General features: G+C 44.3%; 4 protein-coding genes and 2 non-coding genes across 8 annotated transcripts; 2 read left to right on the top strand and 4 right to left on the bottom strand.

The window, feature by feature from the left end:
* Positions 1–11246: 11246 nt before the first annotated feature.
* LOC134389745 (U6 spliceosomal RNA) lies at positions 11247–11353 on the bottom strand. The gene has a single exon (XR_010024723.1). It is a non-coding gene; the product is annotated as a U6 spliceosomal RNA (small nuclear RNA).
* A 7542-nt stretch (positions 11354–18895) lies between these two features.
* On the bottom strand, positions 18896–23816 carry LOC134388311 (tubulin gamma-1 chain-like). Of its 2 annotated transcripts, none has more exons than XM_063111249.1 (11): positions 23768–23816; positions 23350–23462; positions 22978–23145; positions 21881–21976; positions 21362–21441; positions 20783–20909; positions 20461–20547; positions 20190–20339; positions 19585–19737; positions 19341–19502; positions 18896–19153 (listed from the first exon to the last, which is right to left on the bottom strand). In XM_063111249.1, exons 1-11 carry the CDS (start codon positions 23814–23816, stop codon positions 18956–18958), a joined length of 1383 nt encoding a protein of 460 aa, XP_062967319.1. In that variant the 3' UTR covers positions 18896–18955. The 2 variants fall into 2 exon arrangements, with proteins under 2 accessions (XP_062967319.1, XP_062967320.1); XM_063111250.1 differs by having other exon boundaries at positions 21908–21976.
* Positions 23817–24138: 322 nt separating this feature from the next.
* Positions 24139–27230, top strand: LOC134387026 (reticulophagy regulator 3-like). Its single transcript, XM_063109225.1, has 2 exons — positions 24139–24446; positions 27168–27230. The coding sequence occupies exons 1-2, from the start codon at positions 24208–24210 to the stop codon at positions 27172–27174; spliced, it is 246 nt and encodes an 81-aa protein (XP_062965295.1). The 5' UTR covers positions 24139–24207; the 3' UTR covers positions 27175–27230.
* Positions 27231–55432: 28202 nt separating this feature from the next.
* Positions 55433–55539, bottom strand: LOC134389744 (U6 spliceosomal RNA). Its single transcript, XR_010024722.1, has one exon. It is a non-coding gene; the product is annotated as a U6 spliceosomal RNA (small nuclear RNA).
* A 3236-nt stretch (positions 55540–58775) lies between these two features.
* Positions 58776–63837, bottom strand: LOC134388515 (tubulin gamma-1 chain-like). Of its 2 annotated transcripts, none has more exons than XM_063111612.1 (11): positions 63789–63837; positions 63371–63483; positions 62999–63166; positions 61902–61997; positions 61383–61462; positions 60804–60930; positions 60482–60568; positions 60211–60360; positions 59606–59758; positions 59362–59523; positions 58776–59174 (listed from the first exon to the last, which is right to left on the bottom strand). In XM_063111612.1, exons 1-11 carry the CDS (start codon positions 63835–63837, stop codon positions 58977–58979), a joined length of 1383 nt encoding a protein of 460 aa, XP_062967682.1. In that variant the 3' UTR covers positions 58776–58976. The 2 variants fall into 2 exon arrangements, with proteins under 2 accessions (XP_062967682.1, XP_062967683.1); XM_063111613.1 differs by having other exon boundaries at positions 61929–61997.
* Positions 63838–64159: 322 nt separating this feature from the next.
* LOC134386991 (reticulophagy regulator 3-like) lies at positions 64160–67253 on the top strand. Its single transcript, XM_063109160.1, has 2 exons — positions 64160–64467; positions 67191–67253. The coding sequence occupies exons 1-2, from the start codon at positions 64229–64231 to the stop codon at positions 67195–67197; spliced, it is 246 nt and encodes an 81-aa protein (XP_062965230.1). The 5' UTR covers positions 64160–64228; the 3' UTR covers positions 67198–67253.
* The last annotated feature ends 2169 nt before the right edge of the window (positions 67254–69422 follow it).

Here is a 69422-nt window from a genome sequence, read left to right as displayed (position 1 = left end):
GACCTTGGTGTTATCAGTATATACTATTTTTATGCACTGTTAGTGGTAGTGTAAACGGATACCTTCTTGAGGATAAACTGGCAGTTCTCTTGATATGTAAAATAGACAAAACCTTTGACCCAGCAATTCCACTTTGAGGAATCTATCCTACACAAATGCTAGGAGAGGTGTGCAAAGATATATGTACAGAAGTGTTTGCTGCAGCAGTGTTTATAATGGTGAAAAACAACCTAGATGTCCATGTGTCCATCAATAGAGGTATGGTTAAATAAATGACGTAAATCCCTATGAAGGAATACAAAGGAGCCATTTGTGAGAAAAATAAGGTAGCACTGTCATTGGCATAGAAAGGTGGCCAACACATGACAAGTGGCAAAAACAAGTTACAGAGCATTATGCATGCTTTCATGGCTTATGACAAAACCAAAACTAAAATACTTTTGAGTGCATATGGAAGAGAAAAAGTGTGTGTTTGTGTGTGTGTGTGTGTGTGTGTTGGGAGAGGTAATGGTGTGTAAGAAGCAGCATGTGCACAGGCCAAGATGTTGGAGATAGCATGTTGAGTTTAGAGTGAACACGGAAAGTTTCACGTAGTGAACTGAAGAAGGTGGCAGGGACCAGACCCGGATATGCCCTTTGGAGTAAGAAGCCACAGAAGGATCCTGAGCAGGGCTGGGACAGAATCAGATTTGCATTTTGGAAAGATCTGGCATCAGTGAGACAGGCATGCTGGAATGGAGCAAGAGGACAAGACAAGAGGTAAGGTTACCAACCAGGTCCTTACATGAATCCAGGCATGACATGAGGAGGGCCCTTCCCAAGGACAGAGAAGAGGGTACAGATTCTAGAGATACTGAGTGGAGAGACTCTGCAATGTTCAAGATGATGGAACACATCATGGGGGTGAGGGAGAGGGAAGAGTCTGAGCTGACACATTTCAGTCTTGGGGCATTGAATGAAGGAAGGGCCATTTACCGAGACAGAAGGAATTCAGGAGGAGCACATTGGCACAGGTGGAGTTGGAGAGGCCCAAGGGATATCCAGACGGAGCGAGGGGTCCTAGAGCTACCCCTATCTTGAGGAGAAGTAAGGTCTAGGTGGAGAGCCTGCTGTACCTGGGTGGTGGTAAAAATCACAGGCATTGTTTTGGTGGCTGACTAGTACAGGGAACTGAACCCTTAGACCTTAGTGTTACAAGGCCGTGCTCTAACCAATTGAGCTAACCAGCCAGTCCCCACAGGCATTGCTAAAATACAAAAGTACATTCCCTTACCACCCAGGTGCCAAAAAAAAGAAAAAGAAAGAAAGAAAGAAAAATAACAATAAATTTAGGTTAAAAAATCTGAATTGGCTTTTATTTGCGATTCTAGAATTGGGCAATACCTCATTCTATAAAATAGAATGAGTGTTCTGATAAGCTGAGCAGGGGAGGTTGGTTTTATAGGCAGAAAAGGGCCAAGGAAAGCAGAAGCAGAGAACAAAAAGCAAATTGGTTGTTTCAAAGTTACTTTCCTTACAGGGTTAAAAGGGAGGGGACTTCTGTATCATGCCGGGTCAGGTAAATTGGGCCCCTTTCGATTGGTTGCTGTGAATATCCAGTTTTTTGTTTTGTTTGTTTGTTTGTCTTTTTAAACTGGCCTGTTTTAGAATTCACTTTGCTTATGTGGCACCCAGCATCAGTGACTCCATTCTGGTTTGGTCTGGTCTGCTGGTGCCTAGTGCAGGAGGCTAGTCCAAAAGAGTGGCCTCCTATAAATTTTATTTAACAGCATGAATAGGGTCTCCCAGGGAGAATGCATGGTGTGGGATTGTTCTAGATTGGAAAAAACCTGGAATAAAACCTGATATGATAGAACACTAGAAGAAGTAGGAGAGGGGAAGGGAGGGGGAGAGGGAGGGGGTGAAGCAATAAAGTAGAAGAAAAACTAGTGTGTACCAGTAAGATCTGATCGCCTGCCCTCTTCATTTTGGGCAGAGCCCTGATTTTGTTCTGCGTTCCACCCTCCCTCCAAGTGGTTCAACAGTAAATCCTGATTAATACAAGCCAATAGTGCTTATCAACAATTTCCTTGCCAGGGACTGATTTAGGAAGGGACATATGATGCAATTCAGGCCAATGAGATGTGAGGAAAGACTTCTGGGGGCTTCTGGGGATGGTGTCGCTGGTTAAAAATAAAGAGACTATATGGGAAGAGACACTCTTCTTCATCTACATGTTGTCATGTTTGGATATGGCGCTGGAATTGCTTGTATTGGGGTTCTCCAGAAAAACGGAACCAATAGGATATAGATATATGCAGATACATATACATATATACATATATATATACACATATATACATATATGTATACATGTATATACATATATATGTATATATGAGGAGATTTATAGGGCCGAGCCCGTGGCACACTCGGGAGAGTGCGGCGCTGGGAGTGCAGTGACGCTCCTGCCGCGGGTTCCTATCCTATATAGGAATGGCCGGTGTGCTCACTGGCTGAGTGCCAGTCACGAAAAAACAAAATAACAAAAACAAAAAAACAAAAAAACAAAAAAAGAGGAGATTTATAACCTGGTTATGGAAGCCAAGAAATCCCATGATATGGTGCTGACAACACCAAGTCAAGGGTTAAGATCCCCTTACTGGTCATCTTTTAAAAAGTAAAAAAGGGGAAAAAAAAAAGGTCCCTGGGTGCCTGGTGACACTACTGAGCCTTCAGATTAATCAGGCTTGGAGTTGCTCCATATCTCTTAAGATGTGAGATGTATTTTAACCTTTGGTTTAAGCTATTTGACCTGTTTTGTTTTTTTTTTTACTCCCAGCTGAAGTCATAGCCATAGGGAAGGATACGGCCAGAGCCTAAGAAAGAGAAAATTCCAAGGAGAATATGCTTTGGCATCTGAGGCTGCAGGGAGATGAGTAATATGGAGATGGAAAAAGGTACTACTTCAAATTTGGGGACCATTGGTGTCTTTGGTGAGAATAGTGGCCCTGGGCCATGGAGTAAAAACCAGGTTGCAAAAGGTTACTTACCCATATACACAGTTGACACTAACAAATATTTGAGGAATCATAAAAGTGAGAAATTAGTGGAAGATACGGATGTAGTCAGGAAGTACAGACTCTTAAAAAATAATTTAATTTAATTTAATATATTTTGGCAGCTGGCTGGTACAGGGACCCAAACCCTTGACCTTGGTTTTACAAAGCGGTACTTTAACCAACTGAGCTAACTGGCCAGCCCCTATTTTTATTATTATTATTGTTATTGATTGATTTTTTTTTCTTTTTCTTTTTTAAAGATGACTGGTAAGGGAATCTAAACCCTTGACTTGGTGTTATCAGCACTAGGCTCTCCCAAGTGAGCTGACCAGCTAGTCCTGAGATTGTCCCGCGCTACCGTCTCGCCAGCAAGAACGACGCAGCACACAAAGGATCCTTCTGCAGATCAGCTTTAATGCATCTTGAGAGGGAGAGCATAAGCTTGCCAAAAATGGAGACCCCGAGCGAGGGAACCCGCGCCCTTTATATAGAGACTGCTCCTCGCCTAGGACGTGCTCCTACCTTATTGGTGGCTGCCTAATCGGCCCAGGCGTGTTACCGCCCTCCACCGGAAATCAGCGCCATCTTGTAATGGCGATTTCGGGCCGCTCCTCACATCTCCCCCTTTTTTATCATTTAAAGCGGCTGGTACAAGCTCGGCGGTCGCGGACAAATTAGCCAGTGTTCCTGTCCTAGGTCGTCCCTCCACAGACTTTGACCTTACCCGTCATAGGTTGACCCTATCGCCACCGGGCACCATGTCTTAGGTTGGTTCAAGTCTGGGGGAAGTTGCCCATCTCTGGACACACTGGAGCCTGTTGTTACACATAGACCTGTTTGAGCAAGGGCGAACTCCTCTGAACAAGCTTCAGGGAGGCCAGCCAACAGGAAGGGGGAAAGGGAGTCAGAGCAGGCTAATCCTTAAGCATGGACAGCCAAACGTCAGGGTTGGCCCCCTGTTCCAGGGCTAGAAATGCCTGGGCGATGACTACCCTTTCTCTCTGGGTCTGGGCTTTTAATCTGCAGACCAACCATAGTAGGAGCACAATTCCCCCACATAAGAACATGCCAACCCCAATCACTCCTGCCCACTCCTTGAAGTGGGACACGGCCGTTTTAATCCATGAGGACAGTCCGGCTGCGAAGGAGACATCCACTCTTGTTGAATTCACGGACACAATGGCCATGCGCAGCTGGTTTATCAGGTTGTCAAATTCTCTCGTCCAACCTGTTGAAAGATGCTGGGATAATTGTTTAGACAAATTTGCAGCTTTGGTATAATTTTCATATTGGATACTGGTAACACATAACCCTGAATATTTCCATTGACACCCCAATTGAGCAATTTGCCATAAAACGTCCATTTGTTCTTCCACAAGATCCACCCGCTGGTTAACCACCATTAATCCTCCCTTCAGCTGAGCGTTTAGCGCAGTCTGTGTTTCTAGGGCCTGTGTTACCGCAGAGGACAAATTATTTAACGTGGTGGCAGTCTGCACCGTGGTAGTCAAGGAGACGGCAGCAGCTGTGGCTGCACCCGCCGCCAGGGATACGGCGGCGACTATTGCCGCAGTGAGACCAAAATCCCTCCTCTGCCTGAACAAGACCATAGTATTGGGAGCTTCTACTGGGACAGGAATCCATCTAGGCATTCGAGCAACTATGGCCAAATTGAACAGCGTAGCATTCCAGCACTGTGCATAAAAGCAAGTATAGTTATCACAAGCAATCTGACTCCTCTCATCACTAATATTAGTTAAAATAAACATGAAAGGAGGATAAAGGCAAACTGGGAAGGCAGCTTGAACCTTTTTCCTCACTTTATCAGAGAGGAATGAGAAGGGATTAGAAGACTGCACGTAAGGAGGAGGCGCCAAAGGCGCAGGCCGTGCAGGGGCCACTGGGGGCGGCCGGCATTTCCACTCCCCGAGTGGTCTCCGCCGCCTGTCGGGATGATATCTCTCCTCCTCGTACCTGGCAGCTTCCTCCTCCAAATCGGATTCCTCACTAGGGCTGAGGGGATCGGAGTCGGACTCATCCAGATTTAAATCTTCTAATTCTTGTTTTAAGGCCCCCAACTCTTGCATAGGGTAGAGGCCTCCTTCTTTCCCTTCCAACTTTTGTCTGGGTTTTGAAATCCCTCCTTTACCGGCAGATGTGCCGGGAGTGTCACTTTGTTGTTTTAGAATCTGTCCCTCGTCCGTAGACTTACCGGGAGGGCCCTTTTTCTTATGGGAGACGTCTCTCCTCCTGCGGGTACCCATCCTCTCACTCCGTTCAGTTTCTGACATGCTGTCTTGGACCTCCTCTAATGTATTTTGCCCTACTATCACTACCGGTTTACAGCCCTCATCTTCTAAGCAATTTTTAATAAACTTCCAAATGGTCTTGGTGCCCTGACGGAGGTCTCCCTCCGCGTACTTGCGGTCAAGGTCTCTGCCTAGTTTGTTCCAAGAGCTCAAAGTCAAGGAGCCGGAACAAGCAAACCACGGCGCTACACGATCTACCTCTTTTAGCTCACACAGGTCTCTGGTGCAGCTGCTTATCTACGTCAGTCTGACCACACCAACGGGCGATTTCAAAACCTTTTAAACCAACCGGATTAACCCCAGACCAAGAACAGGCATACCTCTCCGAACTTACCCTCCTGCAGTTCTGAATCCTCCCTGTCTCCAGGGGGTCTCCGAAGGTGCTGACGATGACACAAGTTTCCCGGGTTTCGGCACCAAATGTCCCGCGCTACCGTCTCGCCAGCAAGAACGACGCGGCACACAAAGGATCCTTCTGCAGATCAGCTTTAATGCATCTTGAGAGGGAGAGCATAAGCTTGCCAAAAATGGAGACCCCGAGCGAGGGAACCCGCGCCCTTTATATAGAGACTGCTCCTCGCCTAGGACGTGCTCCTACCTTATTGGTGGCTGCCTAATCGGCCCAGGCGTGTTACCGCCCTCCACCGGAAATCAGCGCCATCTTGTAATGGCGATTTCGGGCCGCTCCTCACATGAGATGTCTTTTTAACACTAAAATTTTTGATGATGACTAAACGTATATACAGATATATATGATGAAGAATTGAAAATGGAATGGCGAAACCTAGTATTCTACCTGGACTTATACTTCAAGATAAAATAGAAATCTAAGCAGTGAGTTATGCATGTGATTGACTTCCCAACCAGTCTGGATGTGGCAGTATCAGATTCCTCACACTACCTTGGGAAGATAAGAAAAAACTAATAAATATTTTAACAGAGGAGGACACAGTTTATTCTTTGTAAAATAATAACCCCTACCAGGTTTTAAACATTACAGCATCAAAATATATTTATTGTAGTAAATATAGAAAATACAGATAAGCAGAAAAATAAAATAACAACTTGCAAAGATTGATATTGACCTTTTAGGAATTCATAACCCTGTTTCTTTCAGTACTTAAAGACTTAGATAGTGTTAGCTGGTGCTTGAGTTAATTGTAAGCCACAATGAGCAGACTGTGGTTTAATAGCATCTTAGGGTGACTATTGAGTTCCTGGCAATACAATCAATAAGGTTTTATTTCTGGTTTTATTTGAAAGAAAATCTTACGATGGATTCATTTTAGGTGTGTCTGGGTTTGGTCTTTTTCCTTCCTAAGTGATGTGTCTGCTACATCAGTTGGTTAACTATGTGTATGGCATAAGAATATGCTGTAATGTGTTTCTGCCCTTCAAATTGGAAGAGCCTTGATATTATCAAATGTTAGAATTGGATAATATAAAGTCTGATAATGAGAATCTGGCTTCTATTCAATTTGAAAGAGTGGTGTTGGTGACAAATGGTGAGCCGCCAATGGTGAACTCCTTCTTAACTGCACCTGTGGAGGACCTGCGTTATGTACATTTCTCTGAAGCAGAATGTCAAATGGCCTCTGTGTCCTTCTGGAATGCGTTACAATCTTAGAGTAACAGACTTGTCTAGAAGTCGAGTCCTTTATTTTTCAGACCCTAATGTCCCAGACACAGGTGCTCTCCTCCCAGTACCTTGTCTGACTTTCATTAGAGCCCTAATCACACAGTGACCTGATGAGTTATTTACATTAACACATAAACAATACAGTGAGAAATTCTTCAACTGGATCATATCTTGCATATCTCTGTTGTCTGCAGCACTTAGCACAGTACCTGGAACTTACTAGCTTCTCAATAAATATTTGTTGAGTGAATGAATGAGGAAACTGAGGCTCAGGGACTGGAAATGACCTGCCCAAGATCACAGATCTAGTTAGTAACAACATTCTGGGAGGTAGGTTATGATAACTTTTAATTACATTGCATTGCTTGAAAACATAATCAGAGGCCAAAATTGCGCTGAATGTTGGAATAAAACATTGGTGACAGGTTACTCACAGAATTAGAAACTCAGATGACAGTCCACAGCATCAAAAATTGGCTCTGAGGTCTTTCTTAAGAGTTTTGGGGCTAGCTAGTTAGCTCAGTTGGTTAGAGTACAGCCTTATAACGTCACAGGTTCAGATCCCCGTACTGGCCAGCTGCCAAAAAAAAAAAAAAAAAAAAGCAGCAGCTCTGGACGAGTTTTAGTTTTTTGGTACCCTAGAATTTTGTTTTTCTTGCTAATGCTCTACCTGTAGGAATGGTTGGTTCATATTTGGGGTGAGAGGAAGCCACCTTGGTTGGCTCTCCCATGGTTGGGAAAGGCTAGAGTGGAAGAAATCCCTCTTCTGTGGAAAGGCAGGGAGATCTTTCCCTATATCCAGAGTCCATATGTCCTTGATTGTGTTCATGGTGAGTCTTTGTGAGAAATACACACTCATTTTTGACATAGGTTGGAGAAGCCTGGTGCATGTGATGAGCACTTAGCCTTGATTTTGGTTTATTTGTTGTTTTATGTTTGTTTGTTTGTTTTCTTAAAGATGACCAGTAAGGGGATCTTAACCCTTGACTTGGTAATGTCAGCACCACACTCTCCCAATTGAGCTAACCAGCCATCCCCATATAGGGATCCGAACCTGTGGCCTTGGGGTTATCAGTACCACACTCTCTCAAGTGAGCCATGGGCCGGCCCTACTTAGCTTTGATTTTGGCACAAGCCTGTTTTTGTTTTGTTGAGGTAGAGAGGGTTAGAGTAGGGTGTCAGCTCATTGGTCACTATGGCCTTTGAGAAGGTCAAAGTGACCCAGGAAATGTAATCTGGTCAGTGGCTGGGTGGCAATTGTCACTGAGCTCAGCAGAGTCTTCCCTAAAGATGTGCTCCAGAAAATCTTCTCCAGAGAAGCCTCAAAATGCTGATGCTGGCTCTTCTGCTGACACCTGGTGCATGCGCGCGCACGTGTGTGTGTGTGTGTGTGTGTGTGTGTGTGTGTGTGTGTGTGTGTGTGTGTGTGTGTGTGTGTGTGTGTGTGAGAGAGAGAGAGAGAGAGAGAGAGACAGACAGACAGACAGACAGACAGTCAAGAAAGGAAAAGCAGGCAACAGAGAAGGTGTGGCCTAGCAGACCTAGTAGAAGTCCTTTTCATCCACTGTTTCAAGTTGACAAAGTCACCTGGCTGGCCTGGATGGCCATAGGGGAAGGTGTATAAGGTCTGGGCTAGACCCCGTAGGTGGGAGTTAGCAAGGGGAGGGACCTGTGTCACTGTCAGGGAGGAGTGGTTGCCTGGCTTGGTCATGATGAGCCTGCTGCCTGAGCTAGGTAGACAGGTGACAATAGAACCTGGCTGGTTGACCAGCTTTTGTTCCTAAATCCTATGCAATCTTTTGTGTGTATGGAGAACAAGTAGGGAAGAATTAAACTTGGGTTTTCAATCTTCTGACTGCCTGTCTGTTAAGAAGTATCTTCATTTCTTACCATCGGGAGTTGTTAGCATTGGGTTGGGATCCCAAGGACGGGCTTTATGAATCAAGAACATCTTGAAACAGTTTGCAAATTGATAGACCGGCAGGTTAGCTCAGTTGGTTAGAGCGTGGTGCCGATAATACCAAGGTCCAGGGTTCGATATCTGTACCGGCAGCCACCGAAAAAAGAAAAAAAGGGAAACTATTTGTTAATTAATATCTGTATTCTTTTTCTGGGGAAAGGTCTATAGCAGATTTTCAGACAGATTCATTAATCGGCAAAGGTTAAGAAATATTGGTGTGGAGCAAAGCAGAAGGAACACATGCATTTACAGGGGCCTGTTGTTCACGTGGCAGGGAAATAAATGAATGCACTATGGCAGTGTGGTAATACTCAATTTGTTAGCCCAGGGCCTACGGATCAACAGCTGCTACATCATCTGATAACAGTCGTTACCTGAGGCATGCACACACATATGGGTTGGAGGTAGTATTCAGGAACTTGCTGAGTGAGCCAGTGACAACCACGGTGCATGCAGACAAATAGCTGCTAGGAATAGAACGGTCACTGTGGGGAGGTCACTGAACATAGCTGCCAGAGTGGACAGAGTATCAGATTATTCTCAGTCCTGATTCAATTTACAGTTTGTGAGGGGGCCAGGTCACAAGGATTTCCAGGGACTACACTAGACTTCAGTTGAAGATTGTCCCCTGGCTCTGGGTAGGGAACCCTCTTGAGCTGTTTTGCTATGGTTGTGTCTTAGAAGCAGAAGTAGTAGTCTGGCCTTCTTGAGCCCCTTGACCCTATTCTGTTAATCTCTACATCACCTTTTTCATGAACCTTGCAGGCCTGGTATTTTCTGATACCATCCCTGTGGCCAGTGCTCTTGTGATTCATTTCCATCCGTGGGGTCCAGGGTGTAGGTTGGTGATCCCTCAAGGATCTTCCTCTACTCCTCACCACCTGTTTCTGGTCATCTCTTGACCGTGGCTGTGCTCCTTTGTTATTGCAAAGTTGTCTTAGAGGAACACATCCAGTTGGCAACTCTGTTTTGTCCTGTGGGTGACCTTCCAGCTGTGCCAGTTCTGACCACCCCTGACTCGGCGGGTTGGGCCTTGGAACTGCCATATCTTCTGCTGATAATCTGTTTTGTGCAACTGTCTACAGATCCAGTTCATGATTCATGACTATTTTTTGATCTTGTAGGAAATAAAATCCTCATAGTCACTAGTTTGTTTCCATTCAGGTGCTAATGGCACCTTGTATAATGTATCCATTAGGAAAACTTCCAAAGGATCAAATATCAGAAATTCAGCTACATCAAGCCATTTGGTTCTTAATACCATAAGCTACTCGGTGTAAGAATGTTGGAATACCTTTACTTATATCATACATTAAAGGAATTTTTAAAAAAATTTATTTCTGGTGGCAGAAATTACATCTCACCCCCCACTTTTCCAAGTCCTCTCTGAAAACCATCTAGTATTAAAGTCTCAATATCCCTGACCTGTAGGCAAATGTGGTGAACACATGAATTTGTCCTGGCATACAGTATTATTTGATTACGTGGCAAGTTTTTTAATGGCGAGTAGAAGCTACAGCTTTGACATCACTCTTTCATCTGTTCAACAAATGTTGAACAGCTACAATGTGCAGGACTTGCAGTAAATATCAGAGAAACAGAGATAAAAGACACTGTCCCAGCTCATAAGAAATGCATAGGCCAGCAGGGAAGGCGGGGAAGTGAATCATCATTATTACAATATGGAGGGGGAATTGCCAGGAAAACAGTGAACAGAGTTTCAGTAGCCCTGAGGAAGGTTGCTGCCTCTTGCAGTGGAAAAGCAGTGGATTCTCATTGTTTTACCCTTTCATTTTTATCAGGAAAAAAAAAAAAAAAAAGATGTCCCATGTAGATAAGAAACTTAAAACATTTTCCAGATAACCAGGCTTATCTGTCTAGGTCCCATAACTCAAAACATTTAAAAATTCTTTTCTTTTCTTCTTTATTGAAGCATAATTGATTGTACATATTTTGGGGGTACAGCATTAACTACCATTACCTGTGTGCAACGTGTGATGATCGAGTCAATATTATTAGCATATTCGTTATTACAAATTGTAATTATTCTTTATGCCCCTTACCTGATGCCTCCTCAACCCTCCTCTCCCTCCCCCACTCCCACCTCTAGTAACCATAGATTTGTTCTTTCCTTCTGAAAGTTCAATGTATTAGTGTGTGGTCTCCTTCCTCCCTTCCTCCCTCCTTCCCCTCATTCCTTCCTTCTTTCCTTCCTTCCTTCCTTCCTTCCTTTTTCTTTTTTTCCTTTGAAAAATGTGTATTCAGCTCCTTTGCCCATTTTTTAATTGGATTGTTTGAAAAATATGGAACACTTCACGAATTTGCATGTCATCCTTGCACAGGGGCCATGCTAATCTTCTCTGTATCATTCCAATTTTAGTTCATGTGCTGCCAAACCTAGCACTAACAACTATTTTCAATGGAAATATTTGTAAAATATATTATTTATGTCTCCTTTCTTAAATGGATTATACTGAACAAAATTTAATCTTTCCTATCGACTCAAGGCATGTGCCATGAGCACCAACATTTCTATTTTGCTGCACTGCCCCAGACTCCTTTGAAGGTATGTTTGCCCCTAAGCCAAATGGCTGCTTATTGCTTTTGCTTTTCGTAATATCTCTCCTTATCAGGATGATAGCTCTGTTCCTAACTGATTTTACTTTAGAGTCCCTACTAGCCCTTCCTTTCTCCTTCAAATTTGTGTTGGTCTAGGAATTTACACACCTAAGCAGTTTAGAATTTTGTCCCAAGTAAGAGTAAGTAGACTGTGAATCAAAACTTGACAGGCTCACCTGTGAGTCATGTACATAACTGTACGTGAACTTGGCTCTCCAGAGTGCCCTTTCCTTTTCTCGGGATAAATAAATGGATCTGTCTATTGCAGGCAAGCCCTCATGCAGAACTTGCTGAGTTCAGTGGAGGGGGATTCATAGTCCTCAGAGCCACTCATCTGCCTGGGGACAGTATTGCTCATGTGGAAATTCTTTCTGCTGGGGAGCTGTAATCTGCCCCAATGTAGTTCTCTCCAGTGGTCCTTGTTCTGCTCCTAGAGTGTCACAGAATACGTCCCCCCACCTCTTGCAATTGACAGCCCATCAATATTTGGCAGTTATCGTGACTCCTCCTAAGTTTTCTCTTTCTAGGAAAGCTGAGAAACCTCCCTCGACCACTGACTCTCTGTGTGACCCTGAGTCTCACTTTCCTCTCAGTGTCAGTTTCCTCTTTGTCAAAACTGGGATATAGCAGCGCCTGTCCGTACGGTGGTTGTGGAAATTAATTGAGCTCTACTGGTATATGCAGAGTGCTTAGAACAGTGCTTGATGTACAGGCAATGCTCAGCAAGATTTTCAATATGGCTTTGTATTTTCAATATTGTTTTGTATACATATAGCACTTAAAATTGAACAACTTTGAGACATTTTATTTAATTTGAAAAACCACAAGAATAAAACATGATGACATGCAAAAATTATATACTTTCAGCAATCCCTCTCTAGCTTTTTAAGTATTTAACTATCCATCACTTTAATAGTTTTGTTAAAATTTTTCATATCCGTTTATATTGTATATTAATATATAGATATTGTATATTAATTGTAAATATTATAAACATTATAAATACAGTCATGTGCCTCACAATGACGTTTTGGCCCACAATAGACCACATACTCAATGATAGTGCCATAGATTATCATGGAGCTGAAACATTCCTATCGCCTAGTGACATCGGAACCTTCACAGTAGTACAAAGCATTACCTTGTTCATGTTTAGGTATGTTTAGATAGACAAATACTTACCATTGTGTTACAATTGCCTACAGTATTTGATACAGTAACATGCTGCATAGGTGTGTAGCCTGGGAGCAGTAGGTTATTCCACATAGCCTAGGTGTGAATTAGGCTATACCTTCTAGGTTTGTGTAAATACACTCCATGATGTCCATACAGTGACAAAATTGCCTAATGACACATCTCTCAGAATTGATCTTTCGTTAAGCAGTGCAGGGCTGTATATATATTGTATGTTAATTGTATACTAATGCAATATATTATAAAAAGTTAATTTAGGATGTTAACTTTTTTCTTGTCCATAATATGAAAAATAGTGAGCTTCTTTCCTTGCTTGCTATTCTTATGGAATTCTAAACTTGAATCAAATATATCCACTTGATTTTGAAATAATCCTAAACTCTCATGTCTCCCATAGTTTTCAGATAGAGGGTAAGAATCCGTGAGAAATAAGATGTATCCACCCCCAAGCAATTAGGTTGCTTCTTCTTCTGTTTTTTTGGTGGCTGGCTGGCACGGGGATCCGAACCCTTGATCTTGGTGGGATAACACCATAGGTTTCTTCTTCTGTTCTGTTATTGGCATCTGTTTTTCATATCTATTTTATTGGCATTATCCATGTGTGGGCTCTTTACCTCTGGTTGCTCTTCCTGTTTACACTTCTACTCATTTACGCTTAAAACTTATTTTTTCTGGTTATCAAAGTAAAATATATCCATCACAGACCATTTGGAAAATATAGAAAAACATACATATAATACCACTGGCCAAATGTAACTCCTATTAATATTTTATTATACTTGTTTTCAGTCTTCTTTCCATCTCTCTATATATATCGATCTTTATCTCTTTCTATATAGTCGGCCCTCCATATTTGTGGGTTCCACATCTGGAGATTCAACCAACCACAGATCAAAAATATTTGAAAAAAACTTTCGTCTGTACCGAAAGTATACAGACTTTTTTCTTGTCTTTATCCCCTAATCAATACCGTATAACAACTATTTACATAGCATTTACTTTTTTTTTTTTTTTTTAAGATGACCGGTAAGGGGATCTTAACCCTTGACTTGGTGTCGTCAGCACCACGCTCTCCCAAGTGAGCGAACCGGCCATCCCTATATAGGGATCCGAACCCGCGGCCTTGGTGCCATCAGCACCACACTCTCCCGAGTGAGCCACAGGCTGGCCCTCCATAGCATTTCCGTTGTATTAGGTATTATAAGTTATCTAAAGATGACTTAAAGTTCACAGAAGGATATGCATTGGTAATATGCAGATACTACCCCATTTTATATCAGGGGCTTGAGCATCCATGAATTTTGGTGTCTAAGGGAGATCCTAGAACCAATCTCCCACATACTGAAGGATAACTCTATATCCATATTTTTTAAACAAAAATGAAATACCACTGAATGCTTTTTCACTTCACACTAAATGGTACCAATTTACTCTTCAAGCCAGTTCCAAACTAACCATCCTAAAATACAGATTTCATCACATTCCTTCTCAGCTCAAGAATTTGCAACTGCCATTCAGGCCACAGGAAACCTCTGAGCACTTCTTAGACACTGGGTGTGGCAGAAAGAATTGATTTGGAGCCAGAGGACCTGAGGTCAAGTGTGTCTTTCACTTAACAGCTGTGTGGTCTTGGACAAGTTACTTAACCTTCCTGAGCCCATTTCCCTATGATGATAAATGACAAAAATCCTCCCTCTAAGGGCCCAGATGATTCATGCTTGAGAAAGTGCATCATGCAGGGTAAAATGCTGTACAGATGGCAACAATGCTACTTCCCCTCTCCAATAAAATTGGGAGCCTCTTTAAGTTGGGTTCATTAGGAAGCTTAGTGATGGGCAACTCGGTCTCTGTTTTTAATAAAAGCTTGCTTAATTTATGAACAAATGTCTACCAGGCCTTAATTCAGCCCTAATCCCTCATACATACTGCTTCAAGATTTTCCAGTCATTCTCTGTGGTGTTCTTTAATTTGGGGTGACCAACTGTCCTAATTTTCCTATGACTGAGGGAATGTGGGCATTTCATTTTTAAAACCAAATCTGAGGGGTTTCTCAGGAGTCAAAGTTTCAGTGCTAAAACCAGAATGAGTTGGTCCCCTATTAATAACTCAGTAATGGATTTGAGGGTTGGAGGGAAGAATTGCTACCTCCAGCTTCCATGGCCAGCATCACTAAGATAATAATGCCAGTGAGATATGAGGAGGACATTTCCAACTGGGTCTCATGGGTTGTTGGACTCTAACTGCCGGGGCCTGTAGCTTTGCAAGAAACTTGATTCTACCTCTTACACTGTGGTTATTTGGCCCTGTGGAATTTAATTAAAACTTGTAAATGATGAGTTGGTTAACCAGAATGTCGATTGAAAATGTTTCGTTACTTTTCTAGGGCAGCCCCTTCCCTGCTTAAGATGCCTGAGAGGGAATGGAAAGGGAGCAAGTGTTGGAGATGGGCATTGCTGGACAGTGTACTGTATGTTGGATTGTAACTGACTCTCCACTGAGTGCCCAATTCTAGGGAGATCTAGAATGTTTGCAAACTGGCAGAGACCATGGATAAGGCTTACTAGACTGACCCACCAAACACTTTGTCCAGTGTGTGTGCCCACTGTGCTTGTCACCTCTTTACCTCATCTCAATATGCTTCCCAAAGTTGCGATCCGTAAGTTTCAGATTCCTTCACACAACTCTGTTTTTGGTTATGTGCTTCCTGCTACAGATTTGTCTCATGCATGTTCGAGAGTCCCTGGGGTCACATGACAATGGAGTGTTCTGGGAACATTACCTTTAAATGGCTAATTTCCTCTTATTCCTTTAGTCAAGAAGAAGTTCCTGTTCCAGGCTTGAGCATTCTGCTTTCTCTCCAACTTTTCCACAGCAACGCTTGTCTCTCAGCAGGGACAGTTATCTCTGTGGCTTGTAGTTTCTCAGACCACAGGGACTTTTCAATACCAGCACCACCTGCTGCCCTGATTCCCAGAGGCTTCCTTCCCTTTCCACCTGGCCTCCCACTGCCCTCTAGTTGACACACTTTGGGTTTTGCTGCTGGCCAAGAACAGGGAGGGGCTGCACTGGTGTGGGGTGATGGTTGATCTGGAAATAGCCTTGTGGGAGGGACCTGGTTCTGAAGTTGGCATTGAAGTGTGAGTCTGTTCTTACAATGCCTGGTGCTCAGCAGTCAGAAAAAGGAGACATCTTTGCGGATCCATTTCTCCCTCCCAGGGTATTTATTCACCCCTCTGGGTTGGTGACTGTAGTACTATCTAGACATGGCTTTTACTCTGGACTACCTGGGTATTTCTTCCTGCCTGGGACTCTACATTCTGCCTAACAGAATCTTGCAAAGGAGGACCTGCTTGTGGCCTGGAAGTGGGCCAGCTGGCCATTAATATGTACCAGCCTCTCTACATTTGCCAGCTCATGACCCCCCACTCATCACTAGCTATTCCTGCACATGCCCCAAGTGAAGAAAGGTTGGTCATCAGGGGCGGGGGCAGTTAAGGGAGAGAACTGAGACCAGGTACCCAGTGGTGCAGAAGGAGGAAGTGAAGCTGAGAAGGGACCAGGTGTACACTGGTTTTTGCTGAAGTCATCTTCCTCCCTACTGAGAGAACAGGCAGCTGGTTGATACCAACGAGGCTGGCTCTCCCTGAGTCAGCCCCCTGCAGACACTGGCAACTGATAGTGACAGCCTGGCTGCTTTGACTGCAATGGTGACAGGCTTGTGGCCTCCCTGCCATCCCTCAGGCAACCCAGGGCCTGGCTTCTGACTGCCTGTCTGTGCATCAGTCCTACAAGGATCCCCTCTGTTCATAGGGGTCTGACCTGTATAGTGCTCACTCTGTTCACATGCAGAGCTTTATTAAAGATAAATGGTTCATGGGAGGAAAAGTATATCCCCAGGCCAATAGTGAGCAAGTATGCTCTAATGTAAAAAGGGGGGGGGATCTCAATTTGCCCAAAGTTCCTCAGTACTCTTCAGCCCCAGTAAGAGTGGCAGAAACTTTCTTGGGCTGGTGTTTCACCCTTGTGCTGAGCTCTGCCAGCCCCAATCCTTCTGATCCACTCAGCCTGACCCTCTGGTTTTGACCCCAGACATCCTGAGGGCAGGCAGAAGTTGCCAATTACCCTGACTTGGGTGATGGGGACACTTTGTAAGTATATTTAGGCCAGTTGAGGCAGGCAGAAGTTGCCAATTACCCTGACTTGGGTGATGGGGACACTTTGTAAGTATATTTAGGCCAGTTGAGGCTGACACCCCTTACCCCCACTCCAAGGATACAATCTACCCTCTCTACACAGGTATTCAACGTGCCACAACCTCTGACAATCATGAGCTCATCCAGGGACTCCAAAAGTCCTCAGAAATAGGATGATTCTACACCAGCCTATAAACTATCACAAAAGGCAGGACCGTGCAATGGTTAGGAACACAGATACCAGTCAGTCAAACCAGGGTTTGAATCTAAGTCTGTTGGCCTCAGTTTCCTCATTTATAAAATGAGATTAATAATAATGTCTACCACTTCGTAAGGTTGTCATGAGGATTAAACAAAAGAATGTACTTATCACAGTGTATGCATGCATATTAGCCATCACTGTAATCCTCACCTTTAGGGTATATAAGACCCTAATGGGGCCCGGACAATCCACCACAGACTAAGAAGAAGCTGCTTTGCCCTTTCGATCCTGAAGATTTAGGCTCCTAAATCAAGTACTTCCCTACAGTCTTTGACCAGAAGTGGAAGTCGCTGTCCTTTAAATAACTGGAGACCATCTGAGAACAGAAATATGGTGCCTTAGCTGTGGAAAAACTTTTGACCCTGCTTGCAGTCCAGGTTTTCAATTTGGCCTCTTGAAGAAACAGAGCACACCCGGGACACTAGGCAGGAACAGAGGGCAGCATTCCCCGCCTGGAAGCAGGCAAGGAGCATGCCAAAAACACCACTTCCACATGGACGGCCCACCACAGCCACGGCTGCTGCAAAAGTGGCTCAACACAACAGTAGCCAGAGCCACCATGCAGGCAGCCCACCAGACACTCAACTGCAGTGACACAAGGAGAGTCACCAGCAAAAACCAGAAAAAGAGGAGGACATTTCTCTCCTCAAAGCCCACTCCAGCATAATAGAAGCAACTGCTCTACCACGCCCCTGCTTTTCTTTCTTTCTTTCTTTTTTTTTTTAAGATGACCGGTAAGGGGATCTTAACCCTTGACTTGGTGTTGTCAGCACCACGCTCAGCCCGTGAGCGAACCGGCCATCCCTACATATAGGATCCGAACCCATGGCCTTGGTGTTATCAGCACCGCACTCTCCCGAGTGAGCCACGGGCCAGCCCCTTGCTTTTATTTCTGATCTTAGTAATTTCTGTCTTCTCTCTTTTTTTCTTGGTCAGTCTAGATAAAGGTTTGCAAACTTTGTTATTCTTTTCTAAGAATCATAAATAAATAAACAAACAAACATACATACATTATATGGAAACAATAAAATAAAAGAATAAATTTGTCCTCTTGACTTGATGTTCCTAGACTCCAGCTGCCTGAAACTAGTGGATCTCCTGGACTGTCTTTCCAGCACCACCCTGTTTGCAAGAAGCTTAAAGGTAGCCGGTCTGATTCCATTGCTTGCCCAGGGCCTAGTGGTAGGGGTGGTGGCCTCAGGCCCACAGGTTTTGTAATCAACAGGACTCTCTGATGTGGGAACATGAAACGGGTGGAATGTTCACCTAATATAGTGACTTGTGAGAGGCAACTGGGATCCAAAGGGGGCCAGACAGAGAACAAGGTAATATCTGTGGGCCTATTCACCCTGGAAAGGAATTTCAGGTAGGTCAAACCCCACCTGTGTTCTCCAAAATTAGGCAGAAGGAAAATCTGGGGGAGACCGTTTGCTCAGAGTTGAAGATGCTAGAAATGGGGAGGGACTCCATCAGAGTGATGGGAAAAGAACAGGCATCCCCTTGCCCGGTTTCTAAAGCCTTCAAAGAGACCAGTGACTTCATTTATGTCCACTGCTTTATTAAAGATAGTCTCATAAGAGGAGAAGTAAACATGTCCCCAGGCCAACAGAGAATGTGTGTACGTGTGTGTATGAGAAAGAGACGTGTGAGGTCCCTGATCTGTGCTCTGAGCGGGTGGTCAGTCAGATGGGGCCTGGCCCAACCAATAAGGCAGATGAGGGTCCTTGTCCTGGGGGACTCACTGCTCCTGGGTGCCCCAGGAGATGTAGTCTGGCCGTGTGGCTGCATGGTACTCATCAATGAGTTGCTGCACAATCTCCCTGGACGTGTCCATCTCATTAAAGTTGTCCTTGAACATGTCCTCCTTGCGGAACTGCTCCAGGAATGCCTCCCGCTTCCTCAGCTTGTCGTACTGACGACAGGTCCTTTCAAAGAGCTTGGGGTAAACAGAAAGCAAGGGTGACAAAGAATTTTGAGAAACAATGTGGCCCAGAGAGCCAGGAAATCAAGGCTGGGCTGTACTACAGCAAAAAAGCTGGAAGCAGGGGCAACTGGGATGGAGAGAGGTGAGTCACAATCAGGAAACCAATTAGGGGAAAAAAGGTGCAAACTACGAGACTCACCGAGGAGATGCTGGTGTGGTTGGCCATCATCAGACCGCTAACACGGTGGGCTGAGGGCAGGTAGGGAGACTTCCTGGACAGGGCCACCTGGATGCTGGCTGGGCCCCAGGGGATGAAATTGGCCAACTTCCGTTCCCGGATCCTCTGCAGGCTCTTGTGGACCTGGGGTGGCACAGGAGTGGTGATGGTAGCCTCTCCTCTAGCCCTGCAGGTTCAGGGGGTAGAACTGAGGGGCCTCACCCACCTGGGTGGGGTCCACCTCTCCCTGGATGATGTTGAGGATGGCAATGTAGCAGTGGTTGGTCTGGCGGTCCCGGCCTGTGGACACCATCACGTTCTTGGGCTGTAGCAGCCGCCTCATGACATCTAGGACCGTGGTCTTCCTTACGCTAGCCACCTGATGGGACAGTGGGTCACAGGGACCAGGCCAGCACTCAGGGCACAGTCCATTGATTCATGGACAGAGAACAGCGGTCAACACATGTTCCCATCAGACTCGGGGTAGGAGGGTCTCTGTGGGGAATGTCTTTAGATTCAGGTCTGTACTGAGTCTCTGCCACAGGATTACGGTCTTCGCCCTCCTCCGCTCAGCAAACTCGTGCCCTTGTGCAGTAGCAAAACCCAACTCCATACAACCCAAGCCCTGCAGGAGCCAAAGGCAGAGGGAAGACAGGAAGATGGGAAGACAGAGAGCATGTCAGCAAGAAAGCTGTAGATCTGTGCCTGAGCGCAGAGCCTCTGGGAGCTGCAGAGGGCAGCTCCTGGGGTAGTGGGGGGAAGAGAGAGACTAGGTTGGGGCCTGCCAGGTCCAGGGCCAGCCTGGCCTGGGCCACTGAGGGTTGCTCTTACTGACTGGTCCGTGGTGAGGGGGGTGTAGCCGGTCATGAGGAAGTGGAGCCGGGGTGTGGGAATGAGCGAGGCAATGAGGCCGATGAGGTCGTTGTTCATGTATCCAGGGTAGCGCAGGGTGGTCGTGCTGGCCGACATGATGGTGGACACCTGGGGGCCGGGGTGTCACTTCATAGGCTTTGGCCTGGATGAGCCTCCCTTCCCCAGATGGCCCTCCAGCAAGGAGGGTGTCCAGTCCAAAGGAGTCCAGGAGTGGGTAGTGGGTGCTCACCAGCTGGTTGATCTGGGAGAAGGACGGGTTCTGGATGTGCAGGCGGTCTGTGGCGATCCGGTTCAGGGCTGTGTTGTCCAGCACCACCTGGGGGGACAAAAGAGGGTGGCAGATTTATGGGAACAGTGAAAATAGGAAACCCGCCTGAACTTAGGCTCTGAAGCTTAATTTCCTTTGAGCCTCATGGCCAGAGAGTCCCATCTAAAAGGGACTTGCACAGGCCTCTGGCAAAGGAGGGCTCAGAATGGGCTTTTTAAATGCATGAAGATGAATAAGTCGACAGGGACACTGGGAGTGGGGAAAGGTAGCATCCAGGACTCACCACACAGTCTGCGTTCTGGGTCAGCCTCTTGAGCGTGAGGAGTGAGTTGTAAGGTTGTACCACCACGTCGCTCATCTCATCCTGGTTGGGAAACACTGAGTACGTCTGCACCAGCTTCTTGGGGTACCTGGTGGGGGTTGGGAGAAAAAGATCAGGGCAACAGACTGGAGCTTGGTGAACATGAGGTTCCCCAACACCTGTCTGGAAAGCAGCTAAATCTGGAAGGGGAAATTGGGTGGGTCACAGGATCAGTAGAGAAGGGAAACTTGACTTTTGGAACTCTGTAACCCCCAAGGGAGAAGGGCAGAGAGACATCTTAGGATCTAGAGTTCCAGCTCCTAATCTGGCCACACTCCCTGGACCTTCGTACCTGGCCCAGATCCTAGGCTCCAATTCCCACCACTAGGAGTGTGATTGGGTTCTCAGTTGTTGTAACTTCACTTTCTTCACTATAGGAGAGACTAGAAGGGCTCTTTCCTACTCCAGCACATAGGGATGTTTATCTGCAGGGCCTCCCAGTCACTTGGGAAACCAAGTTGGAGGACATGTCTCCTCCTAGTCCCCCAAACACAGACTTACCTGTCATTCAGCCGTTCTAAGAGATAGGAGCCCAGGCCAGAGCCTGTCCCCCCAGCGATGGAGTGACACAGCACAAAGCCCTGCATGGAGAATGGGCAACAGTGTCCAGGTATCTAGTAGCAGAATTTCAAACTGGACTCACCCCCCACAATTTCTTTTTTTTTAAAAGATGACTGGTAAGGGGATCTTAACCCTTGACTTGGTGTTGTCAACACCATGCTCTCCCAAGTGAGCTAACCAACCATCCCTATTAGGGATCGGAACCCGCAGCCTTGGTGTTATCAGCGCCACACTCTACCAAGTGAGCCACAGGCTGGCCCTTCACCCCACAATTTCTTGGACTCCTATCTTACTGAGCCCTTCCTTCCCCTACGGTCCTTTTACATGTACAGCTTAGGAGACTCTGCCTTGTCTCCAGCAAGGCCCAGTAGCTTCTGTACAGTGCAAAGGGTACATGGGTGGGTCTTGTGCTGAATAGATAGCTTCTAAAGGGTGTTGCCAAGACTTCCCTATGTCGGCTCCCACCAGCATTCCTGGGACACTTACCTCTAGACTGTCACTACCATCTGCCTCCCGATCTATGATGTCAAAAATGTCTTCGTGGATCTTCTCTCCCTGTACAGACAGACATGGGGGGTGGTCAGAGTGGGATAGGACCATGTGATGAGGGTCCTGACCTCAGAATAGCCACCCTTGATTCTCCTTATAGCACCTGAAAGTACTTTTTTGTAGCATAGGTGCCCTGCCTTTTATTTTTAAAAGATGACCGGTAAGGGGATTTTAACCCTTGACTTGGTGTTGTCAGCACCACACTCTCCCAGTGAGCTAACCGGCCATCCCTATACAGGGATCCGAACCCTTGGCCTTGGTGTCGTCAGCACCACTCTCTCCCGAGTGAGCCATGGGCCGGCCCCTGCCCTGCTTTTAATCTACATTGAGAGGCAGTACAGCACAGTGGTTAAAAGCAAGCACTCTATACCCAGACTACCTGGGTTCATACATTAGCTGCAGCCCATTTAGCTGAGTGCCTCTGGGCACGTTACTTGATTTCTCTATGCCTGTTTCCGCTTCTGTACAATGAAGGTAATAATAGAGGTCCACAGACCCTTATCTAAAATCCTTGGAGCCAGTTATGTTTTGTAATTCAAAATATTTCAGATTTTAGAAAGATAATATGGTACATATATGTATATTAAATAAAACCCCAGAGGAGATCTGAGGTGCATTAATCAAATACATTAATATTTCTGTAATGAAAGGTATGAGTAATAACAATAAAATGGACAGAAACTCTAAAATAGTCTGTCTCCATTGAGATTTGGTTTTGCTGCTCTTTTGGCTTCAGAGCTTTTTGGATTCTGGAAAGGCAGATAAGAGGCTGTGAACCTGTAGTACCTCCGAGGTTTAAATAAGTTAACACATGTAAAGCACTTAGAATAGCCTGGCACACAGCACCAGCTAGTGCAGGTTCTTAATATTATGTAGTTAACTCCCTGCAGCCATGTCTCTCTCCTTCCAGCTCTCATACATCCTGATCTGGTTTCATCTCTCTGAGAAGTCACAGGGCCTGCGGCCACACAGGGACTTGTGGGCCCTGCCAGGGAATAGCAAATGACCTGGGAGAATCCACTGGCCCAGTTGTTGCCAGCTCCTCCTCCATGCTCGGACAGGTAGATGTTCTCTGGGTTGTACAGCTTGGCATAGGGGGAGTTGAGGATGGAGTGGATCACCCGGGGCTCCAGGTCCAGCAACACGGCCCGGGGGATGTAGTGCTCATCGTCCGCCTGTCAAGGGGAGTCCAGGAAGGGGCCCAATCGGCTAGGACCTGCCCAGTCCTCAGTCCTCCCAACACTGGCTCCTGCCGGCCCTCCCTCCTCAAGCCAGCCGCCTGGCCCTTTTGCCCAGCGGATTTCCCAGTACCAGGCCGCTGCCCTTCCCTTCAGGGCCCCCCGGGCCACGGCCGGCCCTGGACAAGTCGCTGGGGGCACCTGGTAGTAAAAGACGTCCTTGCGGTCAGTGCCCTCGGTGGCGAATTCCTCCACGATGCCCTCGGGGCTGATACCATGTTCGGCGCACAGTTGTTTCCAGAACTCGAACCCAACTAGGGGGAGGAGGCGGGTGGGGGAGAAAGAAGATATCTGGACCTCGGCAGGTTCCAATTAGGAACTGGGGGGCGGAGCGCCTGGGTCCAGGAAAAAGAAGTGAAGCCCCAGGACTCGCTCCTGTATGCCAGCGACTGGGTAAGGAAGGACCCCTCGGGTTGGGCAACTGGACACTGGGTCACGGATGTCCCGCCTTTCGGAGAACTACAATTCTGGGAAGGACAGATGGAGTCCAGGATCTCACAGCGAGAGCCCATTGAATCTAAGGAACCCGGCTAAGTGGAGGGGCCGGAGGTTCGCTCACTCTGATTGCCGCACTGGCCCAACTGTAGGGTGATGATTTCCCTCGGCATCGCTCCTCAGGCTCGGGCGTTGAAGCTGCTCCCGCCAGCAACGCCGTCGCAAGCCTGCCCGCTCGCTGTAAGACGCAGGCGCCAAATAATCCGCTCCACCCACGAGCTTTCTCCTCTCCAATGAGAACTGGGTTCTGGCAATGGCACTTCCTTATTTATTTGGCTTCAGTCATACAGATTGCGCGTGCGCGGCTCCAGCCCGGGCTCCTCGCTCCGGCGCCGGGTACATTCTTTGGCGCCGCGTCCTTCCCCTTCTCTGGGTGGACACGTGCTTGAGCCTGTGCGCAAGCGCACTGTGGGAGAGGAGGCCTCCTCCGCCGGACCACGCATCTGCGCAGTTGGTGTTATTGTGACTGGCGGCGGCCCCGGATGTCGTGGCTGCTGGGGGGAGATGGCGGAGGCTGAGAGGGTGGCCGCGGCCCCAGGCCCTGCTTTAGGGTCGACTTTCAGGGGCCGCCGAGCCATGTCAGGCTCCTGGGAGCGGGCCCAGCAGGTTGAAGCGGCGCAGCGGGCCCTGGTGGAGGTGCTGGGGCCTTACGAGCCTCTGCTGAGTCGGGTGCAGGCAGCCCTGGTGTGGGAGCGGCCAGCCAGGAGCGCCGTGTGGTGCCTGGGGCTGAACGCGGCTTTCTGGTGAGAGAACTGGACCCGCGGCAACCGTCCGAGTCGTGGATTCGTCAGGTTTCTCTAGGGCTCTACCTCTCGCCTGCTCTGTTTTCTTAGCTGCAGTGGCTCCTTCCTGTACCTGCCTAATTTTGCCTCACCTCCTTCCTCCATCCTGCCTCCAGGCTTTGGCACCCCAGTTCTTCCCAGGGCCTTCCAGCTGTCTTCCCTGCTTCACCTGCGCCCGCACCCACGTCCCGCACATCTGTGGGCAGGAGCTTCTGGTAACATCTTGAGCCGCTCTCAGTGAGCGAGAGCCCCTCTTTTTAGCCAGGGAAAGCTGTGTCCCTTTAAGGCAATTACCTTCCTTTTCTTGCCTGCCCAAGTGTGGTTTGAAGACTCCCTTCGGAGATTTTAGTAGTTACTGTTGGAGTGGAGGCGTGAGATGTTGAAAAGGTATCCATAGGTGTGATAAGAAAACAAGCTTGAGCGATTAGCATGAATTAGCATGTTAAGTAACCTCTCGATCAGTCAAGGAAGTTTGTGAAGTCTTGAGTGTCAGTGTGAGCCACCAAAGCAGCAACTTGAAAAATTATAAGCTTTTAAAGAACAGTTATGAAATAGATTGTGAGATTTCACCCTTTTCAAAGCCTCCATTGCCACTCCTCCCTGTTCCAAAGAATTAGGCATCCATAGCCACAGTTTATAGGCAAGGATATTGACGATGTCTAATAGTGTGTGCTCCTGAACTGGAAAAGTGGCACTATAAATACGCTTTAAGTATCTGTATGTGTCATGCTCTGTGAAAATGGAACTGCTGCTCCTGTCAGTTGTCATCATCTAAAGTGCACGTAGGTCTTCAGAGGATCTACCAAGCTTAGTTAGTTTGGATTTATTCATAACAGGGGAAGTTCCAAGGAAATTGACTTGTAGGGGGCTTCTACAGCTGAATGAAATGAGACTATTCTGGATAAACCTGAAACAACAAAGTATGTGGGTTTTTTTGTTTTTTTTAATGTGTCTTTGCCAAAAATAGCTTTTCTATTAAAATTCTTGGTTTTAAAATCAAAACACACATTATCCTTTGTCTGAAAGATTTTCATTTTGCTGGAGAAGAACAAATGTTCCAAGTTCATTGACCGGAAGATAGTGTTCAGTTATTAAGTTAATCCTCTCCAAGTTTGACGGACAGCTGGGTTAAAGGTGTCAGAGCAGTCTCTGGCCTTTGTTGCTTCCAAAGTCTTTAGCAAACTTGATGATAAACTTTCCTACTACATTCTTCACTCATTTTTGATAGTGCTTCTTCTGTGACCCCCAGGTTTCAACTTCTCTCTCATTGCTCTGTCAGAAACCCTTAACCTCACTCAGGAGCGTTTATCCAGTCAAAACTTCATTTCCCACAGTCAGATTTGTACCCCTAGTAAGAAGGTTGGTCCTCATTAAGCCAGTTTGTATCAAAGGATGACTGGCTGATGGAAAAAAAAAAACTTTATCAGGGCTTAAATGAATATTAAACCAAACATTTATTAATGCAAATGATTTGCTAGCACGTATGTTGTTATTTTTGAGGAGGGACCTTTCACATGCCCCTTGCCTGAGAGAGATGTTTGAAGCAGAATGTGGGGTCATGGTCTACACATAAGGAGCTGCTGTGACTGGGACACATCTTGAAATGTTACAGTTAGTTTTAATTTGCTGGTCTCCAACAGTGTTCACTTAAGCTTATTAATATGCTGTTTAAGACTCTCACTCAGAACCCCCTTTTGTACTCTGGGTCTCTTAAGGCATTGTCGTGATTGGTTATCTCTGGCATTTCCTGGTAGCTTGCCTGCTGTGTATCCAGAACACAGTTACTCTTTTTACATTCCCATCACACCAAGGAGGTGGGGGAGAGATATAAGAAAATGAGGGTGTGACTCATAAGACTGAAAGAACAGTTGAATGTGCCATTTATGGAGAGGACTGATACCTATGAAGGGTACAGACAGTGTTAATACCCCAGAGAATAGAGTATTCTGGCAGTGGAGTTCATAGAATTGTTTGGGGGAAATGAGCTTCCTTGGAAGGTAGTTTGAGGTTTAAAGTGAAAATTAGGCTTCACATTCCAGTACTGTCATAAATTGAGTATGAGTGTTGACATTTCACTTAGGAATGTTGAAGAGTGACTGTTTAGTTCTCAGATATTTTAAATGTTTAGGAAAGGGAGGAAGATCATTAGTTCAGGTCAGAAAAATCAAATCTGAAATACTTAATTTTTCTTTCATTACTTGTTTTGAATAATGGCACATTATTAACTGAAGTGTTTTATGCATTTTGAGGTATTAGAAGATTGAATAGGGGTACAAAAAAATCATCAGAATTCAGTGTTCTGTATTCTCCGTCACAGTTTTTCTGTACCTGTGAATGTGCCCTCTTACATCTTAAAAAACAAACAAACAAAAAACGTAAGAGAGAGATAAATGTAGGTACCTTGTCACTGTAGTATTTCAGGGCTTTCACTTTTTTTTTTTTTTTTCAGGTTCCAGAGAAATTCTGGTAGCCATATCAGAGATCTTCCAGCTTAGATTTCTTCTGGTCACTGATCTGTTATTATCTCTAGGATAATAATAGGAATGTCAAGCCTTCCCTTCCAATAGCCTGTATTTTCATTAGCCTCAATACTATCTGTAAATGAGAGGCAACAAGAGTATATCCTGACAGGATCAGAAAAGAGCAAGTTCGAGTAACTTTTTGGTTTGATTCATACTATAGGAGATAAGGGGAGGGTAAATGAGCCCTGGAAATGTGTGTGAACTCCCTCCCAGCTCTCTCCTCCACTCCTCCTTCTACGAAGAGTACATGGTTCACAGAGGGCTAGATGACTGCTGAGCTCCTTTCCAGTGTTTATGCTTCTGAGATTCTAGGTGGGTGGTCTTTGAATTAGGGATATTGATTTAAGAGTAGTCCACGAGCTGATTTCCTTTTGAGGTCTCTGTTGGGATCTGCTTTAACAGTCACTAGTCTGAGTCAACCGTATTATACTTTTGGGGGTTATTGTGGAATCTTTTTTTTCACACACACAAAAAAAGTGTTCCCTCCCTCCCCCACCCCCCCAAAATAAAAAGACCTGAGAAATGATTCAGGGTAGACAGCAATTCTGACTTCAAAGGTTAGAATTTGAGCAAAAAACAATAGTGAGGAACAAGAAACAAAAGGGAGGACCTATGTAAGTAGAGACACTTGTTCTGTGAAAAAAAATCTACACATCAAATTTCAAATGAAATTTATTGAGCAGTGTTTCTAATGATAGTCTTTGAAGGGTTTTTCTTGTTGATTTTCGTAGCCAGAAAGACTTCCAAGGATGCCTTCACTTACTTTGCCTCTCTTTGCCTTCAGTATTCCATCTGTCCTAATTGTAAAGTTGGGTGGTTTCTCTCCATTAGCAGTTAGCTGGTTTCATTTCTGCTTTTGTGCAAGCAACAACTATCATTACATTATACAGTTTGGGTTAATTTTTTCCTTCTAATTTGCCAGTAACTGGCTCATTAAACAGACTGTCACAAGTACTATACAATAATGGGCTTTTTGTCCCTATAGGATGGGATGCTTTGTTCTGAAGTGCCACTGAGACAAGCCTACTCTGTAATAACAAAGGGACCTAGAAGTAGTATCTTCTTTGATTGAAAATAGAAATGTGGTCATTCCTTTATTTATAATTATAGCAAGCTCTAATTTACCTGTACTAATAATGAGTATCCACATTATAGTTAATCTCCAAAAGATTATGTTGCCTCTGGGATTTCTCATTATCTTTGTGAACACCAGTTTTCTATTCCAAGGGATATTTTATTTAGACTTGTAATTAGATTTTAGCCCCTGACAAACCATATGGACAGTTTACAAAAGGAAAAAAAAACAGAAACAATGAATATATAAAATTTCAATCACTAGTAATAAAAAAATTCAAATATAAATGGCAATGGGTTACTAATTTCTGCTTATTAAGTTTTTAAAAATGATAATACTTAATTCTGGGGTAAATACGGAAAAATAGGCATATAGCTGATAGGAACATAAATGGGACATCCTTTCTGGAAGGTAATTTGCCAACATATATTAAGCTACTTAAAAAGTGAATACCTTTTCTAGGGCTGGAGGAAATGGGGAGTAATTGCTAATGGGTATTGGTTTCTTTTAGGGTAATAAAAATGTTGTAAAATTATATAATGGTGATAGTTGCACAACTCTGTGAATGTACTAAAAACTGTTGAATTAGACTATTTATTTATTTATTTTTGTTTGTTTTTGTTTTTGAATTAGACAATTTAGAAAGGTGAATTTTATGTTATGCAAACTGTATCTAAATAAGCTGTTATTAAAAAAAGTTAATGCCTTTTGACCCAGTAATTCCACTTAAAGTGGTTAATTACAGACAAGGACAAAGATTTATGCTCAGTGATCTATAGCTCAGCTTTTCTTTGTTACATCAACAATTGGAGGGCTAGCAGTTTAGCTCAGTTGGTTAGGGTGCGGTGTTATAACACCAGGGTCAAGAGTTTGGATCCCTGTACTGACCAGCAACCAAGAAAAAAAGAAGGAAACAGTTTAATTAGGGAAAGGTTTAAAAGACTAGTGGTATATATGTATACTGCAGTTATTTTAAACCTTTTAATGCTTTTCTGGTTGTATGGGAAAACATGTCTATGTATTACCAAGTGAAAAAAGGTTTTTAAACCAGGTATGCCATATACTTCCACAGTGTTTTTATATGTGAATTATTATTATTATTTTTTTTTAAAGATGACCGGTAAGCGGATCTTAACCCTTGATTTGGTGTTGTCAGTACCACGCTCTCCCAAGTGAGCTAACCAGCCATCCCCATATAGGGATCCGAACCTGTGGCCTTGGTGTTATCAGCCACACTCTCCCAAGTGAGCCACGGGCTGGCCCTATGTGAATATTTTTTTAAATGAAGGAAATAATCTCTGTTCACATTTTACAGCATGTGTATGGATGATGAATCATTTTTTAAACTTTATTACAGAAAATTTAAAACATATACATAAGTAGACAGAATAATATTTTGTCCCACCATGCAGTCAGCTTCAAATTTTATCTATCCATGTCTGATTTTGTGTCTTCTGTATCCCAGTTCTTTTCTACCTCTTGTTTTGAGGCAAATCCTGTGTGTCATATCATTTAATCTGTAGGTATTTCTGCATGTGTTTCTGAAAAATAGACTTAAAAAAAACACTACCATTATTACTTGAAAAAATTAATGATTCTACTCAGTGTTCAAACGTGCACTCTTATAAATATTATAAATGATACTTTGTTTTTATAAAAAAGTTTGGGTTAGGATTCAAGTAAAGTCCATGTATTGGGATTCTGCTGTGTTTTGTTGAAGAAACCCTTTTGTCATGTAAAGTGTCCTACAGACTGGATTTTGCTGACTGCATCCCTGTGGCTTAGCATGTCCCCGTGTTCTCTGTATTCCTGTAAATTGGTAGTTGGATCAAGGCTTGATCAGATTCAGGTTCACAAAATTTTATTTTGTCAAAGCTATTTGACAGATAGTAATGTACTAGTTTTATTTTACTTTCTTCTTTAGCTATTATATTTTCTAAACTTTCTCCAATAAACATGCTTGCCTTTGAAATAAAAAATAAATATCATTAAGAAAAAATAGACTGTGAGCCAACAATGGATAGAAGAAGTAATGGGCTATGGCAGTCCCCAAATTGACTGTATTTGTGGTTGTTTTACTAAATTGGAAAGTTCTCAGGTTGATTATAGTGGCTGGGCAATGTTTTATGTGTCGTCTTATCAAACTTCTACACTGTTACATCTGCTTATGAATTTTTTGGCTTCCTTGAATAGACATTACAGGACTAAACTAACCCAGAGGAATCCTCCCTTATTTTCTCCTATCCCTTACCTATATTAATCTCAAAAGTACTTTATCTTTGATTGTTTTATCATTGCATATAGTTGCAGAGGTTTTTTTTACTGGTGGACTTCCGAGTTACTTATATAAAATGGCACATCTGATGTGATCTCATATCTAACACACATCAATCTGAGATTGCTATTATCTCTTTAGGAATTTTGTATTGAGGGCTGGCAGGAAAGGAGGACTTATCAATATTTTTTGGTATTTGATAGTCAGACCCCTAAGTAATTGTCTAGTTACCTTGGAAGAAGCAACTCTGGTTTTTTGAGGTGATCTTTCCATTAAGTTTTTATCTCTTTGGAAGAAACTATTTTCTCAAGAAATGTTATTTTATACCACACAGAAAAACTCTTCTTCCTCTGAAGTTCTTGCAGCAGCTTGTTCAAGAAAAGGATACATCTGGGCCTAAAATTGATTTATGAACCAGGATTAATCTTGTTCAGGAAGATGCTCACAATTTTAGCTATCATGACCCAGAAAGTACACCCTGATTAAAACTCTTCACTGGCTTACCTTCATCTGCAGGATAAAATCCCAATACCCTTTATCATAAAAAGCCCTTTATGATCTGACTCCTGCTTCTCTTTCCATACTGATCCCCTTCCTCTGTTCTTTATATTTCATTTCTATCAAACTGCTTAAAATCCCTTAAATATAACTTGCTAGCTTGCTCTTCTCCCTATCTGAATGTCCTCTCTCTTCCCCACACCCTTTGGCCCTGTTTTCTTACTGTTTATCTTTCAAATCCCAGTTTAGATGTCCTCCTCTTTGTCATTATTACCTTGTCATGTTAAATTGTAAACACCCCTCCCACACACACGCACACAGAAATACACTTGAGAGTTAGGTTCATGTCTTATTCTTTTCTGTAACTGGGCTGCTTACCACAAGGCCTGGGCATATAAAGGCATTCAATAAATGTTCATTGAATTGAGTTGAAGTATAGTTTATGAGAATGAAAGGTGAGGGTTATAATAGGCTACCAAAATAGTCCACATCTTGGAGAAACAGTATTTTTATTGCCATCATCTTTGGAAAACCAACTTTCTTAGGAGAGCTTAATATCCTTTCCCTTCACCAATTTCTATTTGTGTTAGTGATCGTGCTCGGGGAAGGGTAGATTGCAGGCAGTCTGGATTGCCTCCCTAGACAGCTCTTTTGAGTACTCAGGGGAAAGCAGCAGTCGCACCACTTGCTGCTGTTGGGATGGGGAAGCAGCAGGGCTGGGGCGCAAGAAACTCTAGAGCCCTTATCCTTCCTTGGCCGTGTTAAATTTGCAGTTGGCTGTACAGGGATTGAAGGGTATGACTTTGTGGTCCTCTGTTCTCTGTGTGGACAGGTGCTTGGGAAGGGCAGGGTGTATGTGACTCACTGGCTAGGGGAGGCAGACCAAAGCCCCCACCTCCTTCTTCCTTTGCTCACCACACAGTCTGCGTTCTGGGTCAGCCTCTTGAGCATGAGGAGTGAGTTGTAGGGCTGGACCATCACGTCGCTCGTGTCTTCCTGGTAGGGAAACACCGAGTACGTGTGCACCAGCTTCTTGGGGTACCTGAGGGTGAGAAAGGGGGAAAAGGGGAGGGCACACAGCGAATTGGAAGGGCCCCCATCACCGCCCATCTCTGTACATCGAGGTACATCAATGCGCATCTGCCCATTTTCTAGGGAAAACAGGGACCAATCTTTTCCAAGTGCCACCAATCTCTTATGCAAAAGTGGTGAGGACAGAACTGAGTCTTCAGAACCAAAAAAGATAAGCCTCAAGCATGAAAATCTGTAGATCCCTTCCCTTCCCTAAGTAAATCCCCTGTTCCCCAAGTTATTTCTTCCAAGATGTTCCTTGGGTAGGTCTGTCCGTAAGACCCAAAAGGGGGTAGTGGCAGACTTTCCAGCTCAAGAGGAAAAAGTGACTAAAAGGAAAGACATTACCCAGGGAACCAGGGTTAATGCCATCTTCCCAAACACAGGCTTACCTGTCATTCAGTCTCTCCAGGAGGTAGGAGCCCAGGCCAGAACCTGTTCCCCCAGCAATGGAGTGACACAGCACAAAGCCCTGTGTGTATACAGGAAGAAACTAACTCAGTTTCTCTAACAGTACTCTCACAACTCGCTTCTGACACTAGATGTGTGTGGGGGGGGTTTCTCCACACAACAAGCAAGCAACCAATTCTGCAACAGACACCAGCTGGATGTCCTCTGATTCAGTTCAATTCTGGCACTATCTCTAGAGTGTCCCCAACGCACGATGGTTTGACTCACAAGTTTTCAATTTCATGGTGGGTTTATTGGGACACAACCCAATGTGTTTTGACTTGGGATATTTTTAAATTATAATGGGTTTTTCCAGGATGAAACCCCACTGTAAGTCAAAAAGCATCTGTACCTGAAGATAGCGTCAGATCCCACAGGTTGAAGGCTCAGTCCCAAAAGACTGCCCTCCACTTCCGATGGCAACTGCAAGTGGCATGTGCCTCTGACAAATGGCTATAAAACAAAAAGCTATGGGGTTCTGCTCTAGAGTGGCAACAGTGTCCCAGGGTAGAGTTCCTTGTGCTGAAAAGAGATATTCTCCAGAACCAAAAAGCTATGGAGTTCCCATTACACCCTCCTAGGGTCCAATTAATTTGCTAGAATGAAGGGCCGGCCCGTGGCTCACTCGGGAGAGTGCGGTGCTGATAGCCCCAAGGCCACGTGTTCGGATCCTATATAGGGAGGGCCGGTTGGCTCACTGGCTGAGTGTGGTGCTGACAACACCAAGCCAAGGGTTAAGATCCCCTTACCGGTCATCTTTAAAAAAAAAAAATTGCTAGAATGACTCACAGAACTCAGGAAAACACTGATGTTTATTGGTGAATTATAAAGGACATTTTAAAGCATATAAATAAACACCAGGTGAAGAAATACATACTGTGAGGTCTGTATGGGTCCCAGTGCAGGAGCTTCCATCCCCATGGAGGTGGGGTGGCCACCCTCCTGGCATGTAGATGTTCACTTTCCTGGAAGCCCCCTGAACTCAGCCCCTTTGGGGTTTTATGGAGGCTACATTACTTAGGCATGATTGATTAAGTCATTGGCCATTGGAGGTCAATTTAACCCCTCCACCTCCTCAGAGGTGGGGGTGGAGCTGTGAATTCCAACTCTTACAGCACAGGGTTGGTTTCCTTGGCAACCAGTTCCCCATCACATCACCTGTTCAGGCCACCTCCTGCTTTTTCCCCAGCACTCTTCAGTCTCCCCCACCCCTATAGGGAGAACCTCACCTCTAGACTGTCACTTCCATCTGCTTCTCGGTCTATAATGTCAAAGATGTCTTCATGGATTTTCTCACCCTGTATAGTGACATGGGAAGGGAGGGTCAGGTCAAAGGTTCTGTAGAGTGTCTCTTCTCAGCGCCAAGAGCTCTACCCTGGGACATGGTTGCCACCCTGAAGCAGAGCCTCAGATGTAGCCCTCAACTCCAAAATACTACTTTGCAAATGATTTGCTCGAAACTTGCATAAACCTCTCCCTGGCTGTCCCTCTGGTCAGGGTATCTCTTTGACTCATTTATTTTCAATCTGATCTGGTCAAATTCACAGATTGCTTGAGCCTGGGGCAGGAGTTCCCAAGGGTCTCTGGAATGGTTCCCTGGACACCTGAGAGAATCCACTGGCCCAGTTGTTGCCAGCTCCTCCTCCATGCTCGGACAGGTAGATGTTCTCTGGGTTGTACAGCTTGGCATAGGGGGAGTTGAGGATGGAGTGGATCACCCGGGGCTCCAGGTCCAGCAACACCGCCCGGGGGATGTAGTGCTCATCGTCCGCCTGTCAAGGGGAGTCCGGGAAGGGGCCCAATTGGCTAGGACCTGCCCAGTCCTCAGTCCTCCCAACACTGGCTCCTGCCGGCCCTCCCTCCTCAAGCGAGCCGCCTGGCACTTTTGCCCAGCGGATTTCCCAATACCAGGCCGCTGCCCTTCCCTTCAGGGACCCCGGGCCACGGCCGGCCCTGGACAAGTCGCTGGGGGCACCTGGTAGTAAAAGACGTCCTTGCGGTCAGTGCCCTCGGTGGCGAATTCCTCCACGATGCCCTCGGGGCTGATACCATGTTCGGCGCACAGTTGTTTCCAGAACTCGAACCCAACTGGGAGAGAGGGGGAGACACCTGAGTCTACTTGAGTCCTAAGGCCTGAGGAGCCCAGCTGTAGGCTCAGAGGCTGTCACACTCAAGGGTGGACCCAAGACACCTGGGTCTCTGAGCCATCACAGCCCAGGGCTGAGGCACAGCTCTCGGTCTGGGTCATCATACGCAGTAGGGCAGGAGACTCATGGAAGGGAAAGAGGGACTAGTGGATGCCGAGCTCTTGGGTAGGACCGGGAAGAGGCAGACCCAGAGACCGGAGGGGCTCAGGGCTCGCTTGCTCACTCTGGTTGCCGCACTGGCCCAGCTGCAGCGTGATGATCTCCCGGGGCATTGCTCTTCAGACGTGGGCACGCCAGCCCCGGCCCTGCGGGAGTCACGACTGAGACGGAGGCCTGGCAGCCGGGCGCGCAGGACGTGGGGAGCGCGCGCTCTCTCCGTCTTTTGACGCGCGTGCTCGGTTTGCGCGTGTGCTGTGTCGGCCTCCACTAGGCCAACAGGCCAGGGAGCCCAACCTGGGAATCATTTTATCCCACAGCAGTGGCGGCTGGAATTCAGCAAAGGCGCAGAATGAGGCCACGCCCCATCCTGGCCACCGCTCCGCGCCTGCGTGGTGAGATGGCGGGGGCCGCAGGGTCGCAACCTGTGGGGGCGGGGAGGGGCGGGGCTAGGGAGAGAGGGAGGGGCGGGGCTGGGGAGGGAGGGGCGGGGCTGGGGAGGGAGGGGCGGGGTTGGGGAGGGAGGGGCGGGGCTGGGGAGGGAGGGGCGGGGGCGAGGTCGATGAGCTGGACCAGGTGTACGGGGTCACCTGAGCGGCTCTGCTAGGTTGAGGGCCTGGATTTAAGCCAACTTTATTCTTTTAAATTTCTATTTTTGTTTATTGCGTTACAATATGAGTATACATAAAATTTACGGCTTTAACCATTTGTTGTAAGTATACAGTTGCATGATTTTACATGCGGTGGCATTGTTCTGTACCATCTCCACCATCCATCTCCAGAACTGTTTCACCTTTCCAAAGTGAAACTCTGTGCCCATTAAACAGTGACTTCCCATTCCCTCCTCCCCCAGCCCCTGGCAATGAGCATTCTATTTTCTGTCTCTATGAATCTGACTGCTCTAGATCCCTTACATAGGCAGCATCATCATAAAGTATTTGTCCTTTTGTGTCTGGCTTCTTTCACTTAGCATACTGTCTTCAGGATTCCTCCATTTTGTTTATCAATTCATCCCTTAATGGACACGGGTTGCTTCCACCTTCTGGCTATTGTGGATGATGCTGCTTTGAACATGGGTGTGCAATTATCTGTTTGAGTCCCTGCTTTCAATTCTTTTGGATAGATACCCAGAAGTAGTAGACATGGTAATTCTGTTTTGTTTTGGTTTGGTTTTTTTCCCTGGCAGGCTGGTGTGGGGATGCAAATCCTTAAACCCTTGAGGTTGGGATTATTAGCACCACACTCTAACCAAGTGAGCTAACTGGCCAGCCCGGGTTGTTTGTTTTTTTTTTTTTTTCCAGCTGACAGGTTTGGTGATCTGAACCCTTGACCTTGGTATTATCACACCATGCTCTAACCAACTGAGCTAACTGGCCAGCCCTCTAATTTTCTGAGGAATCTCCATACTGTTTAACACAGCAGCTGCACCATTTTACATTCCCACCAGCAATGGACAAGGGTTCTGTTCCATAAAATTTATAGGTTTGGACTGAGCTCCTGCACTAGGCCCAACAGACCAAACTAAAATGGAGTCACTCCTGCTAATGTTCCATATCACCAAGCCAAAACCAAATTGTTTATCTGACTTTCTCAGGAATCAGGAGAGTTAGTAGCCAGATCTCTAAATATACCAGTTTTAGCCATCAAGGTAAGGAAATTCCCTCTGCTTTAGCCTTTTCAAGAAAAGTAACTTTGAAACAACCAATCTGTCTTTTGTCTTCTGTTTCTACTTCTTCCATCCCTTTTCTGTCTATAAATTCAACCTCCTGTGCTCAGCTCATTGGAACAGTCATTCTACTTTATAGAACGAGGTGTTGCCCAGTTCTAGAATAACAAATACAGTAAAAGCCAATTAAGAACTCTAAACTTGGGCTAGCTGGTTAACTCAGTTGGTTAGAGTGTGGTGCTGATAACACTACGTTCCAGGCTTCGATCCCTGTACCAACTAGTCACACACACACACACACACACACACACACACACACACACACACACACACACACACACACACACACAATCTTTAATCTGAATTTGTTGTTCTGATTTCATCTCCACCAACACTTGTTACTTTCTGGGGTTTTGCTTTTTGTTTTTAAAAAGATGACCAGTAAGGAGATCTTAACCCTTGGCTTGGTGTTATCATCACCACACTCTCCCAAGTGAGCCACAGGCTGGCCCCCCAGATGTTCATTTTTAACAGTTCTGTGGATGCTGAATGGGGCTTTGCAGTTGAAATTTCCAGTTATGATCACAACTGAAATTGATTGACTTTTCTTTTGTTACTGACCTTTTTTGGGATTCTTTCTCTGTGAATTGCTTGTTCATACACTTTGCCCATATATTTATTTATATATATATATATATGTATATATATTTTGTTGTTGTTGTTGTGTATAGGGATCCGAACCTTTGACTTTAGTGTTATCAGCACCATGCTCTCCCAAGTTAGCTAACCAGCCAGATCCCTTTGTCCATTTTTCTATTGGGTTCTCTTAGACATTTGAAGATACTCTACAGATTTATTCTTTGTTATATGGGTTGCAAATTTCCTCTCAGTCTATGGCTTGTCTTTACACTCTGTATATGATGTCTTTTGTCATAGAGAAGATTTTAATTTTAATGTAGAGTTTACCATCTTTTCCTTTATGTTTTGCACGTTTTATACCTTGTTAAACCTTTCCCTATCCCAGTGTCATACAGCTATCATTCTGTGTTTTCTTCCAAAAGCTCCATATTAATTTTGCTTAAAGACCCCGTAGGTCTTTAGTTCATCTGGAATTTATTTGGAGGCCTGCTGAGAGATAGGGATCTATTTTATCTTTTCCATAGGATGGCTAATTGTCTCCGAACCAATTATTTAAGAGTCGGTGCAGCCTTCCCCACCCCCTGGAACATTGCAAGCCAGCTCTGGCCTCTCTTCCGCTCCACTGGTCTGTCCCTCTGTCCCTGTCTGGCAGGCTTTCCCTGGGAACCGCTGCAGAGGCGCTGGCAAAAGCACCACCGCCAAGAGTCAAGCTCAGACGAGATTTTTGGTTTTCTTCTCTCTTTCATTTTCTCTCTCCCCCCCACCCCGCGCCTTATTTTTATTTATTTATTTTTTAAGAGAACTCGGCCACCATCCAGCTCCCGCAGCCCAGTCCTCCGGGCTTCCTTGGAAGGCTCTGGCTCGCCCCACACCCGCCCCCGCCACGGCCCCCGCAGCCCCTCTCCCCTCACCCCACCGGGCCTCCCGATTCACTTCCCCCGCCTCTGGCCAGGACAAGCTCGAGCGTCCCCCAAGAGGACCCCGCAGGCTCGCCCTTTCAGGGAGGGTCTGGCTGCACCTTTTGAGGTTTAAGGGTGGGGGCAGCTCCTTCGTTAGGCTTGAGCCTCCCTTCCCCCAGCACAACCGTTCCTCAAGAGCTGGCTGTGTTCAGAGGCTTTGCCAGAACCTTCTCAGAGTCTGCCCAGGTGAAGAGAAGGCTTCAGGGATCAGAGTAAACTTGCCTCCCCACCATGTTTTACTCGCCGCTCCGTTTACTTCCTTTAAAATAAGCTTTAAGCAGTTTATGAGCACTTGGGAAACAGGTTAAGTTTCATCTTTTCTTGTGATTAATAACAGTGCTTTGCTCCAACTTCTGGTGTCCCAGAAGTGGGAAAACTTTCTTCAAATCCCAGTTTATAGGCAAGCAGGTTAGGACATGTGAATTTATCAGAGTTGGAGAAGTTGCGCTGTAAGTTTCCTCTAAAGAAGCCATCTCTGACCAGCTGCAGGCTCCTCTCTGCCCTCCTAGTCTTGTAGAAATGGGTTGGAGACTGAGATGCTTATGTACATTTGCAGAGCTGACTGTAAATCCTCCCAGGTATTAGCACGCTGTGCTTTCCATGTCTGCTGAGAATGGACCAACTGACATTAGTTAAATGAGGTGATGCATGAGCACTTAGCACAGTTCCTGCCTCATAGTAAGCACTCGACACATGTTAGCCAGTGTTACTATCATCACTAGATGCAATCGGAACTGAAGTATTCCTTGGCTGCTGCTGCAGATGAAATATTTTATTCAGGGTAAAAGCAAAATGAGTTGTTGCTTTAAATTATTATTATTATTATTTTTAAAGAGGCTAGCCAGTTAGCTCAATTGGTTGGAACTTGGTGCTGATAATGCCAAGGGCCAGGGTTTGATCCCTGTACCATCCAGCTGCCAAAAAACAAAACAAAACAAAGAAAACCAAGTGCTTATCCCACAGATTCGGTTTCAGATCTAACTATCATTGAGGTTGAACAGAAGGCCCAGGTTTGTGGATTTCAGATACAAGGTCTTAAGGTCATTTACCCATAGCTTGATTGTTGAATGTTGACTTTAATTTGCTTGGCTCCAAGATCCCTGATCCAGGTTATGATAATGTAGTGGGAGGTGTGTTCTTTTGTCTGAGGCCTTCCTCTGCCTCTCATAATAAATGCAGCATTTGTAAACTAACAAGTTTGTTAAATGTCCAGAGCCTTTATTAGACATCCCAGGTTGAATAAAACATATTTCTGGATGCACCTTCATTTCTGGCCTTTCCTGAATGCTTGGTGCAGTATGTCAGGAGCACAGGTATCTTGTGGAGGTGAGCAGGCAGAGGCTGTGAGATAGGGAAATGAGGCTATGCCAGGATCTGGGAGGAAGAGTAGTATGCATGTCATGCAAAAGCAGCTAATTTGGGTCCAGCCATGGCTCATTTCGGAGAGCGTGGTGCTGACAACACCAAGTCAAGGGTTAAGATTCCCTTACCGGTCATCTTTAAAAAAAAAAAAAAAAAGGCAGCTAATTAGAGCTGCTTCTAGTCATGAGACTGGGGTCCTATGACCCCAAGGAATTTAACTTCAAAATAAAGGGAAGGAAAAATTAAAACAATGAAGTCATTGTACTGAAGCTCTTTCTGTGAAGGGAGTTGTGCTAAATTCACATTTTGGTTATGAAATAGAGCAAAACAGGCTGTTTCATTCCGTATTGTTTTCTCAGGGAATAGGAAAAAGGAAATAAAGCTCAAAGTAATCCTGTTTGTGGATCATTTTCTCATTCTTTCATTCTTTCATTATGCGCCTATGTTATACACTGCACACTGCTTTGAGCTGGGGTAGTAGACAGCTAACCAAAACCTCATGCTCCTGTGCAGGCCTCGTGGTCATGCGGAAAGGTTAGCGCTGAGTGCAGAATAGGGGGCTTAGCTTTTGGTGGTGGGGGTCGGTGGGGGGAGTTGTTCAGGGAGCGGCCAGAGAATTTGGGAAGACTCTTTGGAGGAGGTAGCACCTGGCGCAAGTCTGGAAGGTCTGGTAGGAATTGGTCAGGTGGAGAAAATGGAAGGAGGTACAAATCAGTAAAAAGAAAACACTCAGAAAAAAATGAGTAGGGGGAATAAACAGTTGATGATACATAAAAAAATATGAAAAAGATGCTTAGTCTCACTAGTAATCAGAAAAATACAAATTAAGGCAAAAAACTGGATGAGCACAGATTTAAACGATTGATAATGTCTAGTATTGATGAGGATGTTGAGAAATGGTTGCTTTTTATATACTTTTTTGGGGGTGGCTGGCCAGTATGGAGATCTGAACCCTCGACCTTGGTGTTATCAGTATATACTATTTTTATGCACTGTTAGTGGTAGTGTAAACGGATACCTTCTTCAGGATAAACTGGCAGTTCTCTTGATATGTAAAATAGACAAAACCTTTGACCCAGCAATTCCACTTTGAGGAATCTATCCTACACAAATGCTAGGAGAGGTGTGCAAAGATATATGTACAGAAGTGTTTGCTGCAGCAGTGTTTATAATGGTGAAAAACAACCTAGATGTCCATGTGTCCATCAATAGAGGTATGGTTAAATAAATGACGTAAATCCCTATGAAGGAATACAAAGGAGCCATTTGTGAGAAAAATAAGGTAGCACTGTCATTGGCATAGAAAGGTGGCCAACACATGACAAGTGGCAAAAACAAGTTACAGAGCATTATGCATGCTTTCATGGCTTATGACAAAACCAAAACTAAAATACTTTTGAGTGCATATGGAAGAGAAAAAGTGTGTGTTTGTGTGTGTGTGTGTGTGTGTTGGGAGAGGTAATGGTGTGTAAGAAGCAGCATGTGCACAGGCCAGATGTTGGAGATAGCATGTTGAGTTTAGAGTGAACACGGAAAGTTTCACGTAGTGAACTGAAGAAGGTGGCAGGGACCAGACCCGGATATGCCCTTTGGAGTAAGAAGCCACAGAAGGATCCTGAGCAGGGCTGGGACAGAATCAGATTTGCATTTTGGAAAGATCTGGCATCAGTGAGACAGGCATGCTGGAATGGAGCAAGAGGACAAGACAAGAGGTAAGGTTACCAACCAGGTCCTTACATGAATCCAGGCATGACATGAGGAGGGCCCTTCCCAAGGACAGAGAAGAGGGTACAGATTCTAGAGATACTGAGTGGAGAGACTCTGCAATGTTCAAGATGATGGAACACATCATGGGGGTGAGGGAGAGGGAAGAGTCTGAGCTGACACATTTCAGTCTTGGGGCATTGAATGAAGGAAGGGCCATTTACCGAGACAGAAGGAATTCAGGAAGAGCACATTGGCACAGGTGGAGTTGGAGAGGCCCAAGGGATATCCAGACGGAGCGAGGGGTCCTAGAGCTACCCCTATCTGGAGGAGAAGTAAGGTCTAGGTGGAGAGCCTGCTGTACCTGGGTGGTGGTAAAAATCACAGGCATTGTTTTGGCGGCTGACTAGTACAGGGAACTGAACCCTTAGACCTTAGTGTTACAAGGCCGTGCTCTAACCAATTGAGCTAACCAGCCAGTCCCCACAGGCATTGCTAAAATACAAAAGTACATTCCCTTACCACCCAGGTGCCAAAAAAAAAGAAAAAGAAAGAAAAAAAGAAAAATAACAATAAATTTAGGTTAAAAAATCTGAATTGGCTTTTATTTGCGATTCTAGAATTGGGCAATACATCATTCTATAAAATAGAATGAGTGTTCTGATAAGCTGAGCAGGGGAGGTTGGTTTTATAGGCAGAAAAGGGCCAAGGAAAGCAGAAGCAGAGAACAAAAAGCAATTGGTTGTTTCAAAGTTACTTTCCTTACAGGGTTAAAAGGGAGGGGACTTCTGTATCATGCCGGGTCAGGTAAATTGGGCCCCTTTCGATTGGTTGCTGTGAATATCCAGATTTTTGTTTTGTTTGTTTGTTTGTCTTTTTAAACTGGCCTGTTTTAGAATTCACTTTGCTTATGTGGCACCCAGCATCAGTGACTCCATTCTGGTTTGGTCTGGTCTGCTGGTGCCTAGTGCAGGAGGCTAGTCCAAAAGAGTGGCCTCCTATAAATTTTATTTAACAGCATGAATAGGGTCTCCCAGGGAGAATGCATGGTGTGGGATTGTTCTAGATTGGAAAAAACCTGGAATAAAACCTGATATGATACAACACTTAAGAAGTAGGAACAAAAGTTGTACGGCAAAGAAAAACAAAGGAGCAAGCAATAAAGTGGAAGAAAAACTAGTGTGTACCAGTAAGATCTGATCGCCTGCCCTCTTCATTTTGGGCAGAGCCCTGATTTTGTTCTGCGTTCCACCCTCCCTCCAAGTGGTTCAACAGTAAATCCTGATTAATACAAGCCAATAGTGCTTATCAACAATTTCCTTGCCAGGGACTGATTTAGGAAGGGACATATGATGCAATTCAGGCCAATGAGATGTGAGGAAAGACTTCTGGGGGCTTCTGGGGATGGTGTCGCTGGTTAAAAATAAAGAGACTATATGGGAAGAGACACTCTTCTTCAGCTACATGTTGTCATGTTTGGATATGGCGCTGGAAATGCTTGTATTGGGGTTCTCCAGAAAAACGGAACCAATAGGATATAGATATATGCAGATACATATACATATATACATATATATATACACGTATATACATATATATATACATGTATATACATATATATGTATATATGAGGAGATTTATAGGGCCGAGCCCGTGGCACACTCGTGAGAGTGCGGCGCTGGGAGTGCAGTGACGCTCCTGCCGCGGGTTCCTATCCTATATAGGAATGGCCGGTGTGCTCACTGGCTGAGTGCCAGTCACGAAAAAACAAAATAACAAAAAAAAAAACCCAAAAAATCAAAAAAAGAGGAGATTTATAGCAATTAGGTCACCTGGTTATGGAAGCCAAGAAATCCCATGATATGGTGCTGACAACACCAAGTCAAGGGTTAAGATCCCCTTACTGGTCATCTTTTAAAAAGTAAAAAAGGGGAAAAAAAAAAAAAAGGTCCCTGGGTGCCTGGTGACACTACTGAGCCTTCAGATTAATCAGGCTTGGAGTTGCTCCATATCTCTTAAGATGTGAGATGTATTTTAACCTTTGGTTTAAGCTATTTGACCTGTTTTGTTTTTTTTTTTACTCCCAGCTGAAGTCATAGCCATAGGGAAGGATACAGCCAGAGCCTAAGAAAGAGAAAATTCCAAGGAGAATATGCTTTGGCATCTGAGGCTGCAGGGAGATGAGTAATATGGAGATGGAAAAAGGTACTACTTCAAATCTGGGCCCATTGGTGTCTTTGGTGAGAATAGTGGCCCTGGGCCATGGAGGAAAAACCAGGTTGCAAAAGTTCCTTACCCATATACACAGTTGACACTAACAAATATTTGAGGAATCATAAAAGTGAGAAATTAGTGGAAGATACGGATGTAGTCAGGAAGTACAGACTTTTTAAAAATAATTTAATTTAATTTAATATATTTTGGCAGCTGGCTGGTACAGGGACCCAAACCCTTGACCTTGGTTTTACAAAGCGGTACTTTAACCAACTGAGCTAACTGGCCAGCCCCTGTTTTTATTATTATTATTATTATTGATTGATTTTTTTTTTTTTCTTTTTAAAAGATGACTGGTAAGGGAATCTTAACCCTTGACTTGGTGTTGTCAGCACCACGCTCTCCCAAGTGAGCCACGGGCTGGCCTTTTTATTTTAATTTCATTTTTGTTTATATTTTTTGGAGTATAGACTTTAAAACCAGTGTTTTAATCTGGGGTCCACAGATCCACTCCAAGAGAAAGACGGCTAGAATTTATGGGATCCTTGAACTTAGATGAGGAAAAATAATTATTTTAAAAAAATCTTTATTTTCACTCCCCTCTTACTAAAGTTTAGCCTTTCCATCCATTATGACTGCAGGCATCATATTTCAGTAGTATTGGCAATACCTCTGACTTTGGCACCTGTAAAAATCACAGTTATTTGTATATCATATTACAGTTCATGCAGATGTTACAAAATATTGTTTATAGTCATCACTACTTGGAAAATACAGGGGTTGTTAGACTCATTTTGAGACCTTGTTATTTAATTCATGAATAAAGGACACACAAAAATTAAAAAGCACATGTATTATTATGTCAAAAACTTGTCATATAATTTTAAAATATTTTCACAATTGTATATAATTGGTTTCCATGGTAATTCTATATATATTATTTTATTCATTCAAAAAACTTTATCCACCAGACTGACAAAGGCATCCATGGTTTGAAAAAGTTAAGAATCCTTGCTCTAAAGTAAAGGAGAGAAAGGGAGACTTATACAGCAGAGGTAGGAATGTAGTGTCTGGGGAACTTAGCTTTTTAGAACACAGGAGACGCTTCCATGTTGAGATACTGAAGGGACAGATAGGGGATTTTGAAAGCCAAGGTCCCTGAGGAGGCTGGAGCTGTTGGGATGCAGGGCTCAGGTGGAGGGATTAACTACAGGAAGGAAAACTTTCCCACAATAAAAGGGAGGAAAGGATGAGTGTAGATAAAAATAAATGTTTCAGTGGGGTGAGGGGAGGGGGGCAGGAAGTTGAGGGGGCTTCTGCCTGATGGCTTCTATTTTCACTGTCAGGTAGGAGTGACATTATCTGTCTAGAGTGACAATGAGAGGGGAGGTAGATAAAGGTAAGAAACAGAAGAGAGGGCTGACAAGGACAGCCCAGGGGCTGGAGAGGGGTTGGGGAGGTTAGAGGCCACCTGGTAGTCATGGCAACTGCTTGGGACTGCACTGCTGGGCTGCCCAAGTGTAGGAGTAAGAAGGCAGAAAGTCAGCTACAACCAGGGCCGGGTTTTTACCAGCAGGATGAAGTGAAGATCAGGGAAATAAAGGAGGGATGGGTCAGGATGTCCGGGCTGATCCATCCTTAGAGAAGAAGGCGAAGCCAGGAAAGCGCTGATAGCGTAGGCAAGTGAAATTAACATTAGGAAGAACAGTGCAGCAAAGGGAATGAGAAAATGGAGGTTCAGGAAGTAATGACACAAGAATGAGCCAAGTTTAAGGTTAAAGAATAGATCGTGGGATGGCAAGGGCTGCAGTCTGGCCAGAGTGTGGGTGTAAGGTACAGAAGAAGTAAAGGGTGTTGGAGGTGAGGAAGTCAAGGAACAGCCAGGCTAACCAGGACCATCCATATGCATATAAAAGCCAGCTGGAATGAAGGTGAGGCTTGGTGTGGAGAGGAAAGTCTCTGGAGAATGTGGAGGAGCGATTCAGAAATACACAGATCATCGGAATAGGAGAAAGGGGTGAGGTTGGGTAGCATGTGCCTCAAAGAAGGGGGATTTTTTTCAAGGTAGAATAGTCATGGTTTAAAAGTAACAATAAGTAACTGATGAACGGCTGGAGATTAAAAAAAATAATAAAAGTAGCAATAAGGAGATAAAGAATGTCTGCCCACCATGGGGTGGAAAGTGGGGAACGCATGCTCCTGCTGTGTAGCCAGGTCTTCAAACACCCACCAGCCTTTAGTGAAGAGGCTAGAGAGGATCATACAATTTTGGACTAGAGATGATCTAGTATAGTGGTTTCCAACCCAGGAAGATAGTCCCTTCCCATGCTCCACCTCAACCAGGAGAAATTTGCAAACCAGCAGAAGCCTTTTTGGTTTTATCACAATGATGGTGGTTGGCGATAGGGGCATTTGATACTGACAAATTGCTGGAGGTTTAAAAAAACTTAAAAAAAAAAAAGATGCTAAATGCTCTGCTGTATACAGGACAGCCACATACAATGATGAACTGTCCTGCCCTAAATGCCTACATTTAGTGCATTTCCTGCATTTTACAGATGATGAAAGTGGGGTCCAGAGAGCTGAAATGTGTACTTAACTTTTGGGAGCTTCTGCAGTCTTGATGTTATATTAAGATCTTGTGTCTGTGTCTGAGGTCTCTATGGCAGACCATGCTGGTGGGGGAATCCAACCTGTTTCCCCTAGTTGCCTATGGTTGCCACAGTTCTAGCCAATGAGATGTAAGCAGAAGTCATGGAGTGGGACTCTTCGGTAAACTTTTTCGAAAGGGCAAGTGCAGCTGCATGCCCCTTCCCCGTTTGCTCTGCTTCTTTCTTTCTGCTTGGAACTTGGTTCCACAGCCGTCTTGTGCCCATGAGCACAAAAGCCACACATTAGTGATGGTGGAACAGAAAGACAGCAAGATCACGTGTCCTTGCTGACTTCCTAAGAACTGCCCCAGCCGTGGACCGCTCATCTCTGGACTTAATGAGTGAGAAAAACAAACCACTACTTGTTAATTGGTTGTTCTTATGATTGCAGCTGAATGCATTCCTACTTGATAAAGTCATAGAGCCAGTTAGTAAGAGCTAAGGCTAAACCCAGGTTTTTGCTTTCACAATCTAACACGCTTTCCTTGACAGCAGTGATTCCCAGTGTGGTCCCCAGACAGGCAACATCAGCATCACCTGGGAGCTTGTTAGAAATGCAGAATTTCACACTCTACCCCAGACCTTCTAAATCAGGAACCTTAAGGATGGGGCCTGACAGGCTAGTTTAACAAGCCCTCCAAGTGATTCTCATGCAGCTGAAGTTTGAGAACCACGGTTCTATAGCCATGTTCTTCATGATATGGTTCCAGACCAATCGTAGCAATACATGGGGGCTTGTTAAAAATATAACATCTCAGGTCCCACCACAGATCTTCTGAATCAGAATCTGCATTTTTAGGAGATCCCTGGGTTATTTGTATGCACATTCAAGTTTAAGGAGCCCTGCTGTACATTATGCTGAATTGAGTCTTTTTATTTCTCTCATTGAAGTAAGAGCACAGAAAAGATACATAACTGACCAGGCTGAAATTACACATTCAGGATTCAGCTATGCATGTCACTCTATATAACAACATCTAAACATTTTAAAATTTAAAAGATAAAATTCACAATTGAACTTTCAAACTTTTAATTATGGACATTTAAAAACTTTTCAAAGGGTTAGCTCAGTTGGTTAGAGCGTGGTGTTCTAACACCAAGGTCAAGGGTCTGGATCCCCGAACCAGTCAGCTGCAAAAAAATAAAATAAATTAAAAAGTAAACTTATTAAAAAGTGGCGAGAATAGTGTAAATATATAAATCTATGTACCTCATAATTGACTTTATGGTTGGTTTTTTTTTTCCCCCTGGAAGATGGCTAGCACGGGGATCCAAGGCTGTTCTCTAACCAACTGAGCTAACCAGCCAGGCCTCACAGCTGATTTTAAATGAAAAACTTATCTCCAGTATACATTTGAGAAGACTCTTTTGGGAATCACTTGAATGCTAAGGTAAATCTGTGCATGCCACCAGAGCCTCTGTGAAAGAAATCACTCTGTATTTTTAAAATAAATGATCGTGTTTTGCTATCTTTATATCCATTGGAGAAAGAATAGGGGCACATTTAAAATTTTTGATTTTACATTTTTTTGTGTCCACTTGTTTATACTATTTATTGGAATTTATATATTTCATGATGGCATCTTCAGGATTCGGTGACTGTCTTTAGTTCATATTCACATTATTCTTAATTGCCATGTCCTTTTCACAGTTGTCAACAGCTACAGTTTCAGCCATAGAAAGTATGATCTTAGCCTTCATTACAGACTGCCTCAGAAACACGTTTTGCTAGGCATGCCTTCCTTAAAACGTATTTGTTTAACTTTTTTTTTTTTTAAAGGGGATCTTAACACTTGACTTGGTGTTGTCAGCACCACGCTCTCCCAAGTGAGCCACAGGCCAGCCCTTGTTTAACTTTTTAAAATCTTGATATTCTTTAAATATACCTTACACAAAAGTAGCTTTTAGAAGGATAGGATGTTTTTGTCTTTTCCATTATCTGTTATGTCCCTCTGTATAGAGATTCTGTCTAGTGGCCTTGTTACCACTGTGCATTATGATGTTGATTTATTGTGGTACGGTGGCAGCATGCTAGAGCTGGACAGGACATGGAGATCACTTATTAATTAGGCCTTCCCAGCCTTTCCCCCATAGTGTTCACATAGAAAATGAAGATGTACAATACCCCAAGGAAAGAGAAGGAAAGAGGCAGGTTGCTGCAGAGGGGCTGCCTGGAGGCTCCAGCCACAGAGCTGCAGGGTCCAACCCAACACACCTATAGCCTGTTGTAGGCACACTAACCTATTTCACCTTTCCTTTCATGAATGAGGAAACCGAGGCTCTTTGCTTTTTCAAAAATTTATTTGCATCATCTACAAATAATAGTATTATTGTGCATGGTCTGTGTTTTCCTTTTATTGTGAACATTGTATGTTTTTTCTCCTTCTTAGAGTAAACATGATTTCTGTTTAACTCATGATATATTTGTGTTGGTACTTTTGTCAGAGTTTTTATCGAAGATCCTGCTGTCCCAGTCATTTGTGCTTCTATGCATTCACAGATAGTTTTTTCTGATGAAATTTAAAAGATTTTTCTAATATGGCAAGATATTATATTTCCTACATACTGTTATTTATTTTTTATGGCAGTTGGCCTGTACAGCGATCTGAACCTGTGACCTTGGTGTTGCAAGGCTGAGCTTTAACCAATTGAGTTAACTGGGCAGCCCTCTATATACTGTTTTAATGTTATTATATTTAATAAATTGATCTTTTTAAAAATCTGGAATTAAACTATTATTCCTTTATTTGTAAAGTTTCCATTGTTTTTATATGTATGTTGAAATTTTTAATCCATTTTGACTCTACTGATGTTTATTATTCTATAAATACATCTCTCCAGCTGTGCCAGCCTAGCTTCTTTGGCTAATGAAAACTAGGAGATGGTTATTAAAAATTAACTTGACATGGTTTTAGTTTCATGTTCTCTCTCATTTTGGTTTGTTAAATCAACAACCCAAGGGCTGGCCCGTGGCTCACTTGGGAGAGCGTGGTGCAGACAACACCAAGTCAAGGGTTTAGATCCCCTTACCGGCCATCTTTATATAGGGGGAGAAAAAAAATCAACAACCCAAAGTTCTTTTCTTCTTTTTGAGGCTTAAGCATTAACCCCCCAAAGTTCTAGAATAGTTATTTAGCAGTTTAATTGAAAATGGGAAAATCCATCAAGAGTTCAGATTCCTGTACTGGCCAGCTGTTAAAAAAAAAAAGAAAAGAAAAAGAAGAAGTAAGAAACAAAATGGGATGATCCAGGCTTTTTAGCACATCTAGGACATTTTAAGTCCTTTTGGCACTTTTTAATGGTTTCTCTTTGTTCTGGATGTCTTGTTTTGTTAACCAGAGCCCGCCTGCCCCTCTGTGTCCTTACCTGTTCAGCCTAAAACTTTGGCTATTGCCCCAAGGGCTCAGCAGGTCTCAGACAATCTCTTTGTGGAAGCTGTCTGGATGGGCCTATGACTTTTCTGAGGATTCCGTAGTGAGAACTGTCAGAATTTCTTCCCTTGCTTGCTTCAAGTCCATTTGTAAATGAGTGATAGAAGCAAGTCAGCTAGTGAGTTTTCCGGATGGACCAAGACCAAACAGGTTGGAGCAATCCTCCCTAGCTGAATCACCCTGTGCTCATATAAAATAAACCAAGGAACCCTGGAAACAAACCTGGGTGCCCTTCCTGACGTCCCTCTGCCATAGTTCCTCCATGGCTCAGGAATGGCACATGGCTCAGGGTGTTTTTCTGTTAATCACATGTTGAAGCAAAGTTGTTCTCAAACTGTTCTCACGTGTTGGAATCAAAGTGACTTTAATCCTGTCTTCCCTAATCTAGATAATCTAAATAATCCTATCTGTGTGACATGGTCCCTCCTCCATAGCCTATCTGGAAGCATTTGATAGTACAGAGAAAAGATTTATACTCTGGTAACCTTTGCTTTGTTAATGTGGAGATATCTTTTTTAAAAAATTTTTTGAAAGGAAGAAATAAAACTGTTTAATTTACAGGAGACATGATTGTACATGGAAAATCCCAAAGAATATACCAAAAAAAAAAAAAAAAAAAGAAGGAAAAAAGAAAAATAGCTACAGAACTAATAAGTGGGTTTAGCAAGGTTATGAGATTCAAGGTCCACATACATAATAAGTACATTGCATTTCTTGGTTGAAAATTTTGAAAAACTATTATTAAAATCTTGTATATGTACATAACACAAAAGTTATCATTTTAACCATTTTAAAGTGTACAGTTAAGTGGCATTAAATACATTTCGATTGTGCAACCATTGAGAAGTCTTTTTTTTTATTGGCAGCTGGCCAGTACAGGGATCTGAACCCTTGACCTTGGTGTTATCAGCACTAGGCTCTCCCAAGTGAGCTGACCAGCTAGTCCTGAGATGTCTTTTTAACACTAAAATTTTTGATGATGACTAAACGTATATACATATATATATGATGAAGAATTGAAAATGGAATGGCGAAACCTAGTATTCTACCTGGACTTATACTTCAAGATAAAATAGAAATCTAAGCAGTGAGTTATGCATGTGATTGACTTCCCAACCAGTCTGGATGTGGCAGTATCAGATTCCTCACACTACCTTGGGAAGATAAGAAAAAACTAATAAATATTTTAATAGAGGAGGACACAGTTTATTCTTTGTAAAATAATAACCCCTACCAGGTTTTAAACATGACAGCATCAAAATATATTTATTGTAGTAAATATAGAAAATACAGATAAGCAGAAAAATAAAATAACAACTTGCAAAGATTGATATTGACCTTTCAGGAATTCATAACCCTGTTTCTTTCAGTACTTAAAGACTTAGATAGTGTTAGCTGGTGCTTGAGTTAATTGTAAGCCACAATGAGCAGACTGTGGTTTAATAGCATCTTAGGGTGACTATTGAGTTCCTGGCAATACAATCAATAAGGTTTTATTTCTGGTTTTATTTGAAAGAAAATCTTACGATGGATTCATTTTAGGTGTGTCTGGGTTTGGTCTTTTTCCTTCCTAAGTGATGTGTCTGCTACATCAGTTGGTTAACTATATGTATGGCATAAGAATATGCTGTAATGTGTTTCTGCCCTTCGAATTGGAAGAGCCTTGATATTATCAAATGTTAGAATTGGATAATATAAAGTCTGATAATGAGAATCTGACTTCTATTCAATTTGAAAGAGTGGTGTTGGTGACAAATGGTGAGCCGCCAATGGTGAACTCCTTCTTAACTGCACCTGTGGAGGACCTGCGTTATGTACATTTCTCTGAAGCAGAATGTCAAATGGCCTCTGTGTCCTTCTGGAATGCGTTACAATCTTAGAGTAACAGACTTGTCTAGAAGTCGAGTCCTTTATTTTTCAGACCCTAATGTCCCAGACACAGGTGCTCTCCTCCCAGTACCTTGTCTGACTTTCATTAGAGCCCTAATCACACAGTGACCTGATGAGTTATTTACATTAACACATAAACAATACAGTGAGAAATTCTTCAACTGGATCATATCTTGCATATCTCTGTTGTCTGCAGCACTTAGCACAGTACCTGGAACTTACTAGCTTCTCAATAAATATTTGTTGAGTGAATGAATGAGGAAACTGAGGCTCAGGGACTGGAAATGACCTGCCCAAGATCACAGATCTAGTTAGTAACAACATTCTGGGAGGTAGGTTATGATAACTTTTAATTACATTGCATTGCTTGAAAACATAATCAGAGGCCAAAATTGCGCTGAATGTTGGAATAAAACATTGGTGACAGGTTACTCACAGAATTAGAAACTCAGATGACAGTCCACAGCATCAAAAATTGGCTCTGAGGTCTTTCTTAAGAGTTTTGGGGCTAGCTAGTTAGCTCAGTTGGTTAGAGTACAGCCTTATAACGTCACAGGTTCAGATCCCCGTACTGGCCAGCTGCCAAAAAAAAAAAAAAAAAAAAAGCAGCAGCTCTGGACGAGTTTTAGTTTTTTGGTACCCTAGAATTTTGTTTTTCTTGCTAATGCTCTACCTGTAGGAATGGTTGGTTCATATTTGGGGTGAGAGGAAGCCACCTTGGTTGGCTCTCCCATGGTTGGGAAAGGCTAGAGTGGAAGAAATCCCTCTTCTGTGGAAAGGCAGGGAGATCTTTCCCTATATCCAGAGTCCATATGTCCTTGATTGTGTTCATGGTGAGTCTTTGTGAGAAATACACACTCATTTTTGACATAGGTTGGAGAAGCCTGGTGCATGTGATGAGCACTTAGCCTTGATTTTGGTTTATTTGTTGTTTTATGTTTGTTTGTTTGTTTTCTTAAAGATGACCAGTAAGGGGATCTTAACCCTTGACTTGGTAATGTCAGCACCACACTCTCCCAATTGAGCTAACCAGCCATCCCCATATAGGGATCCGAACCTGTGGCCTTGGGGTTATCAGTACCACACTCTCTCAAGTGAGCCATGGGCCGGCCCTACTTAGCTTTGATTTTGGCACAAGCCTGTTTTTGTTTTGTTGAGGTAGAGAGGGTTAGAGTAGGGTGTCAGCTCATTGGTCACTATGGCCTTTGAGAAGGTCAAAGTGACCCAGGAAATGTAATCTGGTCAGTGGCTGGGTGGCAATTGTCACTGAGCTCAGCAGAGTCTTCCCTAAAGATGTGCTCCAGAAAATCTTCTCCAGAGAAGCCTCAAAATGCTGATGCTGGCTCTTCTGCTGACACCTGGTGCATGCGCGCGCACGTGTGTGTGTGTGTGTGTGTGTGTGTGTGTGTGTGTGTGTGTGTGTGTGTGTGTGTGAGAGAGAGAGAGAGAGAGAGAGAGAGACAGACAGACAGACAGACAGACAGTCAAGAAAGGAAAAGCAGGCAACAGAGAAGGTGTGGCCTAGCAGACCTAGTAGAAGTCCTTTTCATCCACTGTTTCAAGTTGACAAAGTCACCTGGCTGGCCTGGATGGCCATAGGGGAAGGTGTATAAGGTCTGGGCTAGACCCCGTAGGTGGGAGTTAGCAAGGGGAGGGACCTGTGTCACTGTCAGGGAGGAGTGGTTGCCTGGCTTGGTCATGATGAGCCTGCTGCCTGAGCTAGGTAGACAGGTGACAATAGAACCTGGCTGGTTGACCAGCTTTTGTTCCTAAATCCTATGCAATCTTTTGTGTGTATGGAGAACAAGTAGGGAAGAATTAAACTTGGGTTTTCAATCTTCTGACTGCCTGTCTGTTAAGAAGTATCTTCATTTCTTACCATCGGGAGTTGTTAGCATTGGGTTGGGATCCCAAGGACGGGCTTTATGAATCAAGAACATCTTGAAACAGTTTGCAAATTGATAGACCGGCAGGTTAGCTCAGTTGGTTAGAGCGTGGTGCCGATAATACCAAGGTCCAGGGTTCGATATCTGTACCGGCAGCCACCGAAAAAAGAAAAAAAGGGAAACTATTTGTTAATTAATATCTGTATTCTTTTTCTGGGGAAAGGTCTATAGCAGATTTTCAGACAGATTCATTAATCGGCAAAGGTTAAGAAATATTGGTGTGGAGCAAAGCAGAAGGAACACATGCATTTACAGGGGCCTGTTGTTCACGTGGCAGGGAAATAAATGAATGCACTATGGCAGTGTGGTAATACTCAATTTGTTAGCCCAGGGCCTACGGATCAACAGCTGCTACATCATCTGATAACAGTCGTTACCTGAGGCATGCACACACATATGGGTTGGAGGTAGTATTCAGGAACTTGCTGAGTGAGCCAGTGACAACCACGGTGCATGCAGACAAATAGCTGCTAGGAATAGAACGGTCACTGTGGGGAGGTCACTGAACATAGCTGCCAGAGTGGACAGAGTATCAGATTATTCTCAGTCCTGATTCAATTTACAGTTTGTGAGGGGGCCAGGTCACAAGGATTTCCAGGGACTACACTAGACTTCAGTTGAAGATTGTCCCCTGGCTCTGGGTAGGGAACCCTCTTGAGCTGTTTTGCTATGGTTGTGTCTTAGAAGCAGAAGTAGTAGTCTGGCCTTCTTGAGCCCCTTGACCCTATTCTGTTAATCTCTACATCACCTTTTTCATGAACCTTGCAGGCCTGGTATTTTCTGATACCATCCCTGTGGCCAGTGCTCTTGTGATTCATTTCCATCCGTGGGGTCCAGGGTGTAGGTTGGTGATCCCTCAAGGATCTTCCTCTACTCCTCACCACCTGTTTCTGGTCATCTCTTGACCGTGGCTGTGCTCCTTTGTTATTGCAAAGTTGTCTTAGAGGAACACATCCAGTTGGCAACTCTGTTTTGTCCTGTGGGTGACCTTCCAGCTGTGCCAGTTCTGACCACCCCTGACTCGGCGGGTTGGGCCTTGGAACTGCCATATCTTCTGCTGATAATCTGTTTTGTGCAACTGTCTACAGATCCAGTTCATGATTCATGACTATTTTTTGATCTTGTAGGAAATAAAATCCTCATAGTCACTAGTTTGTTTCCATTCAGGTGCTAATGGCACCTTGTATAATGTATCCATTAGGAAAACTTCCAAAGGATCAAATATCAGAAATTCAGCTACATCAAGCCATTTGGTTCTTAATACCATAAGCTACTCGGTGTAAGAATGTTGGAATACCTTTACTTATATCATACATTAAAGGAATTTTTAAAAAAATTTATTTCTGGTGGCAGAAATTACATCTCACCCCCCACTTTTCCAAGTCCTCTCTGAAAACCATCTAGTATTAAAGTCTCAATATCCCTGACCTGTAGGCAAATGTGGTGAACACATGAATTTGTCCTGGCATACAGTATTATTTGATTACGTGGCAAGTTTTTTAATGGCGAGTAGAAGCTACAGCTTTGACATCACTCTTTCATCTGTTCAACAAATGTTGAACAGCTACAATGTGCAGGACTTGCAGTAAATATCAGAGAAACAGAGATAAAAGACACTGTCCCAGCTCATAAGAAATGCATAGGCCAGCAGGGAAGGCGGGGAAGTGAATCATCATTATTACAATATGGAGGGGGAATTGCCAGGAAAACAGTGAACAGAGTTTCAGTAGCCCTGAGGAAGGTTGCTGCCTCTTGCAGTGGAAAAGCAGTGGATTCTCATTGTTTTACCCTTTCATTTTTATCAGGAAAAAAAAAAAAAAAAGATGTCCCATGTAGATAAGAAACTTAAAACATTTTCCAGATAACCAGGCTTATCTGTCTAGGTCCCATAACTCAAAACATTTAAAAATTCTTTTCTTTTCTTCTTTATTGAAGCATAATTGATTGTACATATTTTGGGGGTACAGCATTAACTACCATTACCTGTGTGCAACGTGTGATGATCGAGTCAATATTATTAGCATATTCGTTATTACAAATTGTAATTATTCTTTATGCCCCTTACCTGATGCCTCCTCAACCCTCCTCTCCCTCCCCCACTCCCACCTCTAGTAACCATAGATTTGTTCTTTCCTTCTGAAAGTTCAATGTATTAGTGTGTGGTCTCCTTCCTCCCTTCCTCCCTCCTTCCCCTCATTCCTTCCTTCTTTCCTTCCTTCCTTCCTTTTACTTTTTTTCCTTTGAAAAATGTGTATTCAGCTCCTTTGCCCATTTTTTAATTGGATTGTTTGAAAAATATGGAACACTTCACGAATTTGCATGTCATCCTTGCACAGGGGCCATGCTAATCTTCTCTGTATCATTCCAATTTTAGTTCATGTGCTGCCAAACCTAGCACTAACAACTATTTTCAATGGAAATATTTGTAAAATATATTATTTATGTCTCCTTTCTTAAATGGATTATACTGAACAAAATTTAATCTTTCCTATCGACTCAAGGCATGTGCCATGAGCACCAACATTTCTATTTTGCTGCACTGCCCCAGACTCCTTTGAAGGTATGTTTGCCCCTAAGCCAAATGGCTGCTTATTGCTTTTGCTTTTCGTAATATCTCTCCTTATCAGGATGATAGCTCTGTTCCTAACTGATTTTACTTTAGAGTCCCTACTAGCCCTTCCTTTCTCCTTCAAATTTGTGTTGGTCTAGGAATTTACACACCTAAGCAGTTTAGAATTTTGTCCCAAGTAAGAGTAAGTAGACTGTGAATCAAAACTTGACAGGCTCACCTGTGAGTCATGTACATAACTGTACGTGAACTTGGCTCTCCAGAGTGCCCTTTCCTTTACTCGGGATAAATAAATGGATCTGTCTATTGCAGGCAAGCCCTCATGCAGAACTTGCTGAGTTCAGTGGAGGGGGATTCATAGTCCTCAGAGCCACTCATCTGCCCGGGGACAGTATTGCTCATGTGGAAATTCTTTCTGCTGGGGAGCTGTAATCTGCCCCAATGTAGTTCTCTCCAGTGGTCCTTGTTCTGCTCCTAGAGTGTCACAGAATACGTCCCCCCACCTCTTGCAATTGACAGCCCATCAATATTTGGCAGTTATCGTGACTCCTCCTAAGTTTTCTCTTTCTAGGAAAGCTGAGAAACCTACCTCGACCACTGACTCTCTGTGTGACCCTGAGTCTCACTTTCCTCTCAGTGTCAGTTTCCTCTTTGTCAAAACTGGGATATAGCAGCGCCAGTCCATACGGTGGTTGTGGAAATTAAATGAGCTCTACTGGTATATGCAGAGTGCTTAGAACAGTGCTTGATGTACAGGCAATGCTCAGCAATATTTTCAATATGGCTTTGTATTTTCAATATTGTTTTGTATACATATAGCACTTAAAATTGAACAACTTTGAGACATTTTATTTAATTTGAAAAACCACAAGAATAAAACATGATGACATGCAAAAATTATATACTTTCAGCAATCCCTCTCTAGCTTTTTAAGTATTTAACTATCCATCACTTTAATAGTTTTGTTAAAATTTTTCATATCCGTTTATATTGTATATTAATATAGAGATATTGTATATTAATTGTAAATATTATAAACATTATAAATACAGTCATGTGCCTCACAATGACGTTTTGGCCCACAATAGACCACATACTCAATGATAGTGCCATAGATTATCATGGAGCTGAAACATTCCTATCGCCTAGTGACATCGGAACCTTCACAGTAGTACAAAGCATTACCTTGTTCATGTTTAGGTATGTTTAGATACACAAATACTTACCATTGTGTTACAATTGCCTACAGTATTTGATACAGTAACATGCTGCATAGGTGTGTAGCCTGGGAGCAGTAGGTTATTCCACATAGCCTAGGTGTGAATTAGGCTATACCTTCTAGGTTTGTGTAAATACACTCCATGATGTCCATACAGTGACAAAATTGCCTAATGACACATCTCTCAGAATTGATCTTTCGTTAAGCAGTGCAGGGCTGTATATATATTGTATGTTAATTGTATACTAATGCAATATATTATAAAAAGTTAATTTAGGATGTTAACTTTTTTCTTGTCCATAATATGAAAAATAGTGAGCTTCTTTCCTTGCTTGCTATTCTTATGGAATTCTAAACTTGAATCAAATATATCCACTTGATTTTGAAATAATCCTAAACTCGCATGTCTCCCATAGTTTTCAGATAGAGGGTAAGAATCCGTGAGAAATAAGATGTATCCACCCCCAAGCAATTAGGTTGCTTCTTCTTCTTTTTTTGTGGTGGCTGGCTGGCACGGGGATCCGAACCCTTGATCTTGGTGGAATAACACCATAGGTTTCTTCTTCTGTTCTGTTATTGGCATCTGTTTTTCATATCTATTTTATTGGCATTATCCATGTGTGGGCTCTTTACCTCTGGTTGCTCTTCCTGTTTACACTTCTACTCATTTACGCTTAAAATTTATTTTTTCTGGTTATCAAAGTAAAATATATCCATCACAGACCATTTGGAAAATATAGAAAAACATACATATAATACCACTGGCCAAATGTAACTCCTATTAATATTTTATTATACTTGTTTTCAGTCTTCTTTCCATCTCTCTATATATCTCGATCTTTATCTCTTTCTATATAGTCGGCCCTCCATATTTGTGGGTTCCACAACTGGAGATTCAACCAACCACAGATTAAAAATATTTGAAAAAAACTTTTGTCTGTACCGAAAGTATACAGACTTTTTTCTTGTCTTTATGCCCTAATCAATACAGTATAACAACTATTTACATAGGATTTACTTTTTTTTTTTTTTTAAGATGACCGGTAAGGGGATCTTAACCCTTGACTTGGTGTTGTCAGCACCACACTCAGCCCGTGAGCGAACCGGCCATCCCTACATATCGGATCCGAACCCATGGCCTTGGTGTTATCAGCACCGCACTCTCCCGAGTGAGCCACGGGCCAGCCCCTTGCTTTTGTTTCTGATCTCAGTAATTTCTGTCTTCTCTCTTTTTTTCTTGGTCAGTCTAGATAAAGGTTTGCAAACTTTGTTATTCTTTTCAAAGAATCATAAATAAATAAACAAACAAACAAACATACATTATATGGAAACAATAAAATAAAAGAATAAATTTGTCCTCTTGACTTGATGTTCCTAGACTCCAGCTGCCTGAAACTAGTGGATCTCCTGGACTGTCTTTCCAGCGCCACCCTGTTTGCAAGAAGCTTAAAGGTAGCTGGTCTGATTCCATTGCTTGCCCAGGGCCTAGTGGTAGGGGTGGTGGCCTCAGGCCCACAGGTTTTGTAATCAACAGGACTCTCTGATGTGAGAACATGAAATGGGTGGAATATTCACCTAATATAGTGACTTGTGAGAGGCAACTGGGATCCAAAGGGGGCCAGACAGAGAACAAGGTAATGTCTGTGGGCCTATTCACCCTGGAAAGGAATTTCAGGTAGGTCAAACCCCACCTGTGTTCTCCAAAATTAGGCAGAAGGAAAATCTGGGGGAGACCGTTTGCTCAGAGTTGAAGATGCTAGAAATGGGGAGGGACTCCATCAGAGTGATGGTAAAAGAACAGGCATCCCCTTGCCCGGTTTCTAAAGCCTTCAAAGAGACCAGTGACTTCATTTATGTCCACTGCTTTATTAAAGATAGTCTCATAAGAGGAGAAGTAAACATGTCCCCAGGCCAACAGAGAATGTGTGTACGTGTGTGTATGAGAAAGAGACGTGTGAGGTCCCTGATCTGTGCTCTGAGGGGGTGGTCAGTCAGATGGGGCCTGGCCCAACCAATAAGGCAGATGAGGGTCCTTGTCCTGGGGGACTCACTGCTCCTGGGTGCCCCAGGAGATGTAGTCTGGCCGTGTGGCTGCATGGTACTCATCAATGAGTTGCTGCACAATCTCCCTGGACATGTCCATCTCATTAAAGTTGTCCTTGAACATGTCCTCCTTGCGGAACTGCTCCAGGAATGCCTCCCGCTTCCTCAGCCTGTCGTACTGACGACAGGTCCTTTCAAAGAGCTTGGGGTAAACAGAAAGCAAGGGCGACAAAGAATTTTGAGAAACAATGTGGCCCAGAGAGCCAGGAAATCAAGGCTGGGCTGTACTACAGCAAAAAAGCTGGAAGCAGGGGCAACTGGGATGGAGAGAGGTGAGTCACAATCAGGAAACCAATTAGGGGATAAGAGGTGCAAACTACGAGACTCACCGAGGAGATGCTGGTGTGGTTGGCCATCATCAGACCGCTAACACGGTGGGCTGAGGGCAGGTAGGGAGACTTCCTGGACAGGGCCACCTGGATGCTGGCTGGGCCCCAGGGGATGAAATTGGCCAACTTCCGTTCCCGGATCCTCTGCAAGCTCTTGTGGACCTGGGGTGGGCACAGGAGTGGTGATGGTAGCCTCTCCTCTAGCCCTGCAGGTTAAGGGTTAGAACTGAGGGGCCTCACCCACCTGGGTGGGGTCCACCTCTCCCTGGATGATGTTGAGGATGGCAATATAGCAGTGGTTGGTCTGGCGGTCCCGGCCTGTGGACACCATCACGTTCTTGGGCTGTAGCAGCCGCCTCATGACATCTAGGACCGTGGTCTTCCTTATGCTAGCCACCTGATGGGACAGTGGGTCACAGGGACCAGGCCAGCACTCAGGGCACAGTCCATTGATTCATGGACAGAGAACAGCGGTCAACACATGTTCCCGTCAGACTCGGGGTAGGAGGGTCTCTGTGGGGAATGTCTTTAGATTCAGGTCTGTACTGAGTCTCTGCCACAGGATTACGGTCTTCGCCCTCCTCCGCTCAGCAAACTCGTGCCCTTGTGCAGTAGCAAAACCCAACTCCATACAACCCAAGCCCTGCAGGAGCCAAAGGCAGAGGGAAGACAGGAAGATGGGAAGACAGAGAGCATGTCAGCAAGAAAGCTGTAGATCTGTGCCTGAGCGCAGAGCCTCTGGGAGCTGCAGAGGGCAGCTCCTGGGGTAGTGGGGGGAAGAGAGAGACTAGGTTGGGGCCTGCCAGGTCCAGGGCCAGCCTGGCCTGGGCCACTGAGGGTTGCTCTTACTGACTGGTCCGTGGTGAGGGGGGTGTAGCCGGTCATGAGGAAGTGGAGCCGGGGTGTGGGAATGAGCGAGGCAATGAGGCCGATGAGGTCGTTGTTCATGTATCCAGGGTAGCGCAGGGTGGTCGTGCTGGCCGACATGATGGTGGACACCTGGGGGCCGGGGTGTCACTTCATAGGCTTTGGCCTGGATGAGCCTCCCTTCCCCAGATGGCCCTCCAGCAAGGAGGGTGTCCAGTCCAAAGGAGTCCAGGAGTGGGTAGTGGGTGCTCACCAGCTGGTTGATCTGGGAGAAGGACGGGTTCTGGATGTGCAGGCGGTCTGTGGCGATCCGGTTCAGGGCTGTGTTGTCCAGCACCACCTGGGGGGACAAAAGAGGGTGGCAGATTTATGGGAACAGTGAAAATAGGAAACCCGCCTGAACTTAGGCTCTGAAGCTTAATTTCCTTTGAGCCTCATGGCCAGAGAGTCCCATCTAAAAGGGACTTGCACAGGCCTCTGGCAAAGGAGGGCTCAGAATGGGCTTTTTAAATGCATGAAGATGAATAAGTCGACAGGGACACTGGGAGTGGGGAAAGGTAGCATCCAGGACTCACCACACAGTCTGCGTTCTGGGTCAGCCTCTTGAGCGTGAGGAGTGAGTTGTAAGGTTGTACCACCACGTCGCTCATCTCATCCTGGTTGGGAAACACTGAGTACGTCTGCACCAGCTTCTTGGGGTACCTGGTGGGGGTTGGGAGAAAAAGATCAGGGCAACAGACTGGAGCTTGGTGAACATGAGGTTCCCCAACACCTGTCTGGAAAGCAGCTAAATCTGGAAGGGGAAATTGGGTGGGTCACAGGATCAGTAGAGAAGGGAAACTTGACTTTTGGAACTCTGTAACCCCCAAGGGAGAAGGGCAGAGAGACATCTTAGGATCTAGAGTTCCAGCTCCTAATCTGGCCACACTCCCTGGACCTTCGTACCTGGCCCAGATCCTAGGCTCCAATTCCCACCACTAGGAGTGTGATTGGGTTCTCAGTTGTTGTAACTTCACTTTCTTCACTATAGGAGAGACTAGAAGGGCTCTTTCCTACTCCAGCACATAGGGATGTTTATCTGCAGGGCCTCCCAGTCACTTGGGAAACCAAGTTGGAGGACATGTCTCCTCCTAGTCCCCCAAACACAGACTTACCTGTCATTCAGCCGTTCTAAGAGATAGGAGCCCAGGCCAGAGCCTGTCCCCCCAGCGATGGAGTGACACAGCACAAAGCCCTGCATGGAGAATGGGCAACAGTGTCCAGGTATCTAGTAGCAGAATTTCAAACTGGACTCACCCCCCACAATTTCTTTTTTTTTAAAAGATGACTGGTAAGGGGATCTTAACCCTTGACTTGGTGTTGTCAACACCATGCTCTCCCAAGTGAGCTAACCAACCATCCCTATTAGGGATCGGAACCCGCAGCCTTGGTGTTATCAGCGCCACACTCTACCAAGTGAGCCACAGGCTGGCCCTTCACCCCACAATTTCTTGGACTCCTATCTTACTGAGCCCTTCCTTCCCCTACGGTCCTTTTACATGTACAGCTTAGGAGACTCTGCCTTGTCTCCAGCAAGGCCCAGTAGCTTCTGTACAGTGCAAAGGGTACATGGGTGGGTCTTGTGCTGAATAGATAGCTTCTAAAGGGTGTTGCCAAGACTTCCCTATGTCGGCTCCCACCAGCATTCCTGGGACACTTACCTCTAGACTGTCACTACCATCTGCCTCCCGATCTATGATGTCAAAAATGTCTTCGTGGATCTTCTCTCCCTGTACAGACAGACATGGGGGGTGGTCAGAGTGGGATAGGACCATGTGATGAGGGTCCTGACCTCAGAATAGCCACCCTTGATTCTCCTTATAGCACCTGAAAGTACTTTTTTGTAGCATAGGTGCCCTGCCTTTTATTTTTAAAAGATGACCGGTAAGGGGATTTTAACCCTTGACTTGGTGTTGTCAGCACCACACTCTCCCAGTGAGCTAACCGGCCATCCCTATACAGGGATCCGAACCCTTGGCCTTGGTGTCGTCAGCACCACTCTCTCCCGAGTGAGCCATGGGCCGGCCCCTGCCCTGCTTTTAATCTACATTGAGAGGCAGTACAGCACAGTGGTTAAAAGCAAGCACTCTATACCCAGACTACCTGGGTTCATACATTAGCTGCAGCCCATTTAGCTGAGTGCCTCTGGGCACGTTACTTGATTTCTCTATGCCTGTTTCCGCTTCTGTACAATGAAGGTAATAATAGAGGTCCACAGACCCTTATCTAAAATCCTTGGAGCCAGTTATGTTTTGTAATTCAAAATATTTCAGATTTTAGAAAGATAATATGGTACATATATGTATATTAAATAAAACCCCAGAGGAGATCTGAGGTGCATTAATCAAATACATTAATATTTCTGTAATGAAAGGTATGAGTAATAACAATAAAATGGACAGAAACTCTAAAATAGTCTGTCTCCATTGAGATTTGGTTTTGCTGCTCTTTTGGCTTCAGAGCTTTTTGGATTCTGGAAAGGCAGATAAGAGGCTGTGAACCTGTAGTACCTCCGAGGTTTAAATAAGTTAACACATGTAAAGCACTTAGAATAGCCTGGCACACAGCACCAGCTAGTGCAGGTTCTTAATATTATGTAGTTAACTCCCTGCAGCCATGTCTCTCTCCTTCCAGCTCTCATACATCCTGATCTGGTTTCATCTCTCTGAGAAGTCACAGGGCCTGCGGCCACACAGGGACTTGTGGGCCCTGCCAGGGAATAGCAAATGACCTGGGAGAATCCACTGGCCCAGTTGTTGCCAGCTCCTCCTCCATGCTCGGACAGGTAGATGTTCTCTGGGTTGTACAGCTTGGCATAGGGGGAGTTGAGGATGGAGTGGATCACCCGGGGCTCCAGGTCCAGCAACACGGCCCGGGGGATGTAGTGCTCATCGTCCGCCTGTCAAGGGGAGTCCAGGAAGGGGCCCAATCGGCTAGGACCTGCCCAGTCCTCAGTCCTCCCAACACTGGCTCCTGCCGGCCCTCCCTCCTCAAGCCAGCCGCCTGGCCCTTTTGCCCAGCGGATTTCCCAGTACCAGGCCGCTGCCCTTCCCTTCAGGGCCCCCCGGGCCACGGCCGGCCCTGGACAAGTCGCTGGGGGCACCTGGTAGTAAAAGACGTCCTTGCGGTCAGTGCCCTCGGTGGCGAATTCCTCCACGATGCCCTCGGGGCTGATACCATGTTCGGCGCACAGTTGTTTCCAGAACTCGAACCCAACTAGGGGGAGGAGGCGGGCGGGGGAGAAAGAAGATATCTGGACCTCGGCAGGTTCCAATTAGGAACTGGGGGGCGGAGCGCCTGGGTCCAGGAAAAAGAAGTGAAGCCCCAGGACTCGCTCCTGTATGCCAGCGACTGGGTAAGGAAGGACCCCTCGGGTTGGGCAACTGGACACTGGGTCACGGATGTCCCGCCTTTCGGAGAACTACAATTCTGGGAAGGACAGATGGAGTCCAGGATCTCACAGCGAGAGCCCATTGAATCTAAGGAACCCGGCTAAGTGGAGGGGCCGGAGGTTCGCTCACTCTGATTGCCGCACTGGCCCAACTGTAGGGTGATGATTTCCCTCGGCATCGCTCCTCAGGCTCGGGCGTTGAAGCTGCTCCCGCCAGCAACGCCGTCGCAAGCCTGCCCGCTCGCTGTAAGACGCAGGCGCCAAATAATCCGCTCCACCCACGAGCTTTCTCCTCTCCAATGAGAACTGGGTTCTGGCAATGGCACTTCCTTATTTATTTGGCTTCAGTCATACAGATTGCGCGTGCGCGGCTCCAGCCCGGGCTCCTCGCTCCGGCGCCGGGTACATTCTTTGGCGCCGCGTCCTTCCCCTTCTCTGGGTGGACACGTGCTTGAGCCTGTGCGCAAGCGCACTGTGGGAGAGGAGGCCTCCTCCGCCGGACCACGCATCTGCGCAGTTGGTGTTATTGTGACTGGCGGCGGCCCCGGATGTCGTGGCTGCTGGGGGGAGATGGCGGAGGCTGAGAGGGTGGCCGCGGCCCCAGGCCCTGCTTTAGGGTCGACTTTCAGGGGCCGCCGAGCCATGTCAGGCTCCTGGGAGCGGGCCCAGCAGGTTGAAGCGGCGCAGCGGGCCCTGGTGGAGGTGCTGGGGCCTTACGAGCCTCTGCTGAGTCGGGTGCAGGCAGCCCTGGTGTGGGAGCGGCCAGCCAGGAGCGCCGTGTGGTGCCTGGGGCTGAACGCGGCTTTCTGGTGAGAGAACTGGACCCGCGGCAACCGTCCGAGGCGTGGATTCGTCAGGTTTCTCTAGGGCTCTACCTCTCGCCTGCTCTGTTTTCTTAGCTGCAGTGGCTCCTTCCTGTACCTGCCTAATTTTGCCTCACCTCCTTCCTCCATCCTGCCTCCAGGCTTTGGCACCCCAGTTCTTCCCAGGGCCTTCCAGCTGTCTTCCCTGCTTCACCTGCGCCCGCACCCACGTCCCGCACATCTGTGGGCAGGAGCTTCTGGTAACATCTTGAGCCGCTCTCAGTGAGCGAGAGCCCCTCTTTTTAGCCAGGGAAAGCTGTGTCCCTTTAAGGCAATTACCTTCCTTTTCTTGCCTGCCCAAGTGTGGTTTGAAGACTCCCTTCGGAGATTTTAGTAGTTACTGTTGGAGTGGAGGCGTGAGATGTTGAAAAGGTATCCATAGGTGTGATAAGAAAACAAGCTTGAGCGATTAGCATGAATTAGCATGTTAAGTAACCTCTCGATCAGTCAAGGAAGTTTGTGAAGTCTTGAGTGTCAGTGTGAGCCACCAAAGCAGCAACTTGAAAAATTATAAGCTTTTAAAGAACAGTTATGAAATAGATTGTGAGATTTCACCCTTTTCAAAGCCTCCATTGCCACTCCTCCCTGTTCCAAAGAATTAGGCATCCATAGCCACAGTTTATAGGCAAGGATATTGACGATGTCTAATAGTGTGTGCTCCTGAACTGGAAAAGTGGCACTATAAATACGCTTTAAGTATCTGTATGTGTCATGCTCTGTGAAAATGGAACTGCTGCTCCTGTCAGTTGTCATCATCTAAAGTGCACGTAGGTCTTCAGAGGATCTACCAAGCTTAGTTAGTTTGGATTTATTCATAACAGGGGAAGTTCCAAGGAAATTGACTTGTAGGGGGCTTCTACAGCTGAATGAAATGAGACTATTCTGGATAAACCTGAAACAACAAAGTATGTGGGTTTTTTTGTTTTTTTTAATGTGTCTTTGCCAAAAATAGCTTTTCTATTAAAATTCTTGGTTTTAAAATCAAAACACACATTATCCTTTGTCTGAAAGATTTTCATTTTGCTGGAGAAGAACAAATGTTCCAAGTTCATTGACCGGAAGATAGTGTTCAGTTATTAAGTTAATCCTCTCCAAGTTTGACGGACAGCTGGGTTAAAGGTGTCAGAGCAGTCTCTGGCCTTTGTTGCTTCCAAAGTCTTTAGCAAACTTGATGATAAACTTTCCTACTACATTCTTCACTCATTTTTGATAGTGCTTCTTCTGTGACCCCCAGGTTTCAACTTCTCTCTCATTGCTCTCTGTCAGAAACCCTTAACCTCACTCAGGAGCGTTTATCCAGTCAAAACTTCATTTCCCACAGTCAGATTTGTACCCCTAGTAAGAAGGTTGGTCCTCATTAAGCCAGTTTGTATCAAAGGATGACTGGCTGATGGAAAAAAAAAAACTTTATCAGGGCTTAAATGAATATTAAACCAAACATTTATTAATGCAAATGATTTGCTAGCACGTATGTTGTTATTTTTGAGGAGGGACCTTTCACATGCCCCTTGCCTGAGAGAGATGTTTGAAGCAGAATGTGGGGTCATGGTCTACACATAAGGAGCTGCTGTGACTGGGACACATCTTGAAATGTTACAGTTAGTTTTAATTTGCTGGTCTCCAACAGTGTTCACTTAAGCTTATTAATATGCTGTTTAAGACTCTCACTCAGAACCCCCTTTTGTACTCTGGGTCTCTTAAGGCATTGTCGTGATTGGTTATCTCTGGCATTTCCTGGTAGCTTGCCTGCTGTGTATCCAGAACACAGTTACTCTTTTTACATTCCCATCACACCAAGGAGGTGGGGGAGAGATATAAGAAAATGAGGGTGTGACTCATAAGACTGAAAGAACAGTTGAATGTGCCATTTATGGAGAGGACTGATACCTATGAAGGGTACAGACAGTGTTAATACCCCAGAGAATAGAGTATTCTGGCAGTGGAGTTCATAGAATTGTTTGGGGGAAATGAGCTTCCTTGGAAGGTAGTTTGAGGTTTAAAGTGAAAATTAGGCTTCACATTCCAGTACTGTCATAAATTGAGTATGAGTGTTGACATTTCACTTAGGAATGTTGAAGAGTGACTGTTTAGTTCTCAGATATTTTAAATGTTTAGGAAAGGGAGGAAGATCATTAGTTCAGGTCAGAAAAATCAAATCTGAAATACTTAATTTTTCTTTCATTACTTGTTTTGAATAATGGCACATTATTAACTGAAGTGTTTTATGCATTTTGAGGTATTAGAAGATTGAATAGGGGTACAAAAAAATCATCAGAATTCAGTGTTCTGTATTCTCCGTCACAGTTTTTCTGTACCTGTGAATGTGCCCTCTTACATCTTAAAAAACAAACAAACAAAAAACGTAAGAGAGAGATAAATGTAGGTACCTTGTCACTGTAGTATTTCAGGGCTTTCACTTTTTTTTTTTTTTTTCAGGTTCCAGAGAAATTCTGGTAGCCATATCAGAGATCTTCCAGCTTAGATTTCTTCTGGTCACTGATCTGTTATTATCTCTAGGATAATAATAGGAATGTCAAGCCTTCCCTTCCAATAGCCTGTATTTTCATTAGCCTCAATACTATCTGTAAATGAGAGGCAACAAGAGTATATCCTGACAGGATCAGAAAAGAGCAAGTTCGAGTAACTTTTTGGTTTGATTCATACTATAGGAGATAAGGGGAGGGTAAATGAGCCCTGGAAATGTGTGTGAACTCCCTCCCAGCTCTCTCCTCCACTCCTCCTTCTACGAAGAGTACATGGTTCACAGAGGGCTAGATGACTGCTGAGCTCCTTTCCAGTGTTTATGCTTCTGAGATTCTAGGTGGGTGGTCTTTGAATTAGGGATATTGATTTAAGAGTAGTCCACGAGCTGATTTCCTTTTGAGGTCTCTGTTGGGATCTGCTTTAACAGTCACTAGTCTGAGTCAACCGTATTATACTTTTGGGGGTTATTGTGGAATCTTTTTTTTCACACACACAAAAAAAGTGTTCCCTCCCTCCCCCACCCCCCCAAAATAAAAAGACCTGAGAAATGATTCAGGGTAGACAGCAATTCTGACTTCAAAGGTTAGAATTTGAGCAAAAAACAATAGTGAGGAACAAGAAACAAAAGGGAGGACCTATGTAAGTAGAGACACTTGTTCTGTGAAAAAAAATCTACACATCAAATTTCAAATGAAATTTATTGAGCAGTGTTTCTAATGATAGTCTTTGAAGGGTTTTTCTTGTTGATTTTCGTAGCCAGAAAGACTTCCAAGGATGCCTTCACTTACTTTGCCTCTCTTTGCCTTCAGTATTCCATCTGTCCTAATTGTAAAGTTGGGTGGTTTCTCTCCATTAGCAGTTAGCTGGTTTCATTTCTGCTTTTGTGCAAGCAACAACTATCATTACATTATACAGTTTGGGTTAATTTTTTCCTTCTAATTTGCCAGTAACTGGCTCATTAAACAGACTGTCACAAGTACTATACAATAATGGGCTTTTTGTCCCTATAGGATGGGATGCTTTGTTCTGAAGTGCCACTGAGACAAGCCTACTCTGTAATAACAAAGGGACCTAGAAGTAGTATCTTCTTTGATTGAAAATAGAAATGTGGTCATTCCTTTATTTATAATTATAGCAAGCTCTAATTTACCTGTACTAATAATGAGTATCCACATTATAGTTAATCTCCAAAAGATTATGTTGCCTCTGGGATTTCTCATTATCTTTGTGAACACCAGTTTTCTATTCCAAGGGATATTTTATTTAGACTTGTAATTAGATTTTAGCCCCTGACAAACCATATGGACAGTTTACAAAAGGAAAAAAAAACAGAAACAATGAATATATAAAATTTCAATCACTAGTAATAAAAAAATTCAAATATAAATGGCAATGGGTTACTAATTTCTGCTTATTAAGTTTTTAAAAATGATAATACTTAATTCTGGGGTAAATACGGAAAAATAGGCATATAGCTGATAGGAACATAAATGGGACATCCTTTCTGGAAGGTAATTTGCCAACATATATTAAGCTACTTAAAAAGTGAATACCTTTTCTAGGGCTGGAGGAAATGGGGAGTAATTGCTAATGGGTATTGGTTTCTTTTAGGGTAATAAAAATGTTGTAAAATTATATAATGGTGATAGTTGCACAACTCTGTGAATGTACTAAAAACTGTTGAATTAGACTATTTATTTATTTATTTTTGTTTGTTTTTGTTTTTGAATTAGACAATTTAGAAAGGTGAATTTTATGTTATGCAAACTGTATCTAAATAAGCTGTTATTAAAAAAAGTTAATGCCTTTTGACCCAGTAATTCCACTTAAAGTGGTTAATTACAGACAAGGACAAAGATTTATGCTCAGTGATCTATAGCTCAGCTTTTCTTTGTTACATCAACAATTGGAGGGCTAGCAGTTTAGCTCAGTTGGTTAGGGTGCGGTGTTATAACACCAGGGTCAAGAGTTTGGATCCCTGTACTGACCAGCAACCAAGAAAAAAAGAAGGAAACAGTTTAATTAGGGAAAGGTTTAAAAGACTAGTGGTATATATGTATACTGCAGTTATTTTAAACCTTTTAATGCTTTTCTGGTTGTATGGGAAAACATGTCTATGTATTACCAAGTGAAAAAAGGTTTTTAAACCAGGTATGCCATATACTTCCACAGTGTTTTTATATGTGAATTATTATTATTATTTTTTTTTAAAGATGACCGGTAAGCGGATCTTAACCCTTGATTTGGTGTTGTCAGTACCACGCTCTCCCAAGTGAGCTAACCAGCCATCCCCATATAGGGATCCGAACCTGTGGCCTTGGTGTTATCAGCCACACTCTCCCAAGTGAGCCACGGGCTGGCCCTATGTGAATATTTTTTTAAATGAAGGAAATAATCTCTGTTCACATTTTACAGCA

Source organism: Cynocephalus volans, chromosome 10 (assembly GCF_027409185.1).
Source record: "Cynocephalus volans isolate mCynVol1 chromosome 10, mCynVol1.pri, whole genome shotgun sequence".
In the NCBI taxonomy this organism is placed as follows: domain Eukaryota; kingdom Metazoa; phylum Chordata; class Mammalia; order Dermoptera; family Cynocephalidae; genus Cynocephalus; species Cynocephalus volans.
Note: the sequence above shows the minus strand (reverse complement) of the source record. Positions and strands in the feature narration are given on the sequence as shown.

What these genes read in the sequence shown, in the direction of transcription:
- LOC134388311 (XM_063111249.1), bottom strand. Translation starts at nt 23,816, where the DNA reads ATGCCGAGGGAAATCATCACCCTACAGTTGGGCCAGTGCGGCAATCAG. An exon ending in TTAGAACGGCTGAATGACAG is followed by an intron (nt 20,910 to 21,361) that starts GTAAGTCTGTGT and finishes AACCCCCACCAG; the next exon opens with GTACCCCAAGAAGCTGGTGC. An exon ending in GAGAGGTGGACCCCACCCAG is followed by an intron (nt 19,503 to 19,584) that starts GTGGGTGAGGCC and finishes GTGCCACCCCAG; the next exon opens with GTCCACAAGAGCCTGCAGAG.
- LOC134387026 (XM_063109225.1), top strand. Translation starts at nt 24,208, where the DNA reads ATGGCGGAGGCTGAGAGGGTGGCCGCGGCCCCAGGCCCTGCTTTAGGG.
- LOC134388515 (XM_063111612.1), bottom strand. Translation starts at nt 63,837, where the DNA reads ATGCCGAGGGAAATCATCACCCTACAGTTGGGCCAGTGCGGCAATCAG. An exon ending in GGGCCAGTGGATTCTCCCAG is followed by an intron (nt 61,998 to 62,998) that starts GTCATTTGCTAT and finishes CTGTCTGTACAG; the next exon opens with GGAGAGAAGATCCACGAAGA. An exon ending in CCCTCACCACGGACCAGTCA is followed by an intron (nt 59,759 to 60,210) that starts GTAAGAGCAACC and finishes CTGTCCCATCAG; the next exon opens with GTGGCTAGCATAAGGAAGAC.
- LOC134386991 (XM_063109160.1), top strand. Translation starts at nt 64,229, where the DNA reads ATGGCGGAGGCTGAGAGGGTGGCCGCGGCCCCAGGCCCTGCTTTAGGG.